The sequence below is a fragment of the Staurois parvus genome, unplaced genomic scaffold (assembly GCF_062004578.1).
Source record: "Staurois parvus isolate SC_StPar_1 unplaced genomic scaffold, SC_StPar_1.0 ptg000475l, whole genome shotgun sequence".
NCBI lineage: Eukaryota > Metazoa > Chordata > Amphibia > Anura > Ranidae > Staurois > Staurois parvus.
Genome location: NW_028318271.1, coordinates 257,958 through 329,353, shown reverse-complemented (window position 1 = coordinate 329,353; position 71,396 = coordinate 257,958). Strand labels below are relative to the sequence as shown.

At 42.4% G+C, this 71,396-nt stretch overlaps 2 protein-coding genes across 4 annotated transcripts in view; both read right to left on the bottom strand.

Annotated features, from left to right (window-relative positions):
- Positions 1–10,662: 10,662 nt before the first annotated feature.
- Positions 10,663–45,372, bottom strand: LOC149452371 (UDP-glycosyltransferase 3A1-like). Of its 2 annotated transcripts, XM_089689427.1 has the most exons (7): positions 45,253–45,372; positions 31,732–31,833; positions 30,434–30,548; positions 23,292–23,826; positions 17,656–17,887; positions 15,806–16,025; positions 10,663–12,992 (listed from the first exon to the last, which is right to left on the bottom strand). In XM_089689427.1, the coding sequence occupies exons 1-7, from the start codon at positions 45,347–45,349 to the stop codon at positions 12,716–12,718; spliced, it is 1,578 nt and encodes a 525-aa protein (XP_089545553.1). In that variant the 5' UTR covers positions 45,350–45,372; the 3' UTR covers positions 10,663–12,715. The 2 variants fall into 2 exon arrangements, with proteins under 2 accessions (XP_089545553.1, XP_089545554.1); XM_089689428.1 differs by lacking the exons at positions 31,732–31,833; positions 45,253–45,372 and adding an exon at positions 24,064–24,262 and having other exon boundaries at positions 30,434–30,551.
- A 21,195-nt stretch (positions 45,373–66,567) lies between these two features.
- LMBRD2 (LMBR1 domain containing 2) overlaps positions 66,568–71,396 on the bottom strand; it is a 71,274-nt gene continuing 66,445 nt past the window's right edge. For both annotated transcript variants that reach the window (XM_089689425.1, XM_089689426.1), the window contains exon 18: positions 66,568–66,752. In XM_089689425.1, the coding sequence (XP_089545551.1) occupies positions 66,686–66,752 (67 nt within the window). In that variant the 3' untranslated portion in view covers positions 66,568–66,685. The remainder of the gene's footprint in view (positions 66,753–71,396) is intronic.

The following is a 71,396-nucleotide window of genomic DNA, read 5'->3' as shown; positions in this document are numbered from 1 at the left end:
TTTTTCCTCCCTGCACTGTGAATGTTTACATGTTATGTGCAATTAAACCATGGCAACATCTAATGTTTGTGTAGTATTATGTTCAGCAGACTGTGTTCTTCTATTGTTGTGACTTAGATGACGTTCAGAGCACATTTTATGCCCAATTCATGCAAAACTCCACGTAATCCCAAGGGGTTCACATACTTTTTCTTGCAACTGTATGTACCTAAACATAGAAGGGGACGAGATGGGTTTGGTGGATCAATAGGCTTGCATCTCTGTACCCCAACAGACTGAGCACAGATTGTGATCTGTATGTGTATATATAAGAGAATGTTTAGTTAATTTCTACTGTTTAAATTTCAGGAGCCCTTGATTATCTGACTTTTCAGTTAGCAGCTGTCACAGAGTTATTTTTTGTTTCTAGTTGGGCTCCTTTTATGTATCAATTATGATATATTTATTTTGGCATTAGCTGTACTGCCATCACTAGACATTCATTGACCAGCAGTGCACCCCAAGAGAAGGATGATTGATGTATTTATTTTGGAATTAAATAGGTGGTGGTGGTGATTAGTGATGTGCCCAACATCGAACCTAATGCAAGTCTATGGGTCTCAAACTTTCAAATTCAAAAGTGCCCATTTTGAAGGCTTATATGCAAGGTATTGTCCATAAAAGTGGTATGGGGACTCAGGTACTGTCCTGAGGGACATGAATCAGTAAAACATTTTTTTTAAAAAGTACCGTTTTTAACCACTTGCCCTCCAGAGGATTTACCCCCCCTTCCTGACCAGGCCATTTTTTTCGATACATCGCTGCGTTACTTTAACTGACAATTGCGCAGTCATGCAACACTGCACCCAAATGAAATTTATGTCCTTTCATGCGACTTTGCACTCTCTGTCACTCAAGTGGCATCGAAGTCGAATCAAAGTAGTGCAGGAACCTTTTGTGGCTAATTGCAAAGTATGACGGTTCTGTTCATGTAGTAGGACTTTGGTGTGACTTCGATGTGACTTTGCAGTCTCGGGCACTCAAGTAGTATCAAAGTAGCACCAAAGTTACGTCAAAGTAATGGAGGAACCTTTAGGTGTCCATGTTACGACTAAGGGCTAGAGTTACGGTTAAGGGTTAGGGTTAGGATTAAATGTTTGGGTGAGGGTTAGCGGTAAACATTAGGGTTAATGGCAATTGTTAGAGTTAGCATTCTAACCCAAATGATTACCACTAACCCTAACAATTACCGCTAACCCTAGCTCTAACCCTAAGATTTATCCCTAACCTAGTCCTTAACCCTAACAGTTAACCCTAGCCCTAGCCCCTAACCCTAACATTTAATCCAACCTTAGCCCTTATAAATATGAAAAATGCATCAAAAAGTGACAACTGAATCACAACTAGTTTCACCTGCTCAAAATAATCTTTCCCCTTGTTCCTCTTCCACTAAATAAGGTCTTTGCCCCAGTTAGTTAGTCGCTGCAAGCCTGCATCCTTGACATCTGGTGACACCCAAGGGATATTAGAGTGTAGACACTGCCTTTTTGGATATTAGCCATGTCTGGACTGGGGTACTTAGGGCTCCTGAAGCAATCTGCCAGCATGTTCATTGATTTTCTAGGATGCCCAACGGACAGCACACATTGCATGTCAGCCTGCCACCCTCAACCCTGTAACCTCAGTACCCCCATACCCTTAATGATAACTATCCTAAATACATTAATATATATTCATCTGATGAGTTTTAACAATCCAACAACCAATATATTATTCTAGGGAATGAAATAACAATTGGTTAGATATACAGTATATGATATAAATATTATGTACAGTTGTAAGAAAAAGTATGTGAACCCCTTGGGATTACGTGGAGTTTTGCATGAATTGGGCATAAAATGTACTCTGAACGTCTTCTAAGTCACAACAATAGAAGAACACAGTCTGCTGAATATAATACTACACAAACATTAGATGTTGCCATGGTTTAATTTCACATAACATGTAAACATTCACAGTGCAGGGAGGAAAAAGTATGTGAGGCCCTAGCTTAATGACTTCTCCCAGAGCTAATTGGAGCCAGGAGTGAGCCAACCTTGACTCCAATCAGTGTGATGATATTGGATGTGTTGCTGACAGCTGTCCTGCCCTTAAAAAACACACATCTGTTTTGGGTTTACCGGTTTCAAGAAGCACTGTCTGATGTGAACCATGCCTCGCAGAAAAGAGCTCTCAGAAGACCTACGATCAAGAATTGTTGACTTGCATGAAGCTGGAAAGGGTTACAAAAGTATCTCCAAAAGCCTTGATGTTCATGTGTCCACGGTAAGACAGACTGTCTACAAATGTAGAAAGTTTAGCACTGTTGCTACTCTCCCTAGGCGCGGTCGTCCTGTAAAAATGACTGCAAGAGCACAGTGCAGAATGCTGCATGAGGTAAAGAAGAATCCCAGAGTGTCAGCTAAAGACCTACAGAAATCTCTGGCACATGCTAACATTTTTGTTGACACATCTACAATAAGGAAAACATTAAACAAGAATGGAGTTCATGGGAGGACACCACGGAGGAAGCCATTGCTGTCCAAAAAGAATATTGCAGCACGTTTGAAGTTTGCAAAAGAGCACCTGGATGTTCCACAGCACTACTGGCAAAATATACTGTGGAGAGATGAAACCAAGATTGAGTTGTTTGGGAAGAACACACAACACTATGTGTGGAGAAAAAAAGGCACAGCACACCAACATCAAAACCTCATCCCCACAGTAAAACATGGCGGAGGGAGCATCATGGTTTGGGGCTGCTTTGCTGCCTCAGGGCCTGGACGGATTGTTGTCATTGATGGGAAAATGAATTCCAGAGTTTATCAAGACATTTTGCAGGAAAACGTACGACCATCTGTCCGCCAACTGAAGCTCCGCAGAGGATGGGTGATGCAACAGGACAATGACCCAAAGCATACAAGTAATTCAACAAAACAATGGCTGCAACAGCACAGAATATGCCTTCTGGAGTGGCCCAGTCAGAGTTCTGACCTCAACCCGATTGAAATGCTGTGGCATGACCTTAAGAGAGCAATTCACACCAGACATCCCAAGAATATTGCTACACTGAAACAGTTTTGTGAAGAGGAGTGGTCCAAAATGACTCCAGATCGTTGTGCAGGTCTGATCTGCAACTACAGGAAACGTTTGGTTGAAGTTATTGCTGCCAAAGGAGGGTCAACCAGTTATTAAGTCCAAAGGTTCACATACTTTTTCCTCCCTGCACTGTGAATGTTTACATGTTATGTGCAATTAAACCATGGCAACATCTAATGTTTGTGTAGTATTATGTTCAGCAGACTGTGTTCTTCTATTGTTGTGACTTAGATGACGTTCAGAGCACATTTTATGCCCAATTCATGCAAAACTCCACGTAATCCCAAGGGGTTCACATACTTTTTCTTGCAACTGTATATATCTCATAGGAGGTTTAATGTGTTGTTTGAGCCTTCAGGACAACGTAGTAAAGACAAGTTTAGTAACTACTTGAATGGTATCTTTTTATACATTACCACAGGAATTATGCAATATAAAAAAGAGTGAATCTGAAAAACATTTCATGCATTTAAATACTGGGCTTGTGAAATAGGACCAAAGTATTTATATATAAATAAGTCGTGGTAAAGAAGCACCGTATGCACAGAAGCCACCGGCACTTACCCGAGCACGGCCACCAACACACAGGAGTTGCCAAGCATCCATTAGCAAAAACAAAATAATATTCATATAACAAATAGCCAATATTGTGGTGCCTATTTATACCATATATAGTGATTGTGATAGCTCAAAATCTCTAAACAGAAACAACCAAATAATTCCAATGGTAATTAAGCACCTGCCCCTATTAAGTGTATACACACTAATTAGATCCAAAAATGATAAATAGAAAGGCACTTACTCATGTGTGATCATATATGATATACTAAACTCATAAGCAAAGTAATATATAAAGTCCACTTAAGTACATTTCCAAACAAAAAATAAATAAAGAGTCCTTTAAGAGGATCCTGGATCATGCCAGCATCCTCTTAAAGGACTCTTTAAGAGGATGCTGGATCATGCCAATTTTCCAGAAAATTCTTCTTCACCACTTGTGTTTCATAATTAAATTCCACACTCTCCAGAAGGTTGTGACCCCGTTAGGATGGTCAAACATTGCTAGGTCCCCCAAGCATGTTCTCTCATAACGTGGGTCTTTGCATCTCCTACAATAACCGGCGTGCGTTCCAAGCCTCGATCTGGCAAGCTAGATGTGACACCATATGGGACCCAGGAGTGATGGTCCACGCTTCTATGTACAGGCGGCATCTTCAGAATTAAGAAAATAATATTTATATTAGGGATGAAGTACATATTTGAGAGGGACGTAAGTTCAACTCGAACATTGTTCGCCAAACACTCGAACGGTAAGGGCGTTCGGAGGGAAGTTCGCCCACGCACCCCACAATGCAATGTGCCTGTGCCAAACACAGCTGAGTTCACAGGAAGAGCCATGATTGGCCAAAGTCTCGGTGACTTTGGGCAATCATGGCTCAGGGGCTAAGTCCACGCCCCACACTACTGTATATACGGCTGCTTACACAGCAGCCTTCTGTAGTGTTTTGGTGCAGTTAGATAGGTGAGGATAGTCAGAGGTGTGTTAGGAGACAGTGTAGTGAGTGCAGTGAGTGTAGTTAGTGTAGTGCAGTGTTGTGGTGCTGTTCGCATATTTTTTTTTTATTCTTTGTGAATATTTATCTATTTATTTATTTTTGTCAGCATCCAGTTCTGTTGCTGCATCTGTTCCCCTTTTCTGTCGTAGGCATTCCTCCTTCTGCGTCAGCAGTAGTTTCCTTTTATTTTTTCATTCATATTTTTTAATTTATTTTTTGGCTGCAGCACTAAAACCATTTACAGCATAATTGCTGTTCTCCCCTTCTGCATCGCAGGTGTTCTTCCTTCTGTGTCAACAGTGGTTCACTTTTTTTTTTTACATTTATTTTATTTTTTTACTGGTGTGGCCCAAAAAAATGTTGCCCCTATTTTCTATATATATATAAAAAAAAATAAAACAGTTTATACTGCACCAAGCACAAACATACTGCACCCAAACACCAAAATCCCATCCCACACTCAAAAATAAAGTTACATAAATCCCCTAAAAAAATCCCCATCATGTCTGAAAGGCCAAAAAGGAGAGGCAGATGCTCACAGGCAGCTAAGAGAGGGCAAGCAGCTTCTGTGAAAAGTGGTGGTCGTGGACATGTTGTATCCTCTGCAGGCAGGTCACTCTTGTCATTTTTTTCTGGTCTTGGCTGTGTTATTCAGCCACAACATGCAGAAGAGGTGGTGGAGTGGAAAACTAAACCATCCTCATCCTCTATCACCCAGGCGTATACCATTTTGCCTTCCACCGCAGCTGCCAAAGCTACCTATTCCACGGGCTTCTTGTCCACCACAGCTTCTCCTTCCACAGCCCCACCATCATGCACGGTGGAGTAATTAGAATTATTTGATCATACTGTGGGTTACATGCTGCTAGAAGATGCGCAGAAATTTGAATGCTCCGATGTTGGTTCCCAGGATGAGGAAAGGAGTGACGTGAGCTTAGAGAGAGGGAGTGCCAGTGAGGGAAAAGAAAATGACAGTCATGTTCCCCCAGTCGCAGCACACTGCCAGTGTCTGCATCATATGGTGCAGGAATATCTAGGGGCAAGAGCAGTCTTGGAGACCTTTCCAACTGAGCATCCACTGGGTTACTGGGTCTTGAAGATGGATCACTGGCCATTGAACTATTGGCCTGTCCTGCATCCAGCGTGCTTTCCAAGTGGACATTCAGTGCTGCTGGAGGTTTTGTGATGGATAAAAGTGCGTCTGTCCGCAGACTCCGTTGACCGGCTGACATTTATCAAAATGAATGAAATCCTGGATCAACAGCAACTATCTTGCCCCTGTTGCTGATGTAACTGATTACATTTGTTAGGGATCTGGGATCCCTTTAACACGGCCTATGCTGCCTATCCTATTCCTGATTTTGCTAGCTTCCAACAATTTTTTTGGTTTAGGGCACCACCAACACCCAAGGCCCAATGTTTCGGCACCTGTTTGACAGGTGCATAAAATTAAAATTTTTTACCATTTTCTGTAACTGTTAATTTTAAGTGCAGGGCCCATTCCTACGCCCATCAATAGTAACTGTAAGGAGTTACAATGTTCAGGCACCACCAACACCTAAGGCCCAATTTTTCTGCGCCTGTATGACAGATTCGTATAATTGTAATTTTTAGAGCAATGTTCAGTCCTGCACTCATCAAGAATAACTATGAAGGGTTGCGGTGTCAGTCCTGCTGCAGCAGGTTCTATACGTAGTAGAGATGTGCAACTTTGCAACTTTGCAGGTAGTTTAAGGGGACCCCTAAGCATAGTATTGAAAGGAAATTTATAAAAGTTTTTTTTTTTACTTTAACCAATTTTACCTCCTTCCTGCCCAGGCCAATTTTCAGCTTTCAGCACTCTCATACTTTGAATGACAATTGCGCAGTCATGCAAAACTGTACCCAAACTAAATTTTTATAATTTTTTTGAGACACATAGAACTTTCTTTTGGTGGTATTTGGTCACAACTGGGCTTTTTATGTTTTGCTAAACAAACTAAAAAAGACCACAAAATATGAAAAAAAAAGTTTTTCTTTGTTTCTATTATCAAGTTTTGTAAATAAGTAATTTTTCTCCTTCACTGATGAGCACTGATAGGCTGCTCTGATGGGCACTGATGAGGAGTCACTGATGGGCACTGATAGGCTGCACTGATGGACACTGATGAAGAGTCACTGATGAGCACTGGTAGGCTGCACTGATGTGCACTGATGAGACTGCACTGATGGGCACTGGTAGGTGGCACTGATGGGCAGCACTGATGGGCACTGTTAGGCGGCACTGAAGGGCATTGATAGGTGGCACTGATGGGCACTAACAGGCAGCACTGTTTCAACTGATGAGCACTGATGGGCACTGATAGCCAGCACAGATTGGCACTGATGAGCACTATTGGCCACACTGATGGGGCTACACTGATTACCAGGACACTGATGATCAGTGTAGATGTCCCCCTGCGAAATGCCGCTTACCGGCTCTCCTCTTCTCTAACGCTGTCAAGTTGAGGAGAGGACTGCCAATAACCAGCATTTCCTATTTACCTGGTCACATGGTAAAAGCGGCTGTGATTGGCCCGTTGCTTAGTCATGTGATCAGCTGTGTCTGAAGGACACAGTGATCAAGGATCGTGTGCAGTGCGCTCCCCAGGGGGCGCAGGGGGGGTGTGGTTCTGGAAGGACGTCCATGGACATCCTCCCAGAACTAGCCAACCGCGTTGTAGCTGTTTTTTGGCTATAGCGCAGTCGTGTACAAGTGAAGCAATGAACAATGACTGCCCCTTTAAAAAGAGTACTTTTAAAAAAGAAAAAATTCACTGATTTGTATCCCTTAGGGCAGTACCCAAGTCCACATACCACTTTTATGGCTAATACCTTGCATATAACCCATCAAAATGGGCACTTTTGAATTTGCAAGTCCAAGTCCCATAGACTTGCATTAGGTTTGATGTTCGCTGCAAACTTTTGGTCTGTTCGAATGTTCTACCACGAACCAAACCGGGGGGGGGGGGTTCGGCCCATCACTATTGGTCAGGTACAATGCTTTGGCCAATCACAAAGTGTGTTTTACATTGTTTGGGTGCACAGGGTCCCAGACAGGGGCGGACTGACAACTCATGGGGCCCCCGGGCAATAGGGGATCATGGGGCCCCTGTGTCCTTGCCCAAACTCACAAAAACTATGAAAAAGGTACCAGGGACATCTCATGGGGCCCCCTACTGACCCCGGGCCCTCGAGCAGTGCCCGAGTTTCCAAATGGTCAGTCCTCCCCTGGACCCAGAACTCCCAATTCCAGGTCACTTGATTGCTGTGATGGCCTCTGAATGGCTATCACAGTAATCAGTAACTGTGAAGCCCGCCCCCATGTTTTCTCTTTATTAATGGATGAGAGAGATACATTGTATCTCTCTCTCTGTCCTTTCAGAGAGGAAAAAAATAAATAAATATAATAATAATAAAATACTTAGATCAAGGTTTGATCTAGGTCTGTTCCAGAGTTAGTATTTGGTTCAAGGTCAGGGCTAAAGGCCAAAGTCAGGGTCAAACATCAGGGTCAGGTTTTTTTGTTTTTTTTTTTCATTAATTAGTATCAGTGTCAGTAGTAGGATAAAAAAAAAGCAAATTGCACACTATTGATTCTGGGCTGTACTACAGGTACATACAACAACTAGCATACAGATATGTGGTATCGCTGCGATCATCAGGAGCAGGAGAAATTATTTTGGGTTGTTCTTTGGTGGTAGGTTATGCTAGTAGCGAGAAATATACAGCAAAATTTAAAAAATGTTTTGTTTTTTTTTACTATTTTGGGCCAGTATTCCTTTGATAATAAAACAAAAATTAGGAGCTATCCATTACCATTTACCACCAAATAAAAGCCCAATTTGTCCTGAAAAAAACAAGGTATAATCCACCTGGGTGCACAAACTAGTTGTGATGATATGTACTGTTTTTCTAACACATGTCAACGTTGCAAAATTGTGCTTCCTCGTTAAGATTTGTTTTACCCTTAGGCACGAAGGGGTTAACCACAGATCCTGACTGACATGGACTCACTACAAACACACTTACCACTGAGCATGATCACCCCAATATCACATTTCGCAAGTTTTCTAATTTTTTTTAACTTTATAGGTCCCAGGACAAGTTATCCTTTTTGGACTTACATTGGTGTAGCCCTCTTTTGGAGGGATCATGAGAAATGGCCATCCCCAAACAGGATAGTGTGCTAAACATGTAGGTAAGTAAGATAACCGTAACCTTCGCTAAGGGAAAGAGTGGGGTTGATAATCAAGTTGGTAGCGCCTCCACCCAGGACAGGACCTCTGTGAACAGAGGGGATTCCCTTCCTGGGAAAATAACCAGTAATCTAAACCTAGATATCTGGCAATGTGCTTGTGAGATAATTACAATAGGAAAAAGACTTGTCTCACTAGGATTCGGATCAATATGTTATGGGCAGCTACAGTTAAACAGCCACAACACAGGAACAATTACCTAATAGTCTCTGCTTCTGGCCTGGATAACAAAGTATTGCAGAAATGCAGCTCCTGTACTGTATGTGGACAAGTGGTGTAAGCTCCTTTCTCTCTCTGAGATTTCCATATTGCATGTGATATTTGGGTAAAACTTGTCATGTTTAGTACATTGCAGAGCTTAGGAAAGTCATTGTCTTCTTACAGACTGCAAAGACTAGAAAAAGATCCACTGTGTTGCAATTAGCTGAAGCAAAATTGCGTTGGATTCAACTTCTGTGTCTTTTTGAAGAGATAAGCTGCCTGTGGATGGTGCCAAGTCAGCAGGTGGCCTTACTGTTTGGAACTGAACCCAAATATTTTAAAACTCCTGACAGGTAAGGTTTTTATGACAGAAGAGACTAGTGGTCTAGTGGCCTCTTCTGTCATAAATGTTTCCCCCTTCCTGTCAATGGTAATGTGCAACTCAGTCTGTGCTGCGATGAAGTCACTCCCTCATGCATGTCTGGGTGTGATGTCATCAAGGCCCAGCCATTCAAGCAGACAAACAGAGCAAACCCAGAAGACGGGATAAAGATGGAAGTGTCTGGGACCAGCTGGAGTGCTGACACCACAGCACTGGAGGGCTTTGTTTGGCAGGTAAGTCTGCCATAATGTGCTAGTATGCTGTGCATCAGGCCCGGACTGGCCATAGGGCACACCAGCATTTGCCTGGTGGGCCGGGCCCACCTGGATAGGAGCACATAGAGGAACCGCACCGTGCATTTCTAGGTTCCTCTATGTGCCACGCAGCCGCCCTTTCAATCCATCTCTTGCTGCTGTGGACTCCTGTATGCTTCCCCCCCTATCTTCTGCAGTGCTGCGGGGGATCTGTCAGCATATTCTGTTCCCAGTGCTGACAGTCCCCCCCCCTCCCCACCACTACAGATGGGGGAGGAGAGCGAAAGCTGGTTCTGCCCCTTCTCCTCCCGCCCTCTCCTCCTGTGTCTGCCCCGCCCACACTCCCCACCAGCCTTGTGTCTTCTCTCCCCCTTCTTTTTTCTTTCTTACTCTTTCTTCCTTCTTCTTTCTTTCTCTCTGTCTCCTGATTCTCTCCTTTCTTTCTTTCTTTTTCTTTCTTTCTTTCTGATTCTCTCCTTTCTTTCTTTTTCTCTTTCTTTTTCTTTCTTTCTTTCTTTCTGTCTCCTGAGTCTCTCCTTTCTTTCTTTCCTTCTTTCTTTCTTTCTTTCTCTCTTTCTTTCTCTCTTTCATTGTCTCATGTTTCCCTTTCTTTCTCACTGTTTGTATTTCTCTTTCTTTTTTTCCTTCCTTCCCTTCTTTCTTTCCTTCCTAGTTGGTCAAGTACGGGTCAAAGGTCAGCATCAAAGGTCATGATCAGTATATTTTGTGCAGGATTTCTTTTTTTAATTTTTTCTTATAAATTAGTATCAGTGTCAGTTAGATTCAGTGTTGGTATGTTTTAGACAGGATAAAAAAAAAAGCAAAATGCACACTACTGTGCAAACAACAAATAACATACACATATGTGTCATCACTGCGATTGACTGGAGCAGGAGAATTTATTTTGGGTTGTTCCTTGGCAATAGGTTATTGTAGTAGCAATATTAAGCTAAATTACATTTATTTTTTTTTTTTTACTATTTTGGGCCAGTTTTCCTTTGATAATAAAATAATCAGAAGATATACGTTACCATTTACCACCAAAAGAAAGCAAAAACAAAAGGCATAATCCACCTGGATGCACAAAGTAGTTACAGTGATATGTATGGTGTCACAAGTTAGCCTGCAGCCTCTTGTGTGTTTATTCTTACCTCTTTGCTGCTCTTGATTCCTTCACATGTTGTTTGTCTGTGCTCACCTGTGGGCGTCGTCTGCTATCCTCTGGGTTTTATGTCCTTCCCTTCTATCACATTCTGACCCGCCTCCTAGCTGGCTTGTGTATTTAAGACATGCTCAGTCTGTCCCACTTTGCCTGAGCAACGTCTTGTTGTTGGAGCTCCCGTGTGTTCCCGCTGTGAATCCTGTATTGTCTATCTGTGTACCGACCCCAGCTTCGTTCCTGACCTTGCTTGTTTGCCGCCTGTCCTGACCTCGGCTTGCACATTGGATTCCCTGTGTCTTCTCCTTTTCACCCTGCTCCCGCTAGCGGTCTCCTCCACCTCAGCTGGGTGTACCTGGGGGCCGCAAACTGGTCCCAGCCTGCTGAAAGTCCATCCCCACCATCAGGAGCCCTGGTGAACAAGCAGGCTGGTGCTTAGATTCCGCACCCTGGGGAACCCCAAGCTGTGGACCTATAGAGCTCACTACCATAGGTGTTACATATGGTTTTACTAACACATGTCAAGTTGCAAAATTGTGCTCAGGCATTAGAATTAGTTTTTACCCTCAGTTATGAAGGGGTTAAATAAAATCTGTTTTGAAAGTCTAATACTCTGAGTACACCACATTCCTAATTTATCTTGAACTGTTGATAACTATAATAATTTAGCAGGGGTTCCCCAACAGTTACAAATAATTTCAAGAGTTCTCCAAACGTTTGAGAAAGGCTGCTAGAGAGGTTTAGATGCGTGTATATCACAAGACGCGTAGTGTGAACGGCAGAAGGCAATGATCTGGGTCGAAATTTTTATATAATAGTTTTATATAGTTTTATAAATTAACTATTAAAATTAAAACAAATTAATAAGTTTTACATGAAGTTTTTTTTTTTGTAATCAGCATGGTATGATTTGAGAAAGAACTTCAGGAAAACAAAGTAAAGAAATTCCAAATAAACTCGAGCCCATCAGGGTCCTCTTCACATTAGGGTCCCCATCAAAGTCCCTGCTCACATCAGGGTTTCCCATCAGGGTCCCCGCTCACAACAGGGTCCCAACCAGAGTCCCTGCTCACACCAGGGTCCTCATGAGAGTCCCCCATTCACATTGGGGTTCCCATCAGAGTGCCTCTTACATCAGAATTCCCATTGAAGTCCCCTTTACATCAAAGTCCCATCAGAGTCCATCATACATCAGAGAGCTGAACAAAATCTTGCATTGAGCCGGATTCTTCCTGCGGGCCTTAGCTTGGAGACCCCTGACTTAGAGGAAGGTAAAGAGCAAGGATAGTATGCAGAATGTTTTCTTAAAATCTAATGGTGGCCATACACCCTTGAACAGTCAATGTACAATATGACAAAACCATCAAATTTTACATCGATTGAGCTAAGCAAAAATGGCATGGGCAAGCAATGAGCAATAGATAATGATGATTTCGATCAACCCAAGTCAATTGGTTATGGGAGAAAAAATTGATCGTACAGGGTCAATCAATGACGGTTTTTCACACCCTTACATGTAGATCAATTCACAAGGGCACAAAAAAAGGTATGTTTTGTATTGTTTAATTTGATGTCCATTTCAATTGTTTTGTTGATTTGGACATTGATCATTCAGTTTTATTGCACTGTACATGGCCCACCATAGGTCAGATCACAGCAATGTCCCTGAGGTTAGTAATCAGCAGTTTCATAATTTCACTGACACTCGAGGTATTTATATTGTGAGCACCACAAAATCATCTTCAATTCCAATAGACGGCCACGTTTCATTAGTTCCTCTTTAGTTTTCCTGGAGAACATAATTTCGTAATGAGAGTCCTGAATAATGTCACAATGAGGTAGACGACCACGGTGAGGATGATGAGGAGGAATAGAATGACATCCAGCAGCCAATACTGATACCAGGGCAGTTTGTAAGAATAGGGATGAAGATGACCACCTCCACCCGATTGGATGATGTGCTCCACCCATCTCAGTAATTGTTGGTCTGGAGGAAAGGGCTGTGACCTCCTAATGGCTTGCAGCTTCATTGCTGATGTCTTGTAGCTGTGAACATATAAGGAGATACAGTCAGGGCCAAGGGCAGAGATTTTACAACTTGTCTGATTTTACAACAAAACTTTAAAGCTGAATTCCAGGTATGCCAATTTTAGCCTGGACCAATGTAAATATGTATTAGACGTGCAGAATGGAAAAATTAGTTTAGTTTCAGAGCAATTCATTAATTTACTAATTTTGTTTTGTTGCATTTGTAACAAAATTTAGTTTAGTTTAATTTATTTCGACTGTATTCAAATTTTTTCAATGGATTCAAAGTATTTGAATTGAATTAGAATAGAAAATATTAAATCGATCCAAATTCATTGTGAAGAATACCGATTCTATTCTTTTAGATTATATTCTATTATTTGCTAATTCTATTATTTTATTTTCTATTTGGTTCTGTTTTACTGTATTCTTTTCTATTCTACTGTAATCTATTCTTTTCTTTTCGACATTCAAATTTTAGAAGATGGTTATAGTCTATTTTATTCTATTTTTTTTTCTATTTTTCTATTATTTTATCTAGTATTCTATTCCATTCTGTTTTATTCTATTCTTTTCAAAATTCAAATTTCATAAGACGGTTATATTTTTATTTTATTCCATTCTATTGTTTCTGTTTTAGTCTATTCTTTTATTTTCTATTCTATTTTATTCTATTCAAAATTTGAATTCTGGATCACGTCTATATTCTTTTGATTTTATTCTAATCTATTATTTTCTATTCTATTCCTTTAATTGCCATTCTATTTTAGTCTTTTATTTTATTTTCTATTCTGTTCAGTTTTACTCTATTCTGTTTTATTCTATTCTATTCGAAATTTGATTTTGGAACACACATATTCTGACACTAATACACACAGTCTTTGAAGGAAATCAGCAATATGTTTATATTTCGAATTTGATTTCATGTTTGAATTTGATTCGAGTTTCTGATATAATGTTGTTTCCTTGTGAGGGATTCATTTAAATCCATTTCTATTGTCATTTGGAAATTTGGATAATTCGAAATCTCTGAATACCAAAAATTTCACCTAAATTTCAATTTGGAACAAAATACACATGTCTAGTATGTGTAGTCTGGTCCAAATTGAAATTCAGATGAAATGTTTGTATAGATATGCAGCTTACACTGTCACTAACCCCCCCCCCCCCCCCACCTCACTGCAGATGACAGTGGGCAAAGTTGGAAGGGAGGATCAGAGGGCTTTAAATTTCATCTACTGTAAAACAGCAGCCACAAGGGCCAGGGACATACCATCATTTGGGTTGATTAAAAAAAAAATACTAATCTTAGGCTCTAAGACTCTGTAAAGCACCTTTTAGATGTGCATGACCCATACAGTATGTCACACTCATAGTATGCTTGATTAAAATCTAACCCTTTCGGAACATGTCTGTACAGTATGTAGCATGGGGTGTACAGAGTCGCTAGAAATTTTGGTCCTATTTCCCCCCTCAGAGCACACACAGCCAGGGAGATGGCATTTTCTTCATTCTTACACCAGCTCAGAAAACAGTCTAGGGGTTTTCTCTGGGGACAAGGGAGCATGGGATACCCTGAAAATGTAGAACTGGATAACTTGAGGACTCCTCAAATTCTGGCTGCTGGGCCCAGAACTGCTGACTGCACTACACAAACTACTGAATGTCCCACAGAGTAATTTATGCTGTAGGTGACATGTGTTACTTCCAGAGTTAAGGAAAGCTATGCACAGTCACTTTTCCTCCATTACTGAGGGCCAACTACTCACTTAGCCACAGACTCGTCGGTTGCCCCCTGCTGTTTTACACCAGGCTCTTCCTAGTGAGAGAGATGCAGACTCACACCACCCTGGGACAGCTGGACCCTTTCCCACCAACGTCCTCCTGGCTATCTCCTGTGAGCTTCCTTCTGACCCAACTTGATCCCTGGACACAGATCTGTGACTAGGCCCCCAGCTAAACCATGATGTGTTATTCCAAGCTTTCTCAAGGATCCTGTACCCGGGGGGGCAGAGCCCCGCACAGGGGTCTTCTCTTGCAGGACTGGGACCAGGCATACTGCACACTGCTGCCTTGGCCTCTGGCTATTTATGGTCTCTCTCACCACCTTCTGGGCACATGTCCCCAAGGATTTGCTGGAGGCCTATAATATTCAGACTGCCTGTTCTGCTCTCCTTCCCACTATGATTCTAGAAGCCTGTAGAAGACAGGGGGAAGTGGCTCAAGGGGAGGGTGAAGCAGAAGTTCAGCCGTGTGCTGCTTCTCTTTTTACTGTCCAGTCACAGGTTGTGAGTAGAGACCTGTAAATGAAAGTGAAAGTACAGTAGGGAGAGGTCAGGTCTTCTCTGTTGCTAGATAAGATTGTGGGGCAGAACTGGGGTAAAGCTGTGTAAATCCCAGGACTTCACGAACAGAATCACAAATCCTCTGGCATGTAAAACAGGTTTCATATGTGTATTTCATCTGTACGCTGAGCCATTTTTTGGAGTTTATCTTTGATTGAGTTTTGTTGGGTGACTACAAAATGCTTCAGCACATTGCAGCAAATCATCAGCTGACAGTAAAGGGAAGGAGAAGGTGCATTGTTATAAAAAAGAACTGTTTGTGACGCATAGGGAGCTCCCCTAATCGGTGATTGGGGAGGGGTACCTAGATGTGTATTGTGTTCTATCTGCTTGGGTTAAAACTGTTACCTTGTGCTGTGTTTCAGTAAAAAGCGTTCACAGCACATTCTGTCAGTTACAGTTATCTGACATCAAACCTCACAGATATGCAATACATGTTATCTGATGCAGATCTCACAGATATTACATTGCGAACAATTACAGTACCTTTTATTTTCAATGATGTGCTGAATAGTCCCGGCAAAGTTGTCAGCCTTAAGTTGGCCAGGTAGAATATAAGTTCCCATTTGTTTGGCTTTTACTCTGACCATATTTTCTTTCTGGTCCCCTAGAAGTGGAATCCCAAGAACAGGAACTCCATGATACACAGCTTCCATCAAACTGTTCATTCCTCCATGTGTCACAAAAAGACGCAGTTTAGGGTGCCCTGAAATTGGCAAAGGCAATAAAAAAAATCAGTCTAATGCCTAGTACACACGATGAGATAATCGGATGACTTAGCGTTTTGTTAGCAGGACAGCGTAGAAAAAATGCATCTGTATTCAGGTGAACTTATAAGTGCTTCTGTATACAGGCAAAGACAGAGGTGCTTCCTAGTGAAAAGGCATCTGTGTAGAAGATAGAGAAGCTTCACAGTAAAAAAAGCATACATATACAGGTGAAGATAAGGAGCTTTATTTGAAAGTGAAAGAATCCACAGGAAAACTGTACTTGGGACAGTACTGCACTTTAATTCACACATTATGGATCCAGATAGGAGTTTGGACATTCTGCATCAAACTTTAGAGAACAGGTCTCACATGTCTCACTCCGGATATTCAGTGATTTCCAGCAGTTCATCAGTCAGTTCTGCAGGCAAGCAAGAGCAAAGGCAGAAGCAGCGCATGCAGAGGCTTTATACACTCAAAAAGATGATGACCTGATGAGGCAGAAAGCAGAGTTAGAATCCAGCTCCTTGAGGCAGAAAGCAGAGTCTGGTGCAGTAGACTCAAAAGGCGGCAGCAGCAGCATCAGCAGAAGCTTTAGTATACAAAACTACGGTTAGTTTGAAAGGGTATCCGCTTCAAGATCTTGAGGAAATAGGATTCAGTGCAAAGGACTCATGAATATGTACAGAACCATGCTCCAGACCAAGTTATGACAAAGTATGCTTCTATTGAGCCTATCTCCAACCAGCCCACACAGTGCCACGTTTAGAGTTATGTGCAGCTGTTTTGTCAGTTTTGCTAGCAGAACTGATTCTTGAAGAAATTGACTTCGAGCCTGATGCAGTTAAACACTACACTGAAAGAAAAATTGTGTTAGGTTATATTCACCTCCAGAAGATTTTGCGTGTATGTCTCAAACAGTATAATCCGCATTAGAAAATCCACAAGTCCAGATCAGTTGCATTACGCTTCTACTAGTCAGAACCCAGCAGATCACGGTACCAGACTAATTCAAGAAGCTCACCTGAAACATACCAACTGGTTGTCAGGAGCAGATTTCTTGTGTCATAGAGATACAAGCGAGCCTCCTGAAGCCGAGATATTTAGATCAAACTCTGACAGTGAGATCAGATATGAAAACACCAGCAATGCTCTTGACTTGTGCAGTATTAGCACCATCTGGTTAGTTCACTTTGAAAGATCTCTACGAGTGCCAGTGGAAGCAGGTTCAGAACCTTGCTGATACCTTTTGGAAATGCTGGAAGCAAAAATATTTGTCATCCCTCCAAACAAGAAGAAAGTAGAAAGAGGAGAAACCAAATGTTCAAGTAATGGATCTTGTTTTGTTGAAAGACCCTCAAGCAAAGTACAATGTATGGCCAAATGGTCTTATTATGAAAGCCATTCCCAGTGGTGATGGCTTCCCATTAAATCCGAACACATATTAATTACACAAGTTCTGTGGCTGATTAGAGTGGAAATTAAACTCAATTAATGCCTTATCTACGTTAAAGTAGCCTCAAAACCTGTGTAATTAATATGTTTTCTGTTTTAAAGGAATGAGGTGGCAACTCTATATGCATTAATAAAATAACTGATCAGTTTCTGCATAAATAGTACAATTTTTACCAAGTAAATCGTTCTGTGACACCCAATCCATAATTTTCACATTGGGAGCAATTTCCACCTCTTGTGGCCATTTTGACCTCTGATAACTCCATATCACTTTCTGCTTGATCTGAGCAAATCCGCCGTTCATTTCTTTGATGAATTCCGCTAGTGGGAGTGAGGAGAACATCGATCCCAGAGTCACTACAATGAAACCAGCATCGCCGGACTCAGATATAAAGTCTTCCAGTTCCTAAATAGAAAGAAAACACATTTTTGTTAGCAGTAGTGAATTGTATGTTTGGATTTTTATCCACGAACCCCTAATACAATGCCTGCCTGGGGCTGTGTACTGTGCAATTAAGCTGACTTTGGACTTGCTGACTTGCTCAGAGATGTAACCAAAGCTCTGAGCAAGTATTAAAATGTGTGTAAAGTTCACACTGTTTTCATTTTTGGATTAGGGAAACCTTAAGAGAGAAGTTTAGGAGTTTTTTAAGAAATCATACTTACCTAAGTGGATGCGGAATTTGTCCAATGCTGCATCTGTCCCCCGCTGTCTCTAAGACTGAGAACTGAGTGATCAGACACTGATGATTGCTCAGTTCTCAATGTTCCGTGAGCATATAACTGGTAACTGTCAGTCCCCGCTGTCTGCTCTGCACCCCCCCCCCCCCCAGTACTCACTGGAGCACTGGGCTGTGAATGGGGGAGGGAGCATCTGGCTCAGCCTCTCAGCAGATCACTGAGAGGCTTAGCCAGGTTCCGTTCCAGACATCTGGTTGAATGTCGACTTTAAAGTCGAGATCTTTCCCAAGCCTGGACCGCCTGAGTGATGTCAGCCAACAGCGGACTTTAGCCCATTGTCCATTGAAAATGGGTCACAGGAGTGCAGAACACACTGCACTCCTGTGATACACAGGAGAAGTACAGCCAAAAGGAGCTTTCTCTTTACTTCTCCTTTAAAACTCCTGTTAGGTTTTAGGTGCCTGTGATCCAGTGAGGAGTATTCCCTTTACTTCATGTCCTGGAGACACAACATCAAATGAGAGGATATATCACAACAGTGAACTCCCATTGTAGGCTTTTGTTGCCAAAGCATTTATTCCCATTTAATGATTTGCCCTTACTTCTTATTCTGGTGCCATTTTGGATTCCTCTTGGCTTTTTGTCTCAGAGTCAATGGTCAAGAGGACATATAGAAAGGGTGAATCTGCCCAATGCGGGTACAGGCATCAATAAATACATAACAAGTCTAACATTTCCCAAATAGCGATTAAACATATGATAGACCACATATGATAGTGGATCAGTAAAATGTCAGTGTAAGTTCATCAGATGTGCTGAAAATGCATACAGTCTCCAATATGTAAAGAACCAAAAGTAGTGACTTTCAGAAATGATAATAGCCAAATAATGCACTAACCAGATAGCGCATATTAAAGCGCATGGAGCATTTAAGACCTGCCCCTGGTGCTCAGCCACTGTATCACTGGAGCCAGGAGATGTCATCTATAGGGTGACCACTAGATGTCATCTATCCGGATGGAAGCTGAGTCCAGCCACTGTATTAGAGGATCAGGCGGATGTCATCTATAGGGAGACCACTAGATGTCATCCGTTCCAGGAGGAGCTGTGTCATGGATCCTGGGATGTCACTTGCAGATGTGTCCTTTGCTAAGCACAGCCCCAGGACCTTCAGAATTACAGGCTCCCCAGAAATAAAGAGCCCGTGGAAAAAGGCCTCAAATAGTGTGATATCGTTTATTAAAGTAGGTAAATAATCAGAAAAGAACTTACTAACAACGGTTCAGCTGCTCATAAACGGCCAGACCAGAGGTACATGTACACAGGATATAAATAGCTTGGCACTTCCCTAACGCGTATCGTGTGAGTACACATCATCAGAGGGACTGTGCCAGTGGTAAAAGGAGTGTCTTTATACATAAAAAAGCGCCAAAATACATCGCAATGCGGCGGCGCCGTTATTGCCGGTTCGCGCATGCGCAGTAGCGTTCGCGGCGGCCATTTTTAAGAAGCCAAAACACATTATGGACATACAAGTGTTGGTTCAGCAGTAATCTTAGTGGGAACAAGATACTGCATTCCTAAATCAACATGGGGCAAGTGGATTAGCTGAAATTACACATGGAACATACTTAATGCCCCATTGTAACAAGAACAGCCTGGTGAAACAATATTAAAAAAATGTATTAAACTAGAAAATACTAAGGTGCATCGACTTTTTACAGCGATTATAGCACTCAAAATGGAATATACAGATAAAGGCAAAATACATCAAATGCGTCAAACATATAAATTAAAACCACTCTGGTTAAAAAGTAATATCATTAAAAATATTAAATTTTAAAACCAATGTACTAAGATTAAGGTGCATCAACTTATTGAAAGCGATTATGTTACTCTAGTATGAATACAAGTAAAGACAAATTACGTCAAACATATAGATTAAAACCAATCTGGTTTAAAAGGTAAAATCATTAGAAATATTAAATTCTAAAAGTAATAATGTACTTCAGATCATAAACGATCGATCAGCTGGTATCGATGAAACAATTAATATCTAATTCTACGTTTAGTCCCTGTGGAACTTGGGACTGTAGAAGATATATCCATTTGGTCTCGAGCATGGAGACCGCTCGTTTTTTGTGGATACCCCTCCAGTTACTTTTGATGGTATCGATACCCACAAAACGCAGGGAATCTGGATTCCTATTGTGTCGCTGGCGGTAATGCATAGACAAGGAGTGCTCCTTGTAACCTTTCTTAATATTGACCAGGTGTTCTCTCAATCTGTCTCTCAGTCTCCTTGTCGTTCTACCTACATATTGCTTCCCGCAACTACATTCCAAAAGGTAGACAACATAGGAGCTGTAGCATGTGATCGTAGACTGAATGTCAAAAGATCTACCAGTTGAATTCGAACAGAAACTTTTTATCGGGTTCTTGTGAATTCCATTACAAGTGCATATCATACATCTGTTACAAGGAAAAAAACCTTTTCTATTTAGAAAGTCAAACGTGAGTTGCTTTGGGGGATTGACAATGTTGGGGGCTAGTCTGTTTCTTAGTGAAGGTGCTTTTCTGTAGATGATTTCTGGATGCTCCGGTAAGGCTTTACACATCACCGGGTCACTCTTAAGAATGTTCCAGTTCTTCCTAATAATTCTGGCAACTTCTTTATATTGCATCGAAAAGGTAGTTGTAAAGGGACAGAAAATCTTTTTATTGGTCTTATGTTGTGTAGTTAGCAGGTTAGTCCTGTCCAAACTAGCCACTCGGTCAATCTCCATATCCAGTAGTTGGCTGTCATAGCCCTTTTCTATGAATCTTGTTCTAAGAATGTTAGACTGTGCAATGAAATCTTGCATATTACCACAGTTCCGCCTTATCCGAAGAAATTGTCCCCTGGGGATGTTATCCAGCCACCTAGGCAGGTGGCAACTGTCCTGCCTAGGTGGCTGGATAACATCCCCAGGGGACAATTTCGATGCAATATAAAGAAGTTGCCAGAATTATTAGGAAGAACTGGAATTCACAAGAACCCGATAAAAAGTTTCTGTTCGAATTCAACTGGTAGATCTTTTGACATTCAGTCTACGATCACATGCTGCAGCTCCTATGTTGTCTACCTTTTGGAATGTAGTTGCGGGAAGCAATATGTAGGTAGAACGACAAGGAGACTGAGAGACAGATTGAGAGAACACCTGGTCAATATTAAGAAAGGTTACAAGGAGCACTCCTTGTCTATGCATTACCGCCAGCGACACAATAGGAATCCACATTCCCTGCGTTTTGTGGGTATCGATACCATCAAAAGTAACTGGAGGGGTATCCACAAAAAACGAGCGGTCTCCATGCTCGAGACCAAATGGATATATCTTCTACAGTCCCAAGTTCCACAGGGACTAAACGTAGAATTAGATATTAATTGTTTCATCGATACCAGCTGATCGATCGTTTATGATCTGAAGTACATTATTACTTTTAGAATTTAATATTTCTAATGATTTTACCTTTTAAACCAGATTGGTTTTAATCTATATGTTTGACGTAATTTGTCTTTACTTGTATTCATACTAGAGTAACATAATCGCTTTCAATAAGTTGATGCACCTTAATCTTAGTACATTGGTTTTAAAATTTAATATTTTTAATGATATTACTTTTTAACCAGAGTGGTTTTAATTTATATGTTTGACGCATTTGATGTATTTTGCCTTTATCTGTATATTCCATTTTGAGTGCTATAATCGCTGTAAAAAGTCGATGCACCTTAGTATTTTCTAGTTTAATACATTTTTTTAATATTGTTTCACCAGGCTGTTCTTGTTACAATGGGGCATTAAGTATGTTCCATGTGTAATTTCAGCTAATCCACTTGCCCCATGTTGATTTAGGAATGCAGTATCTTGTTCCCACTAAGATTACTGCTGAACCAACACTTGTATGTCCATAATGTGTTTTGGCTTCTTAAAAATGGCCGCCGCGAACGCTACTGCGCATGCGCGAACCGGCAATAACGGCGCCGCCGCATTGCGATGTATTTTGGCGCTTTTTTTATGTATAAAAACACTCCTTTTACCACTGGCACAGTCCCTCTGATGATGTGTACTCACACGATACGCGTTAGGGAAGTGCCAAGCTATTTATATCCTGTGTACATGTACCTCTGGTCTGGCCGTTTATGAGCAGCTGAACCGTTGTTAGTAAGTTCTTTTCTGATTATTTACCTACTTTAATAAACGATATCACACTATTTGAGGCCTTTTTCCACGGGCTCTTTATTTCTGGGGAGCCTGTAATTCTGAAGGTCCTGGGGCTGTGCTTAGCAAAGGACACATCTGCAAGTGACATCCCTGGATCCATGACACAGCTCCTCCTGGAACGGATGACATCTAGTGGTCGCCCTATAGATGGCATCCGCCTGATCCTCTAATACAGTGGCTGGACTCAGCTTCCATCCGGATAGATGACATCTAGTGGTCACCCTATAGATGACATCTCCTGGCTCCAGTGATACAGTGGCTGAGCACCAGGGGCAGGTCTTAAATGCTCCATGCGCTTTAATATGCGCTATCTGGTTAGTGCATTATTTGGCTATTATCATTTCTGAAAGTCACTACTTTTGGTTCTTTACATATTGGAGACTGTATGCATTTTCAGCACATCTGATGAACTTACACTGACATTTTACTGATCCACTATCATATGTGGTCTATCATATGTTTAATCGCTATTTGGGTTAGCGCTGCACTCTCATTCTTTATCAATTACTTTGGAGGTTCCCGAGGTGCCTTTTTGTGCAAGCAGCTACCGTACTTACACCTATACACTGCGCTCGATTTTATATATAGATTTTATATATAAGTTTATTTTATAAGTCTAACATTTCGCCACTCTATCCAAAGCTAAAACAAAAAAAAGTATTTTTGTTCTTTGGACCCTTGCTCCTTTTATTTTTGATCCCAGATGATAAATATTCCCAGTGGGGTCACAGACAGTAGTAAAAACAACCTTGCAGACCCTCCATCACTCTCTCCAAGCTATTAAAAATAAAAGCTTTGACTTGAGTTGGACTTTAAAATTCTTTTAGCTTGTTTTATTAAAGCAAAGGTCATTCATGCCATACTTACTTGTGATATTGGTTTTACAGGTTTGGCCAATAATCCCCCAATGTACTGAACGTGAGGCAGAAGTGGACGAGGAAATTCAAGGGTGAAGTCTACATTGTACAGCCAGAGCTCAGCTTTCAAGTGAAGATCGGGTATATTTGGTCTAGAGTCAACAGGAAAATGTTCTTTGATTACACCATCAAACAGTGAGTCCATCTTTTTCAGGATTACTAATGAAACAAAAAAAGTCAATGTGTTCCTTAAACGTCCATAGAAATCCATCTGGTCAGTGAGCTGAGTCTGGAACAATGGACTATAGGAGAGAGGACTCGGCATTCCTATACGGTAAGCATTGGCCATTATTGTAGGAAAGAAAGCAATAAATGGGAGTCCCAGCTTCTCGGTAACCAGCATAGCGCACGGGTTGAATGCGTCCACCACTGCAATGTCATAATGTTCCTCCTTCAAAAAGTTCATGATTTCCAACTGGTGTAAGGTCATGTTGCACTGGATAGACAGCTCTCTCATAAGTGTCAGGACTGTCTGCATGTTAGTTCTGAAAGAAAAATGTGACAATCATCAGTTTAACAAATAATTGATGTAAGTGCTGCCTAATCAGAATAGATGAATACAGGTGAAAAAAAAATATAAACACAATATCAATTAATTCAAATCCACATGTTGCCTTATACAAATAATTGGTGCTGTCTCTTATATGTCCTGGTGCACTATTTCTTAATATAAAGTGCAATCTTGCATGCTGTGCTCCCCGCCAGTGATCCCACTCACTCACCGACTTCTGTGGACTCTTAAATGCATTTAAGTCTTCATCACTTGGCTAATAATCCTGGTTTTGCTGGGACTTGTAGTTCTCCTCAATAGTTGTATCTTGTATTCGTAGCAGTATGTCTCCAATCAGTGTCAATGGTCACAAGGGTAAATGGCTGTCATGCATGTAGAAAGTAACAGAGGGGACCCACAATGCGTAATTCCTTTTAATAATTAAAACAAACAAAAATCGATTGCACTGACATTAAAATGAACGGTTCAGAGCAGAATCCCTGGACCAGAAGCGACACACCAACTTGCGCTCTGTCAGCCAGATATGAGGTCACCGATGGTTTTTTATCTATTCATTTTGCCTCTTCCACGGGGCGTCTTCAGAGGTTCTTCTGAAAACGCCCAGTGGGAGGGACAAAACGCGTCAGAATGAAACCATTGGTGACTCCATATCCAGCCAGTTATAGCAAGATAGCAATAACTTACAATCTCAGAAGTGTTAGCAGACAGTTATTACGACAGGATGACACCGTGAAGATCATTTAATCTGAAATTTACCCAAAACTGTGCAGATTTTGAAAACAGCAAATATCCAGATAAATCAAAAGATTATAATATGAACCACTCCAGCAATACATACGTGGACGGAATGGTAACTGTAACATAATACAAGAAGGGTGGAGAGAAAAACAAGACTACTGGGGGAAGCAGGGCTAAAATACTAAGAGGCAAAATGAAACACCAATTGAAACAGCAATTCACTATACACACACAGACAGGGGTTACTTGTTGCCCCTTCAAAAAGCATTGCTTCATTAAAATATTTCCAGGAATGAGTTAATTTCTTCCAGACAGGATCATATACAGTATGTAGCACTACCCCCTTAGGAGTTGCTAGAGATTATAGTCCTGCACAGTCAGGCAACATTCATTCCCTCCAGCCTTGCACTCCAGTTTATTTTACTGGGGGATTTGAACTTAGATGGGGATGAGGGATACATGGGATGCCCAAAGAACTGTTAAATTGAGGACAACTTCCTGGAACTATGTACAAGTGCTCAGAAGGGTTTCTCTTCTTTGGAGAGCTATCCAGCCTCTCCTGGCGTATCACCCCAGTCCCCAGATTAAATCCCCTCTTCACCCAGCTGCCTGAGGCAATTCCTGGACAAGGGGACACATAATCATCCACCCTAAAATTAGTAGTCCCAGATGGGGGCTAGTCAGGTTTCCCACCAGAATGCCCTCTCCCCTTGTCTGGCCCACGGGGTGTGGGATTACTCACTCAGTCCCAGTCCTGCAAGCTGATTTAGGTAGGTGGCTGCCTTCCGGGTTTCTGCTGGCTGGCTCCTTTCCTGGCTCTACAAGTGGTCCTCACTCCCAGGTTCCTGCATCTCAGCTTCCTCACATGTTCCACCCAAACTCTCCTGCTAATGATCAGGCTCAGTCACTCTTAAGGGCTGCCCTGACCGCATGTCAAGCCTCCTGCTTGGGGATTGGACAGCAAGAGTGCAGACCAGCTCCTACTCCCCCCTGCCCACTGCTTCTAGAATCTTCTCCAGTTTCTAGAGCAGAGGGAGGTATCAAGGAACTGATCTGCAGAGCCTCTTAGCCCTAACCTGAATTTGACCCAACTGACTATTGCCCAGACTGCTTCTGACTAAAAAAGCCTGCCCTTCTGACTAAAAAAATAATCAGCTAACTCCCCCTAGCTAACTAGGAAGGTTCTACATATATATGTAGTGCACCCCAGAAGGAGACGCAGAGTGAATACAAGGCCCTCTGGGATTAATCTGGAACAGGGACCTCAAATGCTACTACTCTAACCATTCTGACACACCCCCTGCTCATTAACTAAACAACACCAAAATAAAGGGTATAGAAAATAATCACCTCCTTTAACCGCTTCCCGACCGCCCTATAGCAGAAATACTGCTAAAGGGTGGCACGGGTGCGCAAAATCACGTATATATATACGTGATTTTGCATTTTCCGGTAATTAACCGCCAGCGCCCGGCAGGGGTGGACTGACAACTCATGGGGCCCCCGTGCAATAGGGGATCATGGGGCCCCTGTGTCCTTGCCTAAATTCAAAAAAGCCTATGAAAAAGGTACCAGTGCCCGAGTTTCCAAATGGTCAGTCCGCCCCTGGCGCCCGGTGATTACTGAGCATCTCCGATGGGGAGAAAGATTGTTTTGTTTACAAATCTTCCTCCCTGTCAGCTCGTGCACACTGCTCGTGATGGCTGTGCACAGCAAAGCCATCCCGATCAGTGTGCTTACAATGAAGCACCCCTCCCCCGCCCCCTAGTAAAACACTCACTACATATAGTTATCCCTTTGATCACCTCTCATATTAACCCCTTCCTGTCCAGTGCCATTAGTACAGTGTCAATGCTTTTTTTTAGCACTAATCACTGTATTGGTGTCACTGGGGATGTCAGTGACACCAAGTTAGTTTCCCCCCAGTGTCAGAATGTCCACCACAGTCCTGCTAAAAGTCACTGATCGCCGCCATTACTAGTAGAAAAAAAGATCCCAGTATCTATACTGCCATTTGTAAACGCTATAACTTCACGTAAAGCAATTAATTTACACGTATTGGGATTGTTTTTAGCAAAGACATGTTGCAGAATACATTTTGGCCTAAATTTATGACGAAATTAGATTTTTTCAATTTTTTTACTGGACTTGTTTAATAGCAAAAAGTCCGAAATATTGTTTTTTTTTCTCAAAATTGACGGTCTTTTTTTGTTTATAGTGCAAAAAATAAAAAATGCACAGGCAATCAAATACTACCGAAAGAAAGCTCAATTTGTAGGAAAGAATGGACGTAAATTTCATTTGGGTGCAGCGTTACATGACCGCACAATTGTCAGTTAAAGTAACGCAGTGCCGTAACACAAAAAATGGCCTGGTCAGGAAGGGGGGGGGGGGAATCCTCAGGAGGGCAAATGGTTAAAATAATCACATTGTTTTTGCTTTTCAGCCTGAAATGAAGAGAGTCACAGTTTTTGTTTTATCCAGCTATATTTATAACATAAACATGAAAGATATAACACCAACATGTCAGGAAAAAAAATCAAAAACAGAATCACTGAGTTGGAAATAGGATCACCCCCGCCTAATGACTGTCAGGTGTAGCTAATCGCCTTCTCAATGGCACACAAAGCCATTTGACTTTCAGCTCTGATCAGCTGTGGTCATTTTGATTAGTTCAGCACGAAAAGAGCTTTCCGAGAGCATTTCAGTCCTTGGTAGTGCAACTGAAGCAAACAATCAACTATGGGTGGCAAGGCACTGTCAAAAGATCTCCAGGATAAAGATGTGGACAGGCACAAGTCAGGAGATGGATCCAAAAAAATTCAAAGGCTTTATCAATGCCTAAAAGCACAGTGAAGTCTATTATTAAGACATGGAAGCTATTTGGTACAATGCAGACCCTTCCCTGGATCAGGACGTCTCTCCAAACTGAATGAAAGAGACAGGAAGAAACTGGTCAGAGATGCTACCAAGAGGCCTACAGCAACTCTGAAGCAGTTGCAGGAATTTATGACAGAGTGGTTATTGTGTGCATGTGACAATATCACAAATTCTCCACAAATGTGGCTTGTATGGGAGGGTTGCAAGAAAAAAGCTGCTCCTCAAGAAGGCCACACGCAGTCACAATTGAGCTTTGCCAAAACACACCTTAAAGATTCTGAGGCCACACGGAAAAAAGGTGTTATGGTCAGAAGAGACTAAAATTGAATTCTTTGGCCTCAAAACTAAACAATATGTTTGGCAGAAATCCAATCCAGCTCACCATCCAAATAACACCATTCTTACAGTAAAGCATGGAGGTGGTAATATCCTGGTATGGGGGGTTTCTCTGCAGCAGGGACTGGAGCACTTGTCAGGGGAGATGGGAAAATGGACGGGGCAAAATACCATCAAATTCTTTAGGAAAATCTTCTGCCCTCTGCCAGAAAGTTTTCAATGGGAAGAAGGTTTACCTTCCAACATGACAATGACCCAAACCACACGGCAAAATTGACCACACAGTGGTCGAAGGAGAAAAAGGTGAATGTCTTTGCAAGGCCTATTCACAGCCCAGACTTAAACTCCATTGAAAATCTGTGGAATTACTTGAAGACTGCAGTCCACAAACGGACAACATCAAATCTAACTGACCTTGAGCAGTTCTGTAAGGAAGAGTGCCAAATATTGCAAAGTCTTGATGTGCAAAGTTAGTAAAGACATATCCCAACAGACTAAAGGCTGTAATTAATGCAAAAGGTGGTTCAACAAAATACTGACACAAGGGGGCGATTCTTTTTCGAACTCAGTGATTCTGTTCTTCATTTTTTTTTATTTTTTGTGACATGTTGGTGTTATATCTTTCACTTGGATGTTATAAGTTGCACTGAGTAAATACAGCTGGCTAAGACAACTGACTCTATCTTCATTTCAGGCTGCAAAGCAAGAAAATGTGATTATTACAAAGGTGGTGATTCATTTCTGTACTCACTGTAAGTGAAGCTGTGATTCTATTAACATCAGATAGCTTGAACAAAAATAAAACAAGACAGTCACTGAGCAAAAGAGTGCAATAACCCCCCACACTATACAGAGATTATGCCACCATCAAGTCCCCTACAGTGACCTAACTATGTTCACGTCTGCCTTCAGGGCTTCACCGTCTACACACTAGTCAATTCTCCCATAAAAGAATAAGGCCTGAATGGTGACGTCTGACCAAAATTTAGCAGATCAAAAAAAAAAAAACACAAAAGAAAGATATTCTTATTAAGCCAAAAGACTCCCAAGGGGTGATAGAGCTAAAGAATGGTGAACTACAGTGTGTCAATGTCTGCTGATCAGTGTAAGCAATGGGATAACAATCCTCTAACCAGGGGCGGACTGACAACTCATGGGGCCCCCCGGGCAATAGGGGATCATGGGGCCCCTGTGTCCTTGCCCAAACTCAAAAAAGCCTATGAAAAAGGTACCAGGGGCATCTCATGGGGCCCCCTACAGACCCCGGGCCCTCGGGCAGTGCCCGAGTTTCCAAATGGTCAGTCCGCCCCTGCCTCTAACCAACCCCTGTGCATCAGTGGTAGGTCCTGGTAGTGGAGGGCCCCCTTATGCTTTGATGTGATGACCTCCAGCTAACCCGCTTGACTCTGTTGTACAGCTGATGTAGATCAACACTGGATTCTAAGTTGCCTAAAATGCAGGGAGATGGGTTGGCGATTCTATGCTGCACCTTTGGTGTAGCTAGAGACAAGCTAGCAATTCCGCTTGGTGTCTCAAGACTGCTGGCAATGGGCCACACAGGCAAACAAGTGCTACAGGCTCATCACTGGGTCCCCGCTCCTGTCTCCTTCCTTGGTCTAGCACTAAGTGTCCCCCGTTTTTCCCGGGCAGCGATGTCAAAGTCCCCTCTCTCCTCCTCTCAAGTTACCACGACCCTTGGAAGCTGTAGTTTCTTTTGCAGCAGGGAGTAGTTCCACCTAGAGGTGATGGATCTACATATATCATGATCCTTCTCTTTAGCACACCTTTTCCCCTCAATCCTGGTTTGAGTCATTCTGAAGGGCGCAATGAAAGTCAACAGGAACATAATAGGGAACATGCTGGGACTTGCTGTCCAACAGTGGTGGATATAATCAGTTAGTCTTTACCTAAAAAGCTTTTTACCAGTACCTGGCTACATATATAACCTGGGAGGAGCTTACTTCTTGGGATCCCAGCCTGAGTATTGGGAATATATCTGAGAGATATCTCACTATATGAGAGAGAACTGTTGATTGACTGGATAGCTAAGAGCTGATGATTGCAATGGAGGAGATGTGCTTAATGGATTAATAGTGAGAATTGTAGCAATAATATGGAGCTGGACTGAGCCTATGACTGCTTCATGTGTCTGAAGTGAAACCTAGTAACCTTGCTGTGACGTGAGATAACACACAGTTAAGCCACGCTAGACAATGCACCTCATTAAGTATCCACCTGGTGAAACATGAACCTGATATTCCCACCTGTATGCACACCTGTTCAGACTAGGGGGTGGTGGTGGATAGGGGGATTTAAAGCCTGTCCTGTAACCAAGCTTCAGTCGTCGGGCTTGTTGCAGTGAGTGTCCCCAGTTAGAATGGCATGATGACCAGGAGCATGGTGAGAGTATGATAATGGTGAATGACATTTTGTACCTTGTCTCGGGCACACCATACATGCAGGTGAAAAGAAGAGCATTCAGGACTATGGCCTGAGTTAGACCTAAACAATGAGCAACATTACTTTTGGTGGGTTCCCAGTGAGGAGCAAGGCAGGGACTCTGTCCCATGGGTGGGACACGTAACACGACAGAGAGCAGGGTTCCTTCTTCACCACATTCACCATACCTGCCTTGTAGAAACCCCTTCTGGATTCCTGTAAGTGTATCTGTAAATTCTTGAAGATATTTCTCATCAAAGGAATAAGTGGTCACTGGATATGGACTTGGTGGTCGCTTGTAACCTGAACATCAAAAACAGAGTATAGTTTTTTTTAGTATTTTGTGTACCATGGCAGCTATTTTCATAGTGGCTTTTGCAGCCAATACCACCGATACCACTCCTCAGACCAGCTTAAATTATTGCAGTCCAGAAAATACATTTCTCCTTCTATGTGATGCAAAGGAGAAAAAAAGCATTCAACAACATTCCAAACAATTGCTACATTTCATTTTTTTCTCAGCAGAAAGGATATTTTGCAGTGAAATAGCATGCCGCAACTGCGGTCCAAGCATTTGGCTTGTGGTTGTGATACAGTTCCATTGACACCAATGTGTGAGTTTGACAGGTGGTGGTGAGTTAAGTTTGCCATGGCCAGGAAGCATCACGGCCACAGCATGTGAACGACCCCTTCCAGTTGGGGGCTAGTAAAACTGCTTTTACTGCTGCTTGCTGTTTGTATAAATGTGGTCCTAAAGGTTCTAAGAGGAGCCTCCACAAGATGCTAATACCTTTCTTGGCAAAAAAAGTTTCCTCCATGTGCCCCTTATAAACTAGTCTCACTTTGTTACTGGGGCCAGACCTCCATTACATCAGGACAAATGTCCCAACCTTCTACGTCCATTGAGTGTACTGCAACTCCCTCACTGGTCAGGGGATGGCAGTTCATGAAGTTGAGAAGTCTCCACAGCACACAAGTTTGCTTTATTACCCAAATGCACATCATTTTCTTTTCTTTTTTTAATTTAGGATAGGGTGGGATAGGTTTTAAATGTTGTGGGTGCTAAGTTGATTCTTCCTCATTTCCTGATCTAACACCTATCATATGGGCAGGAATTAGGGGAATTCAAAGCAACATTAAAATCCTGACAGAGGTTCCCAGCCTTCTTCATTCCACCAGAAAAGTTTTTTTTTCTGTGGTTCATTGGGGGGATTTCCCTTCAATTCACGTTCTGTCTGACACCTGTCAAATAGGCAAGATTTGGGAGATATGCCCTCATTTCCTGTTCTGTCATGGGGACAGACAGCATTAAAATGTTGAAAGTTGAAGTTATAACCCTTCCAGGTTCTACAGATAACTAGAAAAAAAAGTTTGGGCTACAGCTGGGCTTTACATAACGTTTAACAAGTTATTTTAACAATGCTACACATTTATCTGACTCCATGTGTAATTATCAGAGATTGTGATCATTCTACTGTACACTCACCTGGAGGCATTCTTTCCCCATTCTGCAGAAACAGTCTCACTTCATGCCCGTTGTTCTGTAGGATTCGGGAGATCTCATCCATCAGGAGGTAGTGACTCCCACCTGGAAACACAAGTAATAAAAACACAGAATGTGAGGACAACCAATGTAGAAGTCTCAGCAATGGAGACAACAATGCAAACCTGAAAGAAATTCTTCTGTGGAGAAAAGTAAAAGTGTTGTCATTGATGAGTATAGTTCATATTAGAAGCTGTGCTCTTGCAGTACTTGACTTCTATATGATCAGGGAGAAGCTCAAAGTGAATGCAACAGGTAACTCCATACCAGAACTAAACAGAAAGATACAAAGTCAACGAAACTCAAAATAAATGCGTATCACAGACATGGTGATATGACAAAGGTAACACTCTGCTGCTGGCATTATGTCTGCAAATGGCCTGCAACTCAGTAACACACACATTCTGGTAAAGGCTCTATGGATCTAACAGGCTCAACTGCAGGATTTTGTTAGAAAGCTGCTAATTGGGGGACTACATTTTTCCCAGAAGAGCTGGTGTGTGGGCGGAGGGATATAAATGTTGAAGTCGGGGAACATGAAGTGAGAGGGGAGAGAGCTGGAGAGCAGAAGCAAAGAGTGAGAGTTGTGCTGACTGCTGGAGGACCAGACCAGGCCACAGAGCCAGAGAGAGGAGAGGTGAGGAGGAGTCTCTAACCGCTAGCCTTGCCATTCTGTTCAGTGAGACAGTCTATCAGCAGGTGACCCGGAGCGTGGTGACCAGAGGGAATGCTGCAAATGAGACTGGAGAACTTGTGGGGCCCCCATCCGCAGAGAGAGAGTCAGCCAGGAACTGCTGGAAGCCACTGATCAGGTGAGAGTCCCATACACCAGTTAAGCAAGAAAACATTTTGGCTACGTTCACACTAGCGCTGTGTGCAGGCGGCAGAGAGGCGTTTGGGAAGCGTTTTTACCGCTTCCCAAACGCCTCTGCCAATTCTGCACATTACAGCACATGGTGCTGTTCTAACGGGAGCGTTTGCGTCGCGTCGCGTTGCGTCGCGGCAAAACGGACACCTCTGGACGAGTCAGGAGGCGTTGAAGCCTCCTATTCGCGTCTATGGTGCCGCTCCGCAAACACCCGGCCGGCGTTTGCGGTGCGGTTGCGACGCGGTTGCGGGGCGTTTGCGGAGCGGTAACACCACTCAAACTGCATTATAGGCGTTTGTGGGACGTTATTAACGCTCGGCAAACGCCTAGCAACCGCCGCTAAACCGCGCATGTGGCGTTTGCCGAGCGTTTGCCGAGCGTTAAAAAACACTCAGCAAACACCGGACCAACGCTTGCCAAACGCTATAGGGGCATTTGGCAAGCGTTGGCAAAACAGCCAAGTGTGAACGAGCCCTAACATTCTCCTCCTGCCTTCTTTTCTACCTGCACACAGTTGTGAACATTACATGCAGTTAACACGTGTTGCGGCATAGTTCCTATAGCTGCTACTGTTGAACACATTTGCAGTATAGTCAAATCAGTAGAGCTGATTGCAGTGCACACCTCTTGTGGGCCAAATAACATCAGTGCTCCCTGAACCATTGGCCTATCTTCCTAAAGGAACTTCTACCACCACTTCCCTTGGTCACCGCATCCCAGTGTGAAGTTGGCCTTTGCCAACAAGCCCATTTGTCAGTTAACAATTTATATGCCTTTTATCTGCTCTTTTTCCAGCACATTGAAAGAAGCAGCATCCAGGTCAAGTGTCACTTAAAGGGAAAGCCCTTTTACTTTCTTCTACCTTCCATTTGCATCAATCTTGTCGGGGACTATCACCTACATCATTGTCTACTTGTGCACCAAGTGGGCCCCAGCGAGCGCGCAGAAGAATACTCACTGCATTTAAAGGGACATTAATTACTCTAGTCAAAGAGCTCTTTACTTTATATTTAACCCTTGCATCAAATTCTGATGGAGTTGACACCACCTCAGGTTAGAGGCATTGGGTAAATTTCTGCAGAGCAGGACTGCTAACAATGATTGAGCTTCTGTTATAGGTCTTGCTTCTTTGCTTAGAGCTGCTAAGAGTAACTATTGCTATTCAAAGTATCAATATCAGCTTATTCTTTTCAAGTTTACACTGAAGTTTGATATAAAACTCATATCAATTTACTCTAATCTGTGTGTGAGTCTACTTTCTGGTATTATAGTGTCTACCATTAACCAGGTGTGCCTGAGGGGCTGAGGGTGTTCTTGGAGTCGAGCGCAGAACAAGAAACCCAAAATCACCAAGCGGATCCTTCGGGGATAGTGCTACACAAAGAAATTGTAATGAAGAATATAGATGTTTTGGGGGGCCTTGTGCATTCTCTGTGTCTGCTCGAGGAAGGGACCCTGCAAGGCTTCGAAACTGGCATTCTCTGACTTATGTCATTCTGTCTTCACAATAAGTATGTGAAACACAATTATTTGGACCGCCACTGACTTCATATCTTGTCATTACAGAGCTGACTTCCTAATAAAATGACTTTAGTACTTAGAGTCACATACCCAGAGCAACTATAAACTCATTCTATCAGTGTGACAGCCAGGGAAAGAGGCCTGTACACCACACTTCATTACAGTCATTGCACAATACATTGCAGGACATTACATTTAACATAGTGCAGAACAATACAGTACCACCAGCACTTTGCATTGCAGAATAATAAATCAAGCACCCTTTACATCACAGAACATAACTCATATGGAATAAAGTAATGGAAGCTTACTCCTGTCAAGTTTTTATTGCCATCTGGGTCCCATTGGACAACAATGGCTTCTACATCAACTTTTAAAGGAACATTTTCTGGTGTTTCTCAAGCGAATTGCAGGATTATGGCTGTACTACCACCCTGGATCATGTATATTTGTGGGGATACTGTACCCATCAGAGAGAGATATTACAACATACCCCCTGCCCTGTGTCAGGAAGTCAATGACTTACTCCACAACATAGAGCTACAGAGTGGGGTCAACCAGGAAAGTTGGAGCCCATGGACAGCCCCCATCATTGTATTTTGAAAACAAAATGGGAACCTATGCTTCTATGTGGATTATTGGAAATGTATAAACTCATCAAGATTTAATTGAATGTCATTTGGCCTGACAAATGCCCCTAGTTCTTTTCAGAGGGTCATGGAATGGTGCTTGGGAGACCTCAATTTTGGTAGTTCTCATTTATCTAGATGACATCATCTTCTCTAAAACATTTGAAGATCATGTTCATCACCTTGATCAAGCGTTCACCCAGTTTAACCTATATGGTTTAAGCTGAAGCCAGATAAATATCATCTGATGAGAACTAGTATCTAGGCTATATGGTGGAGGCTGGAGAGGTATCCCCTGAGCCATCTAAGATACAAGCAGTATGGGACTGGTCAGCTCCCAAAACCATGAGTCTTTCCTAGGGTTTGTAGGCTACTACCAACTTATCATCCCTACATTTGCCCAAATCATGGCACTCCTTACACAATTGCTGTGCAGACAGTCTACTCAGCAGAAAGGCAAGTTGTTTCTTTCTATTCAGTCCAATTGGCAAAAAAGCTCAGGAGGAGACATTCAAAACTCTCAAAGAGCTGTTCACCCCAGCTTCTCTCCTACTTGTGCTGAATATGCAAAGGGATTTATTTACTAACCCCAGGTTGGGTGGTGGGCGGGTGGTGTCAGTGCGGATCCGCATGAAAATCCGTGTAGCCGCACCACCCGCACAGAGAAATGTGGATCCGCGGGTGGGTGCCATTAGTTCTAATGGCACGGCGCCCACACTGGAAAACACAACCGTACTGGGAACCGAGGTCCCCGTGCGAGCTGCAGTTTCCAAAGAAGTGCTTTTTCCCTGCGTGTCACGGGGCACGGGAGTCCATTCAAATGAATGAGCTCTTGTGCCCTTGCAAAACGCGGCCTGCACGGCTGCATAGATGTGAACCGGGGGTAAAGCTAGTTCACACAGAATCTCCTGTACCTGAACATGGTAGCCAATCAACTCATAACCTCAGCTTGTTTAATTAAGCTTTAGCAATGAAACCTGGAAGCTAATTGGTTTCTATGCAGAAGTGCACGAGAGTCTGAGTGAACCAGCTTTAGTAAATAAACCCCACAGCCTTTTCATATCTACATTGATGGCAGTCTCCAAAGAATGAGTGCTATACGTGAGTAAGAGCCATACCATGATGCAAGTGGATTTTAATTGTTTTTAGCCTCAAATAAAAACTTTCAGACTTACAACCAGTAAAAACATGACAATGCAACCTCTAAACATTAAACTAATTAACTGCTAGACACCTAAACAAGTCTTATTAGTATGGCTAGTAGTCACAGGAATTACCCACCCTGCCTCCCTTGCCTGTGTGCTGGAAAACATGTCCACAATAAGTCTTGATTAGCCAGGGTGTGCCCAGAAGGATGCCCAGAAACAGTTCCACTCGTTTCTAAATGTCCCACCCCCAGATTAAGATCTAGGGCAGCCTTTCTCAACCAGGGTGCCCAGGCACCCTGTGGTGCCTTGAGGTTTCCTCAGGGGTGCCTTGGCAAAATGTCTAAAAATTGTCCAAAACTTTTATACAAGCCAGCGTGTGCGGTGGAACAAACCTGCCTTTTAGTTACACAAAGCCACAGGTTTTCATTGTGCACCATTACGACCGTCCAGCCACCGGCATCCTGACAACCAATGACATCATCAGTTAAGGAGAATGTCAGCTGCCTGCACGGCATCCTTGTTTGACCCTCCCCTGCCCCTCTCCATCAGTGCTGGGGTCATATCAGCTCAGTGATGGAGAAAAACTGAGGAAGAAGAGAAACATTGGAATACTAGTCAGTACCAGTATGCAAAAGTGTATGCTTTGAAAGAATGAATCACCTCTAATGTTGGGTGTCCTACATGTGTGGATGTTGTTGTGTTATATAAAACTATTAGAATCGTTTTTCACATTTTAGAATGGGTGCCTCTTTAAAATTATGGACACTCTTGAAGAACCCCATTTTGCAATGGGGTGCCTCAAGACTGTCCGTAATTTTAAAGGGTGCCTTGACTGAAAAAAGGTTGAGAAACTCTGGTCTAGATTACCAAGTGGCACATCTTCGGTGGAAATAATTGAGAAACCTAATAATATAAATTTGGTAGTAGCCGGGCAAAATGGGCAAATGCTGCATGTAGTTCTCAAGGAGCAGCCTGGGCAAGATAAGAAAAATGCCCAAGGAGAGTTCCATATCCCTGGCTGGTGAAGATGTGTCTGCACAATCTGTCAGACACAATGTTCCTGCAGATGCACCACTGTTCTGGCCACATAATCCCAGTAGATACTTCCGGCCAGTTAAAGGGTTTCAGGACCTGGCTCTCCTCCATGCTCTGACTGGGAAAAGCTGACAAAATCCCTGGTCTCCCTCATGGGACATAATCAGTGAGTAGTAGGCTAGCCCATAGTCCCCTCAAAAAGCCCCTGTCCTGGCTGGGTCTGTCGCAGGGGTATACATATGTAGAGGGGAATATATGTGTGTAAATTGCAAAGTACATATGGGATGGGGTGAATATTTATGTGTATGTGGGCGGAGTATACATGAGTGAGGGGGTGAATATTTTTGTGTATTTATGGGATATACATGTATAAGGTATGAATAATTATGTGTATGGGGCAGGAACACATGTGACTTACCTGTATTTAATAGGTTCTCTCAGCAGGGCTCTAAGAGCTCCCAGATCTTCCTCCTCTACCAGTTCTCTCCAGGTTGTGGCATCTCCTGGAACCTGCTGCTGGTTATTTGCCCTGAATGTGTGGCAGATGCGGTGGATGTGTCGCCACATTGGGGAGATGTACCAGCTGCACAGCAGTGAGTGCTATTGTGGGGTGTGCCTGACTTTTCTGGCATGGGAGGTGACAGGGAGGCTGCACGGGTCCCCTGGAGCATGGGTGGGGGTCGACATGTTACCCCTGTGACCCTTCAAGCTCCGCCCATAAGCAAACTGTAATATTTATAGTGGAGAAAACTGTAATGTTTATAGTAAAGCAAACTAATAATTATGGAGGTGCAAACGGTAATATGTATTATGGAGCATACTGTAATGTTTGTGGTTGAACAAATTGTGATGTTTATGGTGCTGCAAACAATATTTTTTGTGGTGAAGCAAATTACCCATCATTAAAGAGGGACTTGCCAGGCACCATTAAAAGGAGTGTAGGGACACAATGACCACCATAGTACAGGAGGGCACTGTGTACCAATGACCACCAATGTAAGTGTTCATTCAGACGTGCAGTTACCATTGCTGCCCTCTAAGAAGCAATTGGCAGTGGATCACTTATCAGATGGTGTTTGACAGGTAGTGAGGAGGTACTATGTCACCCTCAAGTGCCTGTTTCAACCCTGAAAATGCCATCCCACAACCAGGAATGCAAATGGTTAAAGTTTGGTTGCAGTATGGCTCTATTTGCTTGAATGGGTTTCGTTCAGCCGCAGTATCACTCACTGAATGAGCAGTCAGGACAGCAAAACCACAGCTCAACCACATGCTTTTACTGTCCTACGGCCACAGGTGTGAATGAGGGCCCAAGAGGGCACACTAACCACTAATGTAAGCAGAAACATTGACCACCACAGGGCACACTGAGCACTGCTCAGCAACATAAGTGGTTACAATGAGCACTGACCATCAATGTAGGTGGTCACATTGAGCTGTGTCCAGCAATCTAAGTAGTCACACTGAGCCCAAACAACCAATGGAATTGGTCACACTGAGAACTGACCACAAATTTAAGGTTTACTCTAAGCACTGACCAACAATGTAAGTGGTCATACTGAGCACTGACCACCAATGTACAGTTGTGTTCAAAATAATAGCAGTCAGACATCACTAACCTGATCAGTCACTGTTTTTGGTAGAAATGATATTTCTACATGGCAAATAATTTACTAGCAGGTGTAGTAGAGTAATAGAAATTCAACAGACCCAACAGTCATGACATGCATGCTGCTGATTCTGTGTAATTGAATCACTATTTGAAAGGGGCATGTTCAAAATAATAGCAGTGTGGAGTTTTATTAGTGAGGTCATTCATTCTTTGAAAAACAGGTGGCAATTATTGCCCTTATTTAAGGAAGGAAGGAAGGCAGCAAATGTTGTACATGCTGGTTACAGTGCATTTCTCTCTGAAATTCTGAGGAAAATGGGTCGTTCCAGACATTGTTCAGAAGAACAGCGTACCTTGATTAAAAAGTTGATTGGAGAGGGGAAAACATATAAAGAAGTGCAGAAAATGATAGGCTGCTCAGCTAAAATGATCGCAAATGCTTTAAAATGGCAACCAAAACCTGAAAGACGTGGAAAAACTACCATTCAAATGGATAGAAGAATAGCCAAACTGGCAAGGACTCAGCCAACAATCAGCTCCAGGAAGATCAAAGAAGGTCTAATGTTCCCTGTGAGTACTGTTACAATTAGAAGACGCCTATGTGAAGCCAAGCTATCTGCAAGAAGCCCCCGCAAAGTCCCACTGTTGAAAAAAAGACATGTGCTGAAGAGGTTACAATTTGCCAAAGAGCAGAGAGAATACTTGAAGAGGTCATGCTGCCTTATGCTGAAGAGGAAATGCCCTTGAAATGGGTGTTCCAACAAGACAACGACCCCAAACACACCAGTAAACGTGCAACATCTTGGTTCCAGACCAACAAGATTGACGTTATGGAGTGGCCAGCCCAATCCCCGGATCTTAATCCAATAGAAAACTTGTGGGGTGACATCAAAAATGCCGTTTCTGAGGCAAAACCAAGAAATAGAGAAGAACTGTGGAATGTAGTCCAATCATCCTGGGCTGGAATACCTGGTTACAGGTGCCAGAAGTTGGTTGACTCCATGCAACACAGATGTACAGCAGTTCTCAGAAACAGTGCTTATACAACGAAATATTCATTAAGCGATTCAAAGGAAAGCAAAATCTTCAAACATTTTTCAGTTTATATAGTGAATGTTTGAGTTTGTAAAGAAGAATACAAACACGGCTATTTTTTTGAACAGTCTAATATTCACTTTTCTTCAATTTTTTTAGAGGAACAACACAAATTTGATCTATTTTTCTTCAAGTTTTGATTTGGAATAGAATGTGTAGTGTTCCCAATGCATTTGTGTGTATGGAAATAAAAGCTATTAGAAGGATTTTGAGCTTTATTCACTTTTTTCAACACACTGCTATTATTTTGAACACAACTGTACCTGCTGTGCTGTGTATGTTAGTCTTGACTACTGCATTACATACACTGCGTTGTACGTTTTACAGTTCTGACCACTGCAATTTATATGCTTTGTTGCTTGAAATATGTTATTTAGCAAAGGGCATATTGTCTTAAAGCGGTAGTAAACTTCAGAAAAAAAAACTGTTCCTGCAAGGCGATATTATAATATGTAAAATAAAATAATAATAAGCAAACTTGACTGAAATAAATAAAAAAATAAAAATAAAGTGTCCCATACACCTAGAGTCCAAATAAAGTCCAAATTAAAATCCAAAAATTCTTGCAGGTGATTTCACAATAAATCTTTATCCCCGAATAAGATTGATGGTATACTCCAGAAGATCTTCATATACCTCAAAGAAAAAATCTAAACATAGTGTATTATCCCAAGTATTATCCCGTAGTACACGTGTCACATGTAGACAAACTAAGGTGCCACAGCAATCATGAAATATCAGGACTCCAACAACTCAATTAGTAACTCCACTACACACAATATAAAAAGTGCATAATTACCCTAACATAGATAAAATCAGCATAGGATCCATAATAAAGATGAGATTGCCTCCAAACATTGTTCTACCGTCTTCTCCAAACACTTCCCATAGACCTCATAAACAGACCAGGGATCAGTATATGTATTAGATGACAAACATATTTTATTGTAGCAACTTACATTAGAATTTGATGAAATCAGCTTCCATATAGTGAGATGGTCCAAATAACCCCACTCCTCAGCGGTAACTATATTTATATGGCCATACCACTCTGAAGGAGAGCCAGGCAGTGAATTGAAGTCTCCAGGGTAGGAACAGCCATGTGTTCCAGAACCCAAAATGGCCGCCACGGCACTTCTGGAAAACGTCAATATGTCACCATGTCACGTGCCCCGTGTTGTTATAATATGCTAGTATGCATTGCACACTAGCACATTATGAAAGACTTACCTTTAAACAAAGCCCTCCAGCGGTGCGCTGTTACTGATGAGAAGGCTTCCATCTTCATCCGGTCTTCCTTCTGAGTAAGCAGGCTGTGGCCACTTGACTGATGACGTCATACAGCTCTGAAGGCACAACACGGGTATGCCTTTCCTGCAGCATGCATGCGCTTGTGACATCACTGGCTGCCGCTCACTCGAATACCCCTTATATGGCGCACGTTTAGGAGATATTCATTTTTCCTACAGGTAAGAGGACAGCGACTTGTGGTAAGAGGACAGCGACTTGTGTGCAGTGTATATAGCAAGTAGGCTCCGGTTCTATTTGACCTATTCTTCTTCAGCCACTCCCACTGGTAGGTGCTATGTCTACATGGCCACCACTAGCCATGGCATGCTAAGCCCCTTTTATTAATTCGCCCCTGGGTGTCCTAGGTCTATCACAATCCTAGCAACATCCATGCACCATAGTGAGAGTCCGTATTTAACTTTTCCTAGCTAATAAGCAATGACAGATGGGTGTCAGCGACCTATCTGTGGTCTGCAGGGTAATCCCACAGCTCTGATATCTAATCTATGGTAGTGCAGGCTGCTGGGACTCAGGGCTGTCCATTATTGGCAGATTGATATCAGAAGAGTGGGGGAAGTGGTCTGGAGCAGCTTGAGTTGTCATGGGTCAGAATTATTTACTGTATACTGTGTACTTTTCAATGTGTATTTGATTATTTAGATGGTTCTCAGTTTTTTTGTGATTATTGAATTACTATACCTAACCGATTCCCACAAATTAACGTACCGATATATGTCCTCAGGTTTCAGTGGTTCTACCATGGGCATGGCTGCAGCTGCATCATAACTCTGTTATTGCTTATACAGTGTTTACTGTGTAGGAAATTGTTTTAGCTGTCTTGAATGGGTTTCCCATTTATGAACAGCTTGCTTACGGTTGTGATCTGTGATTGGCTACAGATAATTACATGGTACAGGTAGCCAGGTACCATGTGATTGCTGTGGGCCAATCACAGATCACAACAGTAAGCAAGCTGTTCATGAATGGAAAGCCATTCATGACAGGTTGTTTACATTGTTATCACGTAATTGCTATGACCAATCGTAGCGATTGCATGATACCCAGTAACTGGCTACCAGTAACAGTAGTCCTTTGTGTCCGGTGGACACAACAGTCACAGGATGGGCATGCTGCATGCTCCTAACCAGGAAGAGGCAGAATCACATATATACAGTGGGGCAAAAAAAGTATTTAGTCAGCCACCAATTGTGCAAGTTCTCCCACTTAAAAAGATGAGAGAGGCCTGTAATTGGCATCATAGGTAGACCTCAACTATGAGAGACAAAATGAGAAAACAAATCCAGACAATCACATTGGCTGATTTGGAAAGAATGTATTTGCAAATTATGGTGGAAAATAAGTATTTGGTCACCTACAAACAAGCAAGATTTCTGGCTCTCACAGACCTGTACCTTCTTCTTTAAGAGGCTCCTCTGTCCTGCACTCATTACCTGTATCAATGGCACCTCTTTGAACTTACCAGTATAAAAGACACCTGTCCACAACCTCAAACAGTCACACTCCAAACTCATAGTTGAGGTCTACCTAGGATGCCAATTACAGGCGTCTCTCATCTTTTTAAGTGGGAGAACTTGCACAATTGGTGGCTGACTAAATACTTTTTTGCCCCACTGTAAATATGTATCTGTGTCGGCAGCTGCCACCCTACACTGTAAATGTTCAGTGGCAGGGCGGCAAGAGAATTTTGCTAATCTTCTATCAAACTCTTTACTATTTATTCAAATAAAGCCTTTTCACCTGTGTGCATTATTCAAATAGTCCAACTCACACTCTAGAGTACTAAATGAACTATCAAAACAGAATCGGCTCCAGATTCTCTCTGCTCCAGTTTTAGTAAATCCCCTCAATGTACTCAGCTATGCCACAGTACAAAACACGTGATGTTGCCAACAAAAAAGTATGGGCAAGACAGACGTGGATTTTGTTTAAGGCTCCATGCACACTAGCATTTTTAAAAAGTTCAAAAGACACTTGAAAAAAATCGTTGGATGAAAACGATTAATAATAGTGTTTTTGTGCAGGTTTGTAGTAGCATTTAGGGCTCATGTACACTGCAGCTGATAAACTCACGTTTAGGAGCTTTTCTGCGTTTTTTTTCAGAAGCCCCTGAACTCTCCCTAATGTTTTTCTATGTGTCCATGTACACATCGTCGTTTACAGGCAGTTGAGTTTACAGTTGTTTTTTTGAACGCACCAAACTTGTGTATAGGAGTAGATTTTATCAGCGTTTCAAATGCCAAACGCTTGTAAACGTGGCTAACCGTGTTTATAAGCGTTTGCGTTTAGAAGCGTTTTTTAACTGTTCCATGTCCAGAGCTTTTTTCATCATCAGTAATGCATGCAAAGCATTTTGTATTCAAATGGACCCGGAACACCAGCGCAGTCAGTTCCAGGTTTCGCGTGAAGGAAAAAATGGTAGAACGTGCCGCATTATGTTCATGATGGGATCCATAGTGAATACAACCAGAAAAGACAGGTCATCTCAACACATACTGCTCTCTCTGCTTCTGCTCTCTCTATTTCTCTCAAAATGTCTGAAATAGTTAATTTTTTTACGGTTTTTCAGTGCATTCTGGGCATTTGGGAATGTCTCCTGAGGTTATCTTTAAAAAACACTTCTAAACGCGGCTAAACAGATGTTTTTTAAAATACGTTTTCCAGCAGTCAGTTTCCATCATTTAGAAGAGTTTACCAAACGTCCCGTGTACATGGAGTCTTAGAAGTGTTTAGGAGTGTTAGTGTTTAACCAGGTGCCGACCGCAGATAGCTGAATGACGGCTACACTGCGGCCAGCCAGTTCTGGGAGGGCGTCATATGACGTTCTCCCAGAACGCGCACTCCTGAGCACCCCCGGCGATCTCCGTGATCGCTGTGTCCTACGGATACAGCTGATCACGTGATGTGGTAAATGGCCAATCACAGCGGCCTTTTACCACGTGATCAGCCATGTCCAATGACACGCTGATCACCGGTAAATGCAATTGCCAGTTCTCGGTTGCACTTTCCTCACGCTGTCAGAGCGTGAGGAAAGTACTGCTGAGAACCGGCAGTTGTCAGAGCAGGGATTGGCACCGATCATCGGGGGAACTGATGATCAGTGCCCCGATGATCGGTGCCCAGCAGTGCCACCCACCAGTTCCACCCACCTGTGCCCAGCAGTGCGCCCTCCTGTGTCCAGCAGTGCGCCCACCTGTGCCCAGTAGTGCGCCTTCCTGTGTCCAGCAGTGCACTCACCTGTGCCACCCAGAAGTGCCACCCATCTGTGCCCAGCAGTGCCACCCACCTGTGCCCACCAGTGCCACGCACCTGTGCCCACCAGTGCCCATCAGTGCAGCCCAGCAGTGCTGCCAGTCAGTGCCCAGCAGTTGCGCCAGTCAATGCCCAGAAGTGATGCCAGTCAGTGCCACCTATCAGTGCTGTCTATCAGTGCTGCCTATCCATGACACCTCATTAGTGCTGCCTATCAGTGCCGCTTATCCGTGCCATCTCATTAGTGCCGCCTAGCAGTGCCCGTCAGTGCTGCCTATCAGTGCCGCCTATTAGTGCCCATCAGTGCTGCCTCATCAACGCACATCAGTGAAGGAAAAAAATTACCTGTTTGAAAAATTTTATAATAAAAACTTTTTTTTTTTCAAATTTTTTGCACTTTTTTTGTTTATAGCACAAAAAGTAAAGCGCCCAGTGGCGATTAAATACCACCAAAAAAAAGCTCTATTTGTGAGAAAAAAATAATTTCATATGGATACAATCTTGCATGACTGCGCAATTGTCAAAGTGTGACAGCGCTGAAAGCTGAAAATTGGCCTGGTAAAGAAGGGGGTATAAGTGCCCGGTAGGCAAGTGGTTATATAGCATTTTCACAGTATATTAAATAAAAAAACAAAAACCGCTCAAAAAAAGCTGTTAGAAGAGTTTTATAGAAGCATTTAGGAGTATTTAGTTTTTTTTCTGCTGGAAAAATGCTACCAAAAACTCTACAAAAGCAATTTTTTTGTGCTCCCAAATAATGAAGCTTGAAAAATGCTTCTAGAATAAACTAGTGCGCATGGCCACATAGGATAACACTACAGTATAAGCTTCTAGGGGCAAAAAAAGAAAATTGCTTGTTTAATAGCTTGTAGGAGCTTAAGAAAAGGCTAGTGTGCATGGAGTCTTAGTCTTGGAAGTTCAGGAATGTAAACTTATCTGAACGTGAATAATATGTTATATTGTAAGTGTAAAAAGAAAATAAAGGAAAGGACTCACCATTGAAGCAGATTGTCAGGATTTTGGCTCCATGAAGAGAGAGGAACTGCAATGCAAAGACCAGAAGGAATGCAGCCTGCTTCTTACATGCAGCCATTGTAGTGAGATATCAGAAGCAACAGAATCATTTGTACACTGTGTGTACAGGGGTCACTGACCGCACTGAGACTGGGAGGGATTACAGTACTAGCCACACCCCTTCTGGCTTTATGCCAACATAGGGATAGGTCCAACAGTTCAACTAATCCAAATGAAATGTGTTTCTGGAAGAAAGTACTGACAATAGCTATTCTGAGAAATGTCACTTTTATTAGTGTAAAGTCACAGGTTGTAAAGAAATATATTTTCCTGTTGGCTATCAAAACAAGCCTGTGGCATGCATATTGAACAACTTCGTCCTAATTAAAGGGGCATGCATTCATGAATACCACCACAGAATGGGTGCAGGAGACAATGTGCCTTCTCTTTGGTGTGTTCTGGCCCTGGCATATCCAGAAATCCCATAATTACAAGTGGTTCCAGTACAAGCTTTCAGGCAGAATGACCTCTTGAGAGATTGGTTAGCCAGGTCAAAGTTTAGAACCTCAGCAGTAGATGTTACACATTCCTTTCTGAGTCCTAAAAACACAGCTTCCTACCCATGATTGGCATGCCAACAATGCTCTTTAATGATTAATAGGCATGAACTTTATACACACAACACCTGGGGTTAGTGACACCATTAGACATTACACATGACACTCATCCTTACTGATTTATACATTAGGGTATTTATGTAGGGGGAACCAACCAATAAATCAAGGACCAAGATGCCCAACACCGACATTCAATGTGCGAGTGTCAATTGTCCTTGGCAGTTTCTAAATGTAGCACTCGCCCCCGGAAGGGCCGCTAGAAATAAATTGGTCTTCTCTACGTGTTCAGAGGCTTCCATCCCTGGTACCAACTCTAGAAGAACCTCAACAAAATTCAGGCTAAGTCTAAGGATGTCTTTTAAAGTTTTTTTGCAGATCTTGAAAATAGGCAGGATACTCAAAAACACAGGTAGATCTTGGAGGGCATATTTCAAAGTCCTGTTACAGCAGTATTGGGCCCCACAGTAGCAGCCCCAAAGCAATGCTGGAAGTAGACGGGTCAGCCAGTTAACCTGAGACAGTTTAATAGCAGTCATTGTCCTTGCAGCAACCTCTGACGTCTAAGTTAGCTAGGCGAGAGGTCCTATTTATAATATCCAAAGCCAGATCCCAACCAGTTCCCCTGCAATATTCTTCAGTGAAAGCTTTCCTCTCCAGCCCAGCTTCCACCAGTAGTGTCCTCCAGCAATTTTCCTTAAGTCCAGCTCCCTCAGCCATAGTATCTACTGAGGCCTGACAGGCTTAGTTCTTCTGTATCACATTCAGAGGCCTCCTAGGGGGGTGACCCCCAGGTGAGAGACTTCTGATGAGACCCTTTCAATAATGTATCTTCCTTTCAGCCACACCTTCTGGACCTCCCTCGTAGGGATTGGGAACAGTCAAATAAATATTCATAATCCAGTGACTGATCCTCCTACACTCTTTCTGGAACATTCTACCAAACAGAGGCAGAAGCAATCATCTACCAGTTTTTGGGATGAGCCAGATCAGACGTAACAAGCCAAATGCAATTCAGATGGCTACAGCAGAGCCATACACTACATTTAGCCAGCCCAAGGCAGGGGCACTGCATAAACATTTCATTGAACATGGACACTTAGAAATGATTCACAGTGCTAGACCATGTACCTACAGACAGAAGGGGACAAGATATATTGGGGTTGATTTACTAAAGGCAAATAGGCTGTGTACTGCAAGTGCAGTTGCTTTAGATCCGAATGGAAGCTCTGAAATGAGGTGAAGCTCTGATGATTTCTTTCATCTAATCATGTGAAAGCAAAAATGCTGTTTTTTTATTTTCCTTGTATGTTCCCCTCAGATCTAGAGCAACTGCACTTTCAGTGCACTCCTGAGTGCACAGCTTATTTGCCTTTAGTAAATCAACTCCATTATGTTTCAATCATGATGTATTTTGTTAGAAATGAAATCGGTTCACAAGGAATGTGGTTATTAGGCAACATTGCGATTATTTCCACTTCAGCATGTATAAATTCTTTTATATGCGTTTTCAAATACTAGCCATGTGCCCTACGAAACTGTACTTAGATTAGCCTTACAGATTGAACAACTATTATTTAGCAATATTTTTTTACATGTTAAGGGGGAACTTACACAGCAATCTTTAAAGAAAGAGATGACAGCAAAATAGTTCCCAACATCTAGACCCCTGGGTGTGTTCCCACCAAGAAGTACACCTGTACCGTGGAAACTGTCCCCACAAAAGGCAAAGGACTAGTCGCCAGTATTGCCTGTGGTCTCCCTGCATCTGAACTTTTCCCCAATACTGACTTGCAGAACATGCCTTCTCTGCACTGTCTGTGTGGAGGTGGCCATTCTGGTAGAGGAACAGGGATTTGCTTCATCTCAGATCTGGCGACTTAATGAATGGTGATCTGATGATTGACGGGTTAATATTCAAGAAGCAGCATTAGAGGTACATTAAGCACAGATCCAGAGAATGAATAAAGTAGAAGCAGGGAGGTCATTGCATTGCAGGTTCTTAGCTACAGTTTCTTCTCCAGCAAGGAGAACAGTGAGCAGCACAGTAGTGATATCACCAGTTTTCACTCTCCAAAATGAGACTAGCAGTTGAGGCAATAGTGCCTCACACAGCAGATATACAGCTGTAAGGCTTATAAGAGAAGTATTGCCAAAGCATTCTTGGCCATGATTTTCTTGTTAGTCACATAAGTACAATTACTATAGCGTGCTATGAGCTAACAGAGCTGAGTCCCAGGAAGAATCCTGACAATATTGACGGAATCCACCCAGCTGCCTGATTGACAGTTGGCTCCACTTTTCAGCATGTGGCTGAGAGCCAGCCATTCCCACCCACCACTTCCCCCCCAAGCCCAGCGCTTCAGTGAAAACTGGAGGAGCAGAGAGGAGAGTGGTGACTGACAGCCACTGCTATCTGCTCAGAGCAGACCGAGAACTGAGCTATCAGCAGGCAAGGACTGGCCATAGGACACACCGGGCCAGGGCTGCCCTCTCACACTGTAAACGGTACATCTGCACCTTCCGCTGTCCACATAGGACATGGCAGAGTCCAGGGAGCCAGGTCTCTGGTACTGAAGCAGGTGGTGAGGATCCTTTGGGGGATTATAAACTGTGGTTTTTGGCTGAAGGAGGAGCGATCTCATCCAGTACGGGCACTGGGCAAGTAAGAGGAAGCCCATGTCATTTTATTGATATAAAGGAAGGCAGGATATGAGCGGATTGTGTACTGTGAGCGCAGTCAGGGAAATGTCATATTCTTTTACAGTGCCATGTGTAACCAGTGAGCTGCTCTGCCACACAGGTTGTCAGTGCTTAATAGAGGGGAAATGTCACATACTGTGTGATATAACATGATAATAATAATATAACACATAAAAAGACAAGTTGACAAGAGAAATAATGATTTGCAGTAACCTCTAGCAGCCAATCAATTAGCAGTAAGGATGTGCTATAACCTCTAGCAACCAATCAGTGAGCGGTAATGATAAGCAGTAATCTATAGCAACCAATCAGTGAGCGATAATTTTGTTCAGTAACCTCTAGCAACCAACCAGAGAGTGGTAACAAGATGTGGTAGCCGCCTGTAAAAACCCAGCAGAGGAAGACAGAAAACAGAATCTGTTACAAGATGTGTGTAGCCAGATTATGTTTACTACTTCCTTATTGGGTCTGGTGTGGGCCTCCAGGGTGGGACTGTGACATGGGCAGGAACCTACTCTGCTTGAGTAATCCTCCCACTGTAGTGTGTCACCTGTCACAGCACTCAATAGCCAGTGCTCAGCAGAGAATTTACATAATTCCATATGATTGGTAGTGACTGAAGCTAAATATAACTAAATGACATCGAGTTATTATTTGTAACTTGGTTAAAAAAAAAAGCTCAGTCTAAAATGCCCAGGCCTAATTTTTGTCTCAGTCCGGGTCTGGGCCTCTCACATACAGAATGTTTTAAAATTGCTTCTCCTCTTGGTAGCAGGGTCTTGCCAGCAAAAATGCCTGATGCTTGTCAAAGTGTCTAATGCTTTTACAGATGTTTAGTTGTGTTTACAATACTAATTTATTCTGGTCATTGAAATGAATTAACACTCAAGCACTAAATGCACCTAGAGTTAACATGCACTTAGGTGCATTTACACGCATGAAGCATTTTTTTCTGCCAAAATGCTGCTGTTCCTGGACACACTGGCCCTGTGGTTTTTTCCTGCTGGTAAACGCTACTGCTACTAAAAGCTTTGAAAAAAACACCCTGTGTGCATGAGGCCTTCAAGTGATCAAATATGTATTGAAAAGGTCCACCAAAAATACTGTATTTTTTTACTGTCTCTTCAGCACCGATGGAATTTATGGCAATGAAGCATCCAGAAAATGTGACCTTGACAGGTGTTGGTACAAACATGCCCTGCCTGCACCCACAGAGTGTCTACAGCAGCCTTTCTCAATATTTTTAACAAGGAGGAACCTTCGAACCCAGGTCTCAAGGATACTCCTGCTAATACAAGATAATGGCTAAGAAAGATAGCACAGTGAAAATTATAGTGTTTCTTCATATGGGTGGTCAAGGAAGTTTCCCCCTTCATTAGTGGTCAGTGGAGAAGGGCCCCCTTAAAGTGTTACTAAACCCCAGACCCTGCATTCACTATATCCGATCTCCCACAGTACACACAACATGGAAATGCAATTATTTTAGTAAATATAAACTGCTAAATACCTTTTCTCATAAGCAGTTAGTCTTGTGACTTCAGGAGAGCAATGGTTAAAGCATGTAGGAGGAGTTTTCTTTCTGCTCTAGGAGGATGCAGAACCCCTGACCTCAGTCTGGACAGTGCTGATTGGCGCTGTGCTGATCACATGCACTCTCCCAAGAAAAAAAAACCTCTCTAGCAATACACACTAAACTGAGTAGAGAAAAGTAAAAAGAGGGCGCACAGGCCTATTGCATTACCTTAAAAAATTATTAATGATAAACGTAGGTATTGTACTCACAAAATGACAATACAGTCAAAGGTACATCATATGGGAACAGCTCAGTCCAATCCAAACTACGTGTGTGTCCGTAATGGGAACTCTTGACCTCCAACAGGGTGACGCGTTTCGAGGACATGCCTCTTCCTCAGAGCTTGCTTTTCTTTACTCAGTATACTTGGACTTCCCCGGTCTTTTTTGGGCAGCAAGGCATGCATATTCCAAGAAATTCTTGATGCGGTCTTATCCTTTTGGAGTCTATCCCTAAGTGCAGAAGTATTTGGGTTTTCCATTTCTGTACACACTAAACTGAGCATGTGCATGTGGCTATGGGTTCAGTCTGTCTTATCAGGTGGACATTTGTACAAGAGGAGGGGCAGTTTGGATCAAATGGCCTTTTTACACAATGAAGAGGATTAACCCCTTAGGTCCCACAGTGAGTATAACAAGCATGCTTTACTGCATATACAGACTGATTTTACTGTTGTGGGTTTAGTAACACTTTAAATTGGTGGTCATTGGGAGAAGAGCCCCTGCACACTGATCCTCAGTGGAAAGAGTTCCCCTTACAGATATGCAGGCCATAGACGGCTCGAAAACCGGACGTTTTTTCATCCAATAAAAAAAAAACAAAACAAAAAAAAAACGGTTGTTCGTTAAACTGACGTTTCCACCAATGATTACGAAAATCGGCCAACCAAGTCATAAAGTTCACCCCCCATATAGCAGGCAAAACTTCTGTTCCTTCCAGGCATATTTGTTTTCCATAAAAACGATCGTACGATTTGACCATCATTGACGCGAAAATCTGTCGTTTTCCACAAATTTTCCAACAAGGCCGATAATCCAAAAGTGGAAAAAACGTGAAGACTGGCCGATGAATTAACCCACTAACAGTGCGAAAATAGTCCGATTAATCTTTCGGATGAAAAATCGGCCGATTTTCGAACCGTCTATGGCCGGCATAAACTAAAAGGATTATAAGAATCCATGGTTACTTATCTGAGAAGCAGACAATCAATGATCACGGAACCCTTGGCAACCTCTGGAGGAACCCTGGCTGAGAAAAGCAGGTCTATAGACAGATAACCGTTTCCTGAACCTGCCCATAACTTGACAGATTAGGCTACAATGTCATCTGTGGACACCTACAGATCAGAGTAGTGAAATATATATTCAGGCAAAAACACCACAAGCAACGCAAAAAGTGTAAAAGTATTTACAGTATTTTATTTCATGCAGATTGTTTTACATGACAAATGAGAAATCTAAACAAATGAAAGTTACCAAATACAATACTAAAATAACTTAACAGTTAAAAGAAAAATCAATAAATTATCGCAGTGTCCTTCATCCCAGCATGAATATTAAGGCAAAGAAAAAAAAAATGACATGTCATCTAATAAATGATACGTACAGCACAGAGCAAGACTGTTAATACAATATCTTGTCCCCGGTGTCTCCAGAGAGGACCTGAGTGAAGCTGTGTGCAATCCTTTCATTTGGCCACAATGGTGAACAAACTTTGATATGCAATTTACATTTTTTTTTAATCTACCATAACAATATATACAACCTACAAAAAACCCAATTTAAACAGATTATAATTACAATGAAACTAAAAAATTGCCACTGATGCCTGTAACTGATAACCGCCCCCCCCCACTGCCTGAAACTGATCCCCCCCCCCCACTGCTTCCTGAAACTGACACCCCCCCACTGATCCCTGCAACTGATACCCCCCACACACACTGATGCCTGTAACTGACACCCCCCCCCCCCCACTGCTGCCTGAAACTGACACCCCCACTTTATTACTAGATGTCTATCAGGAACATGTTAACCATTCATCTGCAGTTGGAATAGTGTTTTATTCTGTATCAGGAGCAAAATGTCATCACTACGGCTGATGGTCAGTGATCTCACAGGGATGCTGCATGAAGTTGGAGGTTCTTTAAAAGTTGTAAACCCTTACCTATACCCAGTGAAGTGACTGGTCTCAGGTGATACACAGAGATGAAACAAATCCTCCTACATAAGTTGTACCTGTTTCTCTACAGCCGTACAAAATGTATAAAGCTTGTCTGAGGTTCAGAAAGCAGGGGGGCAGAGAGCTGAAATTACACACTGCAGAGCTCAGTGAGGAGAGCTTTGAGAGCTGATTGGAGGGAAGAGAAACACCACCCTTTACATAGCACACAGGGACAGAGATAAGGCTGTCAATCTGCTGGAGGTCTCTCCCTTGTCACCATTTTTACTTTGGTGTCAGGAAAACTTGTCAGAAGTGATTCATGCTGAGGAAATAGGCAGCAGAGAGAAATGACACTTAGGGGTTTATTTACTAAAGCTGGAGAGTCCAAAATCAGACTCCCTTCTGCATAGAAACCAATCAGCTTCTAACCTCAGCTTGTTCAATGAAGCTTTGGCAATGAAACCTGGAAGCTGATTGGTTTCTATGCAGAAATGAGTCTGATTTTGGACTCTCCAGCTTTAGTAAATAAACCCCTTAATGTTCTGGATAGAGAGTACACACTATAGAGGGATATGCTTTATTCATATTTCATGTCTGAGGTTTACAATCACTTTAAAGAAACCCAAAAACAAAAATGGATATATCACAGGCTACAAGTCCTTGGATGACGAGGCTGGAATAATTTTCTTTTGTTCAGGCCATTTTCCTACGTTGTCACCCTAGACTGCTCTCCTGATTTGGATAAACATATCTTCCTCGCTTCATCCCCATTATGGTGGAGGGAAGGGAATTTTTAGGTTACCAGACATAGGATGGAAGGAAGATTAGACTGCAGGATAAGAAGTGACATGGACACAGCGTTTCTGGCTAGAGCAGGTATTTTCTATAGTTGCTGAACATGTTCTTAGCCCAAGACAACTAATGCTGCCACTATATCTAAGGAATGGAAGGTGCAATATATTACATTTCTGTTTTTGACTTTCAATATACTTTAAGGGCTCATGTACACTGCAGCTGATAAACTGACGTTCAGGAGCTGTTCAGCAGCCCTGAACTCTCCCTAATGTTTTCCTATGTGTCCATGTACACATCTTCATTTACAGTCATTTACAGGCAGTTGAGTTTCCAGTCGTTTTTTTGAACGCATCAAACTTGCGTTCAGGAGTAGATTTTACCGGCATTTCAAACACCAAACGCTTGTAAACACGGTTAACCGCATTTATAAGCATTTACATTTATAAGCGTTTTTTAACTATTCCATAGCCAGATGCTGTCCAGAGCCTTTTTTCACCATCAGAAATGCATGCAAAGCGTTTTCCATGTATTCAAATGGACCCGGTACACCAGCGCAGTCAGTTCCAGGTTTTGCGTGAAGGAAAAAATGGTAGAACGTGCCGCATTATGCCCATGATGGGATCCATAGTGAATACAACCAGAAAAGACAGCTCATCTCAACACATACTGCTCTCTCTGCTTCTGCTCTCTTTATTTATCTCAAAATGTGTGAAATAGTTAATTATTTACTATTTTTCAGTGCATTCTGGGTATTTTGGAAGGTCTCCTGAGGTTATCTTTTAAAATCGCTTCTAAACGCAAACACGCATAAACTCGCATAAACGCGGTATGCAAACGCGGCTAAACTGATGTTTTTAACCTACGTTTTCCAGCAGTCAGTTTCCATCGTTCAGAAGAGTTTTCCAAACCCCCCGCATACATGAGCCCTAAGGCTAGGTTCACATCTATGCAGGTTGCAGTTGATGCCTTTTTTCCGGTGCGTTTTACCTATGAGAACACGCATTTTTGCTGATTTTTTTTTTTTTATTCTTTTTAATAGAAAAGTATGAATGTTCTGCTCATGTAGTGCGATTTCGATGCAACTTTACACTCTCTGGCATTCAAGTTGCATCAAAGTCGCATTAAAAGTAGTGAAGGAACCTTTATATGACCAAGGTCGCATGTTAGAATGAAATATTAGGGCTTGGCTTAAAGTCAGAGTTAGAGGTAATCATTAGGGTTATTCTGGATTGTCTTTGCCTTTCTCTGGATCAACTGTAGGTATAGGATTATAACTTTGTTTTTGTTTGTTTTGTTTGTTTTTTTTAATGGTTGAACTGGAAGAACTTTTGTCTTTTTTCAGCCAGACAAACTGTGTAACTAACCATTAACCATAACCCTAACATGCGACTTGGTCACATAAGGGTTCCTGCACTACTTTGATGCGACTGTTAATGATTCTTGAGTGCCAGAGAGTGTAAAGTCACATCAAAGTCACACTACATAAACAGAACTGTCATACTTTTCTATTTGCAAAAAAAAAAAAAAAACGCAAAATGCGGCAAAACACAGCACTTGCATTTTTGGTGCGGGTCCATTGAGATCGATTACACACAAGACCCAATCTGCTGCGGAAAAAAGGTCCCTAACCCTTTCCTAAAAACACACAGGCTCAAAATGCCATAAGAAATCATATTAAATGGTCTGTACTGCATTTCTGCAAACTGGAAAACGCACTGAAATCTGCATAAGTGTGAACCTAGGGTTAGACCCTGTGCACATGGGCATTTGTTCACATCAGAACGGTTTATGTCTCCATACAAATCAATGAGAATGCAAAAGCATATAGAAGCAGGTTGATGCAGCTTGGAAGGTCAAAAGCAGGTCTCCTGCACCGGTGAATAATTTTGCATACTCTCAGAAGAGTCGAAGGCTGGCCATACCATTATAAAATTTTCTTTAGAAAACTGCTTTAGATTTACCAAAAACCATATAATGAGGTCAAACCTAAACAACACTTTCAATTGTATCCAATTAAGCAGGTCCTTGCACTACATAGTTGAAGGTAAATCTAAATTGGGCAGAAATTGAACAGAAAATTGTACAGTGTATGGCCAGCCTTAGCCCCCGTTCACACTGTATGCAAATTAGAAATCATGCAAAAAGTCTCAGGTCAATGCGGCTTTGGGTGTAACTTGCACACATCTTGCACAGATGTCTATGCCGAAGGAAGTCACACCAATCAGAACAGTTCCATTGCTGATTGCTGGATGAGATTTGATCAGTCAAATTGCACGACAAGTGGCACCAGTGTGAACCAGGGCATAAACTCATCTCAAACGCAAGTTCAATGCACCTGAAAGCATATTCCATCCACACGAGCCCCCAGCCAGAGTAGGCATTGATTTGGCCAATGGCCAGTGACCTCACAGGAATGAATCATGATCGTTTTAAGTGAATGTCAGTACATTCAATTGCCTGTTGGTCTGCCACAGCTTCACACTTTCCCGGTCCACTGCGGCGTGTAACCAATGTTCACGTTAACATGCTTTGCATTATGGCAGCATATTCGTTCTGGATGTCAATGCATGATAATGGACTAAATAAAAACAAAAAAAAAAAAAAAAGTCTTTCAATTTTTTTTTTTTAAGGCAATGCATCACAACTTCATAGTTCATCACAGCACTGATGCATTGGCAGCTACAGTAGTTGTGCGTTGGGATACCATTCGAAACCAAAAGCTCAGCAAGGCATCACCAAAATGCTGCATGTTTAATGTGCAGGAAACATGCTTGTCACGGGCAAGGCATAGATCTGAAGCCAGTTGTACTGGAGGCAAGGATTTAGTTCTGGATTGATGCCGATAGGCAGAATCGCTCACTGGCCTCTTGAGGACTGAAATCAGAGCACTTGGGTTCTCAACTGCACCTACTCTATGAGGCCATTACAAGAAGATCTTCACTATTCCTGTCATTTTTCCTTCACGTCATGTAGAGATTGTAGCAGGGAGATAAAAGTGATAGAAAACTACAAACAGCAGTTCTCCCAAATACAGAGAAGAGGACAATCGCTGATTGGAACCACCAACGTTGAGCTATAACCAAGTTATTCTTGACGTTAAAGCAGCCATTCTCAAACAAGGTTTCATGAAACCCTGAGGCTTGGTTCACACCTATGCAGTTTGCTTTTGATCCGCTTCTGCAGTGCTTTTTTTTGCACATGTGGTTTTCACGCATTTTCGAATGCGTTTTTTATTTTTGACAATTTGTTGTTGGGCAAATTAAAAAATGCAAACCGTGTCAAAAATGCACTACATGCTTTTCTGCAGCATCTGCATTGAAGTGCATTGAACCAAAACCACACCTTTTTGTGCTTAAAAAAAGTCCCTGAACCTTTCCGAAAAATGCAGCGGCTGAAAAAAGCATAGATGTCAATGTGTGTCATAGGAAACCATATTAAATGGACTGTAGTACAAAAAGCACCAAAAACCACATAGGTGTGAACCAAGCCTAAGATTCATACAGAGGTTGCTAGGGGTTCCTTGAGCTATAGCTGATTGATCTCCCATCTGATGGTGACTTCATAGTTCCTGGGCTAATGCCATTTGGCAGAACCAGCTGAATGCCACCAATGATCTCTTCAGTGGTAGGCATTCTTCCTACTGACCACCAATGCAAGGGGCATTTTCCCTATTAGCCCCCTGATCCCCACCCTCACCTAACGGCCATCCTCCCTCATTCCTCCTACCACTTCATCCCCCCCAGCCACTTCCTACTGTACCTTTACCCCCTCCCTCCTAGATTGTAAGCTCGTAAGAGTAGGGCCCTCTTACCCCTCGTACGCTGTCTGTCTTTGTTGTACTGTGCCATGTATTGTCCCCCCCTATTGTACAGCGCTGAGCAAACCCTTTGGCGCTATATAAACTCGTAGTAATAATAATAATAATAATAATAATGAATTGGTTTTAGTAAGGGAGAATTATTTTAGCGGTTCCTCTGGGGGGAAAAAAAAAGGTTGAGAATTGCCGATTTAAAGGGACAGAAGAGTCGGGAAATATGGGATGCAGTTACAGTCCTGCGAGAATCTGACTCATAAGTGCAAAATCCGTCGATAAAGTTTCTGAAAACAATTCACAGAACAGAATAAAACAAAAGATTTACATAACTTTTTCAGAAACAACTGAAATTCTTGACAATCGCCAGGACAGGGTCATGATATATATATATGTACAGAGTTTATATACAATGTGCTCTGTGAAAACATTTAAAAAGAAAGTTATTTTCCTATAGACAACATAATCAGGATATGTAATGAATATTTTCTCAGCTTTGGAGATTAACCTGGGTGCATTTCTCACTCGGATAAAAATACGATCCACATATTCCATCTATAACATTTCTTTTTGGTTTTATCTGAACTTTGTCGTAGTGTGCCCATTAAATACAAAAAGTCTTTCTGGAGCCCATATGTGTGCTTACAGTTTACTGGTGTCCACAATTTCAAACACAAGTGGGTTCTGCTGTAGCTAATAAGGGGAAAGAGTTCCAGGAAAACCAAGATTTCCACTACAACTAGGTTTCATAACTCGCTTCGAGTCATCAAGCTGTACAGCACTAAGGCCTGCTCCACACCTAAGTTTGCTTTTGATCAGTTTCTGCAGTGCTTTTTGCAGTGTGTTTTTGAAGGCTTTTTCAATGAAAATGACCATTTTAAGTAATCCATAATACCCAAAATGCCCATTGTATAGTATGATGCACACACACAGTAGGCACACTATATTACAAGGGAAAAATTAAAGAAGTGCAAACAAAGCTCTTTTGGCTTTACTTCTTCTGTGGATCAGAGGAGTGCAGTTCGTTCTGAACACCTATGTCCCGTTTCCAGGTGATGGTGGGCTGAAGCCCGATGTTGGCTCATGTCACTCAGCTGCTCAAGGCTGGGGAAAGATCCCGACTTTAAAGTCAAAATCCAACCCTGGAGTCTGGAGGGGCTTCTGGCTCAGCCTTTCAGCGAGCCACTGAGAACCTGAGTGAGTCGCTCCTTCCCCTCCACAGCCCAGCACTCCAGTGAGAGCAGGAGGGGGCAGAGCAGAGAGCGGTGACTAACAGTCACCGCTCTCTGCTCACAGCAGCTGTGAAAACTCAGCGATCAGTGGTCATGTGATTGCTGAGTTTCCACACTTAAAGCCGCGGGGGACAGAGGCAGCATCAGACTGATTCTGCATCCGCCTAGGTAAGTATAATTTTGAAAATAAAAACTACTCCCATACTTTTCTTTTCAGTTTAGAACTACTATACTTTTAAAACAAGGGTGCACAATTGACTGCCTTACATATAGATATGAGCATGCTCTACCAATTCCGCCACCAGTGCATGCTGAGCTTGCACAGTTAGCCATGTCTGCGCATCCCAGAGTACATCGTTGGCATTATTTAGTCCTGGGATAAATTAACTGCGGGAGTGTGCAAGAGTAATTTCATTCTGCGTCCACCACTCAAAGTGGATGAAGTTGCAGAACCAAGAAGATGTCCAGAAGAAGATGGAGAGGGATTTAGCGGATGTCACAATGTTGGAGGACAGGTGAGTAGAACAGGCTTTAGTTTTGCTTTATTGGATACCTCCTTCCCAAGATCTAAGTCCACATACACATGGGACGTTTTTACAGCGGCAGTTTTTGGAGTTTTTTCTACAGTCAATAAACTCCCCGGCATGTTGTCCTATGTATCCATGCACACATAGACTGTAATCCGCATTTTTTGGTGTTTTTTGGCTGGAAAAAAAACAGATCTAGTGGGTTTCTAGAGGAGTTTTTTTAGCTTTAAAAACGTTAACGCTGAAAATCACCATTTTCTGACTTTTTTTGAGCAAAAATGTGGAAAAACACGGTTTAACGCTAATGCGAAAACGCTAAAACGCACTGAAAAACTCATGTTTTTAACGTGACTTTACACAGCAATTGTTACCAGTGTTATTAAAACGCCCCGTGTGCATGGAGCCTCAAAACGTAAATTTTTCAGTATTTTCGCATTAGCGTTTAGCCACGTTTGCGGTTTTAGTGTTTTTTTTTTTTTTATACACAGAAAAAAAAAAGTTTGCTCAAAAATATGCCAGTTTGCTGCGTTTTACCGCGTTTTTCAGTTTTAGAGCGTTTTTACAGCTAAAAAACTCCTCTAGAAAATCACTAGTTCTGTTATTTTTTTCCAGCCAACAAACGCTCCTGCCAAAAACTGCTGATTAAAGCCTCTGTGTGCATGGACACATAGGATAACATGCTGGGGGGTTTACTGGCTGTAGAAGAAAACGGCAAAAGCCAAAAACAGCCTCTGTAAAAACGTCCAGTGTGCATGAGGACTATTACTCGCCAGTCCATGATCTTGGCAGATCCCAAAGGAAACCACACAGCCGCCGCTCAAAAAGTGCTCCCACCAATCCTATTCTTTCTTTTGGAGAAGCGATCTATGGTTGTGTTAGACTTCCAGAGTGTTAAATGTCTACGTGCCCTGACGCATGCGCAATGTTGCTCCCACCAATCCTATTCTTTCTTTTGGAGAAGCGATCTATGGTTGTGTTAGACTTCCAGAGTGTTAAATGTCTACGTGCCCTGACGCATGCGCAATGTTCCTTCCTACAACCCCTACCTTACTGCTGTGTTCTGTAGAGACGTAGCAGTTGGAGGAAGCTTCTAGGGCCTTCGGCAGGGGAAGCTGGCATTTGAAACTCTCAGAAATGTGGATTGTTGAAGAATCTGCCCGAAACAGCAGGACTGGAACACAGGTGATCAGACTCACCCCCAGCAGAGATGAATGCATTTAAACTTTTCCATTGCAGGGGGGGCAGGAAGGCAACAGAGTCACTTTACAAAAAAATGCCAGCACACCCGGGGGACATGACCCAGGTGATAATACATGCCAACACAATTTGCTGCCGGGACTGAAGAGTTCTTTAAAATCTTTTCCTGTGCAGTGGCGTCCCGAGGCAGGTGCGGGGGGTGTGCGCCGCACCGGGTTGACACCTACCGCACGTGGTGACACCGGACCCGCTCCACGAAAAAGTAAATTGTAAAGAAAGCTGCCGATCCCTGCAGGATGGATCCGATCCATCCTGCAGGGATCGTCGGCTTTCTTTACAACTTACCTTTTCGTGGAGCGGATCCGGTGTCACCCTGTATAGGTTGCATGCCAATGATCCCCGCAGGATGAATTGGATCTGCAGATTGGGGAGCATAATGGATCGGACTCCGATGCATTATGCTCAATCTGCAGATCCGATCCATTCTTCGGAGGGGGTGTCACCAAGTGTTACCGCACCAGGTGACACCAACCCTAGGGACTCCCCTGTTCCTGTGACAATTTGAAATGCAACAACACTAAAATTATAGTACATCAATGTGAACAGTATAGTCCACTTCAGATAAATTACAATAAACCTCAACTGAGAGGAAAAATAAAATAAAACCTTCATTCCTGTTCTACTTCATTTTTTTTTTTTAAATACACCATAACATAGAAAATGCCCTTGGTGAAATATGATGTATACACATAGTAGGCACAATATATAACTAGGAAAAAATATGCATGGTGCTAAATTTTCACTACAAGGCTGGGCAAATGACTGCCCTCTGCATATATATATATATATATATATATATATATATATATATATATATATATATATATTATATAGAACACACACATTATATATATATATATATATACACACACATACATACACATATATATATATATATATACACATACATACACCTCAGATACCAACATGTTCTGCCAATGCAATGCACAATAGGATGCTTTGTGTCATAGTACAGCATGTGCGTCATGAACACAAATAGACTGCTGATAATAGCTGAGAATAAATTGCTGTCCAGCTGCTGTCTAAAAAGCGTTAAGAAGTTATTCAGCTCGGTAAAGCACAGCCGGAAGTAATATGCCATTACTGCTTTCACCAGAAAGCCAACAGCCCCCACATCCCCTTGTCTGGAGAAGTGTTCCCCAACTAGCTCTCCCAGCTTGACCAGACCCTAAAAACTCTCACAGTTGTTCCAAATATGGATCATGAATAGTGACTGGAGAAACATGGGATCCGGGAGAAGGCCACACAATGAGTGACGGCCAGCTCCAGTGCCCCTTCTACTGCCATGATTTTACTGAAGAAATCATGTTGGCAGAAATGGTCTGAGGCTCAATGACGTCAGCTGAGATGAACAAAGCATGCATTGGTGTGTGCAGTAAAACGCTCCTGGATTGCGCATTGTGACGCTATGTCTCCATTCAACTGGTTTGCATGGCGCGCTGCAGGTCAGCAAAAAGCAGAGCAAGCTGGGCCATTTCAAAAACATTCAACAGCACATTGCTCTGCTGAGAACAAGCCCTGCTAGCAGGAATTGATTTCTATAGTAACACGCTGAGTGCCTAGGGTTCAACACCACAGGACACTGCATGGAACCACCTCTGGTCTGAATGAGCCGTGAAGTTTAATGACAATTTGCAGGTGGGTTTGCATTACACATGCATTGGAACAATAGTGACCGTCTCAAAAAGCAGTGCCAGATGCCTGGCTTGTAGATTCTATATTTACAATACTACATCTACCACAGCGCTGTGTTCTTCTCTGGAGCTATCAGATGCCTGGCTCGAACCCCCAAGTTAGATCGGCTAAGAAGCATCTACAGAGACCACAATGGATGTTACTTATGTTACTTGAAGAGCATGCAAACCCAACATTTCATATTCCCGATATGTGCCTGCTGTACCACGTATGAAAAAGTATCCTGTTCTCTTTGTATGGCTTCCTTTGGGTGAAATCTCAGGTCTTCCTTCCAGTCCCCCCTGCGTTTTTATTAAAAACTGACCACACTAAGCGAGGGAGCACACCATGGTCATTTCTCTAGCTGTGCTGGGAACTCTCCTCCAATGATCTGACTTGTCCTGACACACCTCCCCTGCACAACTTTTCATGGTGAAGTTCAGTGTCCTGCTGTTTCTCCTCCCCTGGCTCTTATGCAGCTGGGAACCGAGAGAATGCAATAATCACATATAAAAAAAGGGGGGGGGGTTGTAATATTTTTTATATCTATATACAAATGTTTTGCCTTTGTTTTGTATTTCAAACTGAATGCGTTGTTTTACAGTGACAGATACTTTAAGGTGAACCTATGAATAGCTGGCTCTTCTGCCCACCATCCTATGTTTATGGTAATCTTCACGGTGTGAACCAACAGCCAGTGATATCACAGAATGCAGCCTGTAATGTGGCATCATGTTTCAGGAAAATGTCCAGATTCCAGTGATATGACAAGCTGAATACGGTTTAAGCCTATAAGGCTGCTTGTGTGTAGCTGCCCTTTAAAGAAGAACTCCAGCCCCCTCAAAAAAAAAACACAAAAAAAAAAAAAAAACATAGTTTCTGATTCCAGGACACGCCGGAACTAGAAATACAATCAATTAATAAATTTCAATCAGTATCCCCACATGGAAGAAAAATATATTTGAAATATATTTTTAAAATACTCTTCCCAAATAGATTGCCATAATATATTTGAACTGCTACAATTTTGGCCATATTCAATATATTTCAAAATATATATATTATACTGAATGCCTTTAAAAATAAAAATCTACATTTTTGGAAAGCATTTACAAATATATGTAAAAATATATGTTCAAATTACTTTTTATATGTTAAAAAAATCAAAGAATATATTTAAAAAACATAGATTCTTAAAAATATATATATTTTTTAAATATATTCTTCAGATTTTTTTTAACATATAAAAAAGTCATTTTAACATATATTTTTACATATATTTAGAAATACATTCCAAAAATGTAGATTGGTATTTTTAAAGACATACAGTATATTTGAAATATATTTTTAAAAATATTTTTCATATATTTTGTAATAAAACCGCATGTCAACATGCAGTATATATATATATGAATATAAATGAAATATATTGAATATGGCCAAAATTGTAACATTTCAAATATATGGCAATATATTTGGGAAGAATATTTTTAAAAATATATTCCAAATATATTTTTCTTCCATGTGGGTCTGAGGCTGCTCATATGTAGATTTGATATGCAAATATCCATATTCAATATATTTCAAAATATATATATATTATACTGAATGCCTTTAAAAATAGAAATCTACATTTTTGGAAAGCATTTACAAATATATGTAAAAATATATGTTCAAATTACTTTTTATATGTTAAAAAAATTGAAGAAAATATTTAAAAAATATAGATTCTTAAAAATATATATATTTTTAAATATATTCTTCAGATTTTTTTTAACATATAAAAAAGTCATTTTAACATATTTTTACATATATTTATAAATGCATTCCAAAAATGTAGATTGGTATTTTTAAAGACAAACAGTATATTTGAAATATATTTTTAAAAATATTTTTCATATATTTTGTAATAAAACCGCATGTCAACATGTAGTATATACCGTATTTTTCGCTCCATAAGACGCACTTTTTTCCCCCAAAAAAAGGGGGGAAAATGTCAGTGCGTCTTATGGAGCGAATATAAAGCGGCCGGTCCGGTATTTTTGCGGCCACCATGTCAGAACACCGGGCCAGCCGCTCAGCTGTTGTCTCCTGCAGGGCCTTACCTGTTCCTCGCTCCAGCGCTGCACAGTCTTCCCGCGCCGGCTTCTGTGACAGCCGGGTGCCCACTGCGCATGTGCTGCGGTTTGTGAATGATCCGGTGTCTTCTGGGACACATGACAGGTCCCAGAAGGCGCCGGGCCATTCATAAAGAGCAGCGCTTCTCGCGCATGTGCAGTGGCCACCCGGCTGTCACAGAAGCCGGCCCGGGAAGAAGAGGGAAGGACAACTCCGCGGAAGTGGGAGCGGGTACCTGTCAAATTCAGGTACCCGCTCCCGCTCCCTCCCCAAAGGTCAGCAGTCTCTAGTCATTCCCTGCACTGTCTGCGGTCTCTGGTCATTCCCTGCACTGTCTGCGGTCTCTGGTCATTCCCTGCACTGTCTGCGGTCTCTGGTCATTCCCTGCACTGTCTGCGGTCTCTGGTCATTCCCTGCACTGTCTGCAGTCTCTGGTCATTCCCTGCACTGTCTGCAGTCTCTGGTCATTCCCTGCACTGTCTGCAGTCTCTGGTCATTCCCTGTACTGTCTGCAGTCTCTGGTCATTCCCTGCACTGTCTGCAGTCTCTGGTCATTCCCTGCACTGTCTGCAGTCTCTGGTCATTCCCTGCACTGTCTGCAGTCTCTGGTCATTCCCTGCACTGTCTGCAGTCTCTGGTCATTCCCTGCACTGTCTGCAGTCTCTGGTCATTCCGTGCACTGTCTGCAGTCTCTGGTCATCCCCTGCACTGTGTTCGCAGTCTCTGACCATCTCCTGCACTGTGTCCGCAGTCTCTGGTCATCTCCTGCACTGTGTCCGCAGTCTCTGGTCATCCCCTGCACTGTCCGCAGTCTCTGGTCATCTCCTGCACTGTGTCCGCAGTCTCTGGTCATCTCCTGCACTGTGTCCGCAGTCTCTGGTCATCTCCTGTACTGTGTCCGCAGTCTCTGGTCATCTCCTGTACTATGTCCTCAGTCTCTGGTCATCTCCTGTACTGTGTCCGCAGTCTCTGGTCATCTCCTGTACTGTGTCCGCAGTCTCTGGACATCTCCTGTACTGTGTCCGCAGTCTCTGGTCATCTCCTGTACTGTGTCCGCAGTCTCTGGTCATCTCCTGTACTGTGTCCGCAGTCTCTGGACATCTCCTGTACTGTGTCCGCAGTCTCTGGTCATCTCCTGCACTGTGTCCGCAGTCTCTGGTCATCTCCTGTACTGTGTCCGCAGTCTCTGGACATCTCCTGTACTGTGTCCGCAGTCTCTGGTCATCTCCTGCACTGTGTCCGCAGTCTCTGGCCATCTCCTGTACTGTGTCCGCAGTCTCTGGTCATCTCCTGCACTGTGTCCGCAGTCTCTGGTCATCCCCTGTACTGTGTCTGCAGTCCATTGGTTCAGAATATTTTTTTTTCTTGTTTTTCGCCTCTAAAACCTAGGTGCGTCCTATGGTCAGGTGCATCTTATGGAGCGAAAAATACGGTATATATGAATATATATGAATATATATGATATATATTGAATATGGCCAAAATTGTAACATTTCAAATATATGGCAATATATTTGGGAAGAATATTTTTTAAAATATATTCCAAATATATATTTCTTCCATATGGGTCTGAGGCTGGTCATATGTAGATTTGATATGCAAATGTAAAGATCTCCAATACCAAGCGCTCACAATAATTAGAGGTCATGCCCACCCAGCTTCTACTTCACTGATAGTTGATGGGAGTCATGCTATGTGACCGTCCCACCTCTGTATCCTCATGATACAGGAAAGTCTCCCACTGATTCCCAGGAGCATAGCTTTCCTATCATTCCCCATCAGACATGTCATGTACTGGGAAGGAGTGGCCAGACACAGGTCCTAACTTTTTTAAATGGTTCCATATGTGTATGATTGTTCCACCTCTAAGCAAGGGTTGTAGTTTTTGTGGAATCATTCCAAGGTCAGTTTTCTCACCATTTTAGAGATAAATAATGCTCCCTAAGAGAATACATAGAAATACATGAAGAGGATTGTACCCCTCCACCACGCTTTCCTAAGTCCTGTCTGGAGCTCCACTATAGTACTGAGGACAACAGAGGAAATAAAGCAGCAGTACCCATTTTGTGCATGGACAGCTAAAATGATCAAAAATCATTCTGATTTTGTACAATGTCACAGTTGTTTGTCTGCTTATGTTGTGCAAACAAGCTAAACTATATAATAAAGCTGAACTCCAAGAATTTTTTTTTTGTAAACACCACAAGTTACAGAAGTGACCTATAATGAAGACTATCCTAGGTCCGGATGGTTGCTGGTCCTGTAAAAATCACAGTAGCTCTAATGCCAGATCCTTCACACAGTGCTACGACTTGATGAAGAGTTGTAGCTGTAACAGTGAAGGGCTCCTGTCATTTGTCCTCCCTTTCCTCCCCTTTGTCCATTCTCATGAAGCATTGTGTTCGATACATGGAATGCAAGGGGTTCTCTGAATTGGCAGAGTAAGATCCTGCCGTTCATTCACCCCTCCTTTCCACTCGTTCATTCACAGAACGCTTTGCATTCCGTGCAAAGAACACGAGGCTTTCTGTGAGTGGATGAGGGAGAAGAAAGGGAGGACAAACAACAGGAGCTCTACACTGTCACAGCCACAGCTCTCCATCAAGTATGGCAGTTCGGTGTAGGTTCCGGCATCAGAGCCACTATGATAACCAACTGCCATCCTGATCTAGAATAGTCCTAGAATGAGATCACGTCATTAGATTGTGTCTGAAGTTTTTCTTCCCCTTGGAGATCAGGTCATAAGTGTGCATGCCTCTTTATATACAATGTTACAGTTCTTAGTCAATAATAAATACATATGAATACAATATCGCAAATGCCTCTCCAGTGTTTAATACCACGACACACATCTGGATGACTGTGCTCAGATGAAGACGTTCGCAGGGCGACAAGCATTTGCTTGCGTGGTCTTTCATTCCAGCTCAGGATTATACGTCATCAAATATTCTGCTGTTTGATTTAGACATTGATAAGTAGCGTCCAGCTGGCTGATATCTGTGAAGCACAAAATGATGACAGCAAATTAAATTGTGTAAGTCAAATATTGAAGAAAAAAAACTCACTATGGTGCAAATTTAAAAACCAGCAGTATGACCTAACCATGGTCATGGCTCGTTGCTCCCATCATCCAGCACATTCGTAAAGTTTACTGCTGATCTTTTTAATATGCAATTGTTCATAACTCTGAAAAAAAGCAAAGATCCGTTCATGTTAATGAATGGGAGGTGGGGGGATGCTGGAGAGAGGAAAAACTCATGTGACCGCTCTAGTCATAGGACTCCATTGGCTCTACACCAGGATCTTCATTTTATGGATTAAACATATGGGAGGACAGATTCAAAGTCATGTGATGGCTCTAATCATACAGGGGAGTGTTCTATGCAGTATTATGCGGAGAACAGTCTGCGGGACACTGTAGGCTCTCTGACTCACACAGCCAAGAAGTTCTCACTTTGCCTACACTTTTCTGATTTGTACTTGAAGCTGAATTCCAGGAATGACAATTTCCACATCGTTTTATCTGTCCACCTTGGACCAATGTAAGTTATGTAGTGTACAGTGAAGGAAATGCGTATTTGATCCCCTGCTGATTTTGAATGTTTGCCCACTCACAAAGAAATGATCAGTCTAAAAAACGAATGGTAGGTGTATTGTAACACTGAGAGACAGAATAGCAACAAAATATTCAAAAGAAATGCATGTCTAACAAATGATGCACTGATTTGCATGTTCATGAGGGAAATACGTATTTGATCCCCTATCATTCAGCAGGATTTCTGGCTACCATGTGTCTTTCATACAGGTAACAAGCTGAGATTAGAAGCAGTCTCTTAAAGGGAGTGCTGCTAATCTCATTTTGCTACCTGTATAAAAGACACCTGCCCACAGGAGCAATCAAACAATCAGATTCCAAACTCTCCACCATGGCAAAGACCAAAGAGCTGTCCAAGGATGTCAGGGACAAGATTGTAGACCTACATAAGGATGGACTGGGCTACCAAACTATTGCCAAGCAGCTTGGTGAGAAGGTGACAACAGTTGGTGCAATCATTCGCAAATGGAAGAAACACAAAACAGCTGTCAGTCTCCTTAGGTCTGGTGCACCATGAAATATCTCACCTCGTGGAGTGTCAATGATCATAAGAACAGTGAGGAATCATCCCAGAACTACACATAAGGACCTTGTCAATGATCTCCAGGCAGCTGGGACCACAGTCACCAAGAAAACAATTGGTAACACACTACGCTGACAAGGATTGAAATCCTGCAGTGCCCGCAAGGTCCCTCTGCTCAAGAAAGCACATATCCAGGCCCGTCTGAAGTTTGCCACTGAACATCTGAATAATGTAGAGGAGGACTGGTTGAAAGTGTTGTGGTCAGATGAGACCAAAATCGAGCTGTTTGGCATCCACTCAACTCGCCGTGTTTGGAGGAGGAGGAATGCTGTCTATGACCCCAAGAACACCATCCCAATTGTCAAACATGGTGGTGGAAACATTCTGCTTTGGGGGTGTTTTTCTGCTAAGGGGACAGGACAACTGCACCACATCAAGGGGACGATGGACGGGGCAATGTACCGTCAAATCTTGGGTGAGAACCTACTCATTGAAAATGGGTGGTGGATGGGTGTTCCAGCATGACAATGACCCAAAACACATGGCCAAGACAACAAAGGAGTGGCTCAAGAAGAAGCACATTAAGGTCCTGGAGTGGCCTAGCCAGTTTCCAGACCTTAATATGATTGAAAATCTGTGGAGGGAGCTGAAAGTTCAAGTTGCCAAACGTCAGCCACCAAACCGTAAAAAAGACTTGGAGAGGATCTGCCAAGAGGAGTGGGCCAAAATCCCTCCTGAGATGTGTGCAAACCTGGTGGCCAACTACAGGAAACGTCTGACCTCTGTGATTGCCAACAAGGGATTTGCCACCAACTACTAAGTCATGTTTTGTGAAGGGGATCACATACCTATTTCCCTCATGAACATGCAAATCAGTGCATCATTTGTTAGATATGCATTTCTTTTGAATTTTTTGTTGCTATTCTGTCTCTCAGTGTTACAATACACCTACCATTCGATTTTTAGACTAATCATTTCTTTGTGAGTGGGCAAACATTCAAAATCAGCAGGGGATCAAATGCTTATTTCCTTCACTATGTGTGTCATAGCCCCTTGGCACGGGTCCCAGAAGCTAGTGGAGATTACTGTAGTAGCGGTATCTACTCCAGTGACTTCCAGCTTCCAGGGGATCCCACATGTATGGCACATATATGCTCACATTGGTCCAAGCTGGATCAACGGAACTATGTAAAAATGACTATACTTGGAATTCAGCTTTAGTAAGTATTTTCTATTTGTAGTTTCAATTATTGTTTATTTTCTTGATTTGTATTTACAAAGACTCTGTCAACCTCTGAAAATAATCCAGGAAGCTGCACCCTGTAATAGTAGAGGATGAATAGCTACCACTCTGCCAAATGTTTTTTTCGATTTAGATGGTGCCCATCTGGGCGCTGTTGTTTCTCCTACTTGCCAACAAGTCCTGTGGTTACACAACGGCCAGTGGGAGAAACCATAGTGCCCAAGGGGGGCACTATCCAAAATGGTGTAAAACTGTGGTGCTGCTAGATCTGCAGGAGAATGAAGATTTCACTCTCTGCCCTCCAGAGAGACAAGTATATTCAGCCTTTTCTATTATAGGGTGCAACTGCTTTGAAGCCGTAGGTGCATTCAGGACCAACACCGGCACAGATGTCATATTGGGAGCAGCAGCAGTCATATGGGACTGCTGGTATAGGGATGCATGGAACACCTGTGCATCTCCCTGCCGGTAAACACAGCCCTGCACTGGGCACGGATGTAATCGCCCCATGTCAATGAGGCCTTACTTTAAAGAAGTGACAAGATCACTTTAACAAACAGTCAGTGGCTTGGCTTAACCGTCAGGCGACTAGCAGGTTCAGAAACATTCATTCTCTCATGATAGGTATACTCTAAGATACACAAGGCCTGATGTCTGTTCATTGTAGTTGGTTCACCAGAGCCACCCATTTCACACCTTAAGGCTACGTTCACACTAGCGTTGTGTGCAGGTGGCAGAGAGGCATTTGGGAAGCGTTTTTACAGCTTCCCAAACGCCTCGGACAATTCTGCACATTGCAGCACATGGTGCTGTTCTAACGGGAGCGTTACCGTCGCGTCGCGGCAAAACGGACTCCTCTGGTCGAGTCAGGAGGCATTGAAGCCTCCTATTCTAGTCTATGGTGCCACTCCGCAAACGCCCGTCCAGCGTTTGCGGTGCAGTTGCGACGCGGTTGTGGGGCGTTTGCGGAGCGGTAACACCATTTAAACTTCATTATAGGCGTTTGTGGGGCGTTTTTAACACTCGCCAAACGCCTAGCAACCGCCACTAAACCACGCATGCGGCGTTTGCCGAGCATTAAAAAACGCTCCGCAAACGCCAGACCAACGCTTGCCAAATGCTATAGGGGCATTTGGCAAGCGTTGGTAAAACAGTCAAGTGTGAATGAGCCCTTAAAGACAGCTTTGAGTCTAACTGATGGCTGAGAAAAATCAACTTCAGTTTTTGTTTGTAATCTGCTCTCTAGAGATCATCACATCACATGAGCAGCTGATCAGAACATATGCAGGACCTGGACTGTTTTAAAAGATTAACCGCTGTCCCGCCGCCCTATAGCAGAAATACTGCTACAGGGCTGCGCAAATTCACGTGTGTATATATATATATATTATATTATATTATAAAGCACTGAGCAAACTGTTGGCGCTAAATAAATCCTGTATAATAATAATAACATATATATATATACACACACACACACGTGAGTATGCCTCTCTGTCTCAGTTGTCGCTCACTGGGTCCTGGCCGGTGATTCTCCGCCGGCACCCAGCGATTGCCGAGTATCACTGACGGGGCAGAGGCCTGTAAGTAAACAATACAGATCTCTCCCCTATCAGCTCCTGCACATTGCTTTGTATTGCGCTGCATACCAAAACACACACACAGCGCAGAGTTAACCCTTTGATCACCCCAGATGTTAACCCCTTCCTGTCCAGTGTCATTAGTACAGTGTCAGTGCTTTTTCTGGTACTGATCACTGTATTAGTGTCACTGGGGAAGTCAGTGAGTTCCCCCCAGTGTCAGAATGCCTGCCCACCGCTGATCGCTGTCATTACTATTTAAAAAGAAAAAAAATATTCCAGTATATATACACTGCCATTTGTAGACACTATAACTTTCATGTAAACCAATTAATTTACATGTAATGGGATTTTTTTTTTTAGCAAAGACATGTAGCAGAATACATTTTGGCCTAAATTTATAACGAAATTTGATTTTTTAAACATTTTTTTGTTTATAGCGCAAAAAATTTTAAACACCGCACAGGCAATAAAATACCACCGAAAAAAAGCTCTATTTGTGGGAAAAAAAGGACATAAATTTCATTTGGGTTCAGCGTTGCATGACCGTGCAATTGTCAGTTTAAGTAATGCAGCGTCGTAAAAATCATAACAAAGAAGTCAGTTTACATACTCTCTTATTATGTGTCTATGCATACTATGTATGGCTTATATCTGTAATGGTGTCAAAATATTTTATACCATTACAGTTTTCAGAATG

Excerpts from the sequence above, each read along its gene's own strand:
- LOC149452371 (XM_089689427.1), bottom strand. The coding sequence starts at position 45,349 with ATGGCTGCATGTAAGAAGCAGGCTGCATTCCTTCTGGTCTTTGCATTG. Across the intron at positions 31,834-45,252 it reads CCTGACAATCTGCTTCAATG|GTGGGAGTCACTACCTCCTG; the intron begins GTGAGTCCTTTC and ends TTGTGTTTCCAG. Across the intron at positions 12,993-15,805 it reads CACATCATTGAAAATAAAAG|CTACAAGACATCAGCAATGA; the intron begins GTACTGTAATTG and ends ATATGTTCACAG.